This window comes from Panicum virgatum, chromosome 9K (assembly GCF_016808335.1).
Source record: "Panicum virgatum strain AP13 chromosome 9K, P.virgatum_v5, whole genome shotgun sequence".
Classification (NCBI taxonomy): domain Eukaryota; kingdom Viridiplantae; phylum Streptophyta; class Magnoliopsida; order Poales; family Poaceae; genus Panicum; species Panicum virgatum.
In genome coordinates, this window is record NC_053144.1 from 55,354,703 (window position 1) to 55,424,290 (window position 69,588).

Consider the following 69,588-nt stretch of genomic DNA (forward strand, 5'->3'; position numbering starts at 1 on the left):
CCCGCCTCTCACGCCCACGCGTGCGCACGCACGCGCACGCCGCGCCGCGGTGCCCCGAGCCAAGCGCGCGCCCACGCCACACCATGGCTGCCTGGCCGCGCTCGCGCGCGCCCGCGCACCGCGCCGCCCGATCTCGCTCGCCCTGCGCCCCACGTGCACCAACGCGCCACTCGCCGCTGCCCGCTGAGCCGACGACGCGTCACATCGCCTGGCCGCATCACCGCGCCACCCGCCGAGCCACGCGCACGCCGCATGCCGCCACCCGCGTCGCACCAACGCTTGGGCCGCTGCCAAGCACGCCGAACCACGCCCGCGCTCAGCGAGCTCGTCCTGTGCTACGGCCTCACTGCTCGCACCACTCCGCGACGCGCGAGACCGGCCGAGCGCCATTAATGGCCGCCCGCGGACCTCGCTAAGCCGGCCACCCACCCCCGCACTGCTCCACCGACCTACTCGGGCTATAAAAGCCCCCCGGTGTCGCTCCTTCGCTCCACGACCGCCTCCACCGTAGCACACCCTCTCCCGAGCCGCAGCAGCGCCGCCGCCGTGAACCCACTCCGCCACCGCGCCTGCTCCCGCGACCGGCCCACCCCGCCGCCTTCCTGCTCGAGCCAAGGGCTGAGGTAGGTGCCCTGGCCCTCCCTCTCCCTCCTCCCCACAACCACGCACCCTGAGCTGCCCCTGCCTGCGCCGCCCATGGCCGCCGCCCGCTCGCCATGGCCATGGCCGCTGCACCCCTCCCTGCAGGGCCCCTCCTCCAAAATTGGGGAGGGGAATCGACCTCCAGCGCCGCCCGACCCCCTTTTCCCCTCCTCCCATCCGCCACCGCGGCCCAGGGCCGACGGGCGGGCACCGCCGGTGCCCGCCCCTCCCTTCCTCTATTTCCCGTGGAGGGGGGAGGGAAGAGGATGGCAGTTTTGCCAATAGCCCCCTCCACTTTTCCCTAATCCATAAAAAGCCTTCCACTCTTTTGCCTTTATTCAAAAGGATCCCTGTCCTTTATCCTATTTCAAAATAAACCCTCCCACCTTATGGAATTAATTCTAATTAGACCCCTACTTTTTCTAGGATAGCTCGAACATTTCCCGAAAATTCCAACCAAGCCCTTTCGTTAATTACAAACAAGTCCCTGAACCCTTATTTAGCCCCTAAACCTCTATATAACCTATCATTTCATGCACCAAAACATTTCTGTTGGACCCGAAACTTCACCACGCCATTTCTAATGAAGTTTTGGCCATGCCATTAAGAAACCACCCAAAAATATCACTCCTATCTCCATATCTTAATTATTTCTGAATCGAGCTCAACGATAAAGCTTTTATTTCTTTTTCTTGATTGTGTGTTTGTTTGTATGCGTCGTAGACCACGATGTGAATGAAGGAGAGCCCGTTGACGAGCAGTACTGCGAGCCAGCGAACGAGGACCAGTTCCATGACCCCGAGCCCGAAGGACAGTGCTTCGACCAGGACCTCCCCGAAGGCTTCGAAGACGGCAAGTTCAATCTCATCCTTTGATGCATGCTTTTGTCCTAGTTTTTATAAACACAACACATTGGCCTGTTTTACAAAATTGCATATGTTTTGCTTGCATGAAAACACGGTTGGATAGCCACCCCTTGATTTGTTATGATCATTCCTTGACCACCTACATTAATGTTTGATTTTGTTTGGACGTTAATCGTTGTTAGAGCGCTTAGGATCTTACATACAATACAACTGATTTTATAAAGAAATGGTGTGTGTGTGTGGGAAGGGATAAAAGTGGATTTTCGAAAGATGAGTCTAGACGGGATGGATGGCATTTTAGTGTGATTTGCCGTTTGGTGTGCTCGTGCCGGTGTGGCAGGGCAAGGAAGGGAGATATCCATCTTGTCACAACTAAGGACCGAGTTGGTGTTACATCTCACCTAACTCCACTATCGTGCAAACCACTCGACCGTTGTATGGGCAACGGCTTAGCATAAATCCCACTATTTAGTCTGATAGCCATCAGGAGAGCTGAGAGCAACGGGTGACCAAGGAGAAGAGATAAGCCCCGAGTGACTTATACCCTGGTTAAACCTAGGAGAAAGGTCGATGACCCCTTAGTGCATCCCGTGATGGCTAATCAGGTCTAGCTAAGGTGGGTAATGGCTTTGCTGGGGTCTGCACCGACACTAAGGTGATCGTGTTGTGGTACCCCACTTGTGGGTAAAGTTGCACACATCTGCAGAGTTAAAAACCTATTCGAATAGTCCATGCCCACGGTACTGGGCGAGTTACGGTGTGGTCTCACAACTAGTGTTTATTGTGGGATGGGTTAGCGTGAGTTGTTTTGGAAAAGTGTTCGGCAGTTGTGCCGTGTGCTACGGCGGATGAGGAGTCCGGTAGCAGCTTAAAACTTGGATCCTGTACGGATCAACCCCTCATGTTACTCGGTACAAGAAAACTGGTTTTATAAATGCTTGTTTTCAAATGAACCCTTGCACAAATATTGCTTTCCGCAAAAGCAAACCCTAACCTTATCCTTGAATTACCCTGTGCATATTACTCTGCTTATACCCCCTCCGTGGGTGTGGTTGGACTTGCTGAGTACGTTTGTACTCACCCCATTCTTTATTTTTACAGAGGAAGATCCAGACTTTGTACCTGACGACGTTGAGTAGGGGTACCGTCTTGCACCCAACCTTGCCTGTGGATTAGGGTCACCCGCAGAAGATACTGCATGGCGCCAGACTCTGATGACTTTCTTTTTATATTTAATATCGTTGCATGTGTGTGGATTGTAATCCTCGCGATAGTGGCGCTTCTCTGCTCACTACCGCGTAGAGTTGTATGGTAATAAATCATCTGATGTAATAAATGTGTCATCAGCCTCCTGGGACTGATGTTTGTAACACATTTAAGTTTTCTCTTATGAGGGGACGCTTCAGAGGTCCAGGAGTGGAAGTCGAGTAAGTGTACCGACTCCCATCTTTTGAATCTGGTAGAGAGTCACCTTCTTCATCCCCTGAGCGTGATCCATTGGCGTGGATCTGAAGGGGTCTTTTCCTCGTGAGGAGGGAAATGAATTTGTTGTTTTCCTGCCTTATGTTCTTCGGGGCCTCGGTTTTCCCATTTCTGATTTCTTCCGAGGCCTTCTTCATCATTGGGGGGCCCAAGTGCATCACTTGACCCCTAATTTCATTCTTCATATTTCGATTTTTGTTCATCTGTGTGAAGCTTTCTTGGGGATTGAGCCCCACTTTGATATTTTTCAGTATTTCTTTCATCTGAAACCCCATCCCAATGAATCTAAGATAGATGTAGTTGGGGGAGCAGGGTTACAATTCCGTCAGGGGAGGAAACCCAAGTATATTCCTTATGAGTTGAGTGATAAGTTCATCGACTGGAAGTCGATGTGATTTTATATTAGGAACCTTTCTTCTTCCCTTCCTCTTCGCACTCCTGGCCCCACTGTGAAGAAGTCGAGTTGGAATTCCAAAGGGAGCGGGGGTGATCAGGTTAACTTTCTCCTTGGGGAGATCGAGAGGCTGAAGGCGGATCACCAGATTTGTGGTGCTTCTGTGATTGCGCACTGGTCGATGCGGAGGATCCAGCCGTTGCAGCGGAGGGTCCATTTGGGCTTTCAATATACGGGAGTGTCGGATCCTTCCCGTTATAGTCGATCCAAGATTACTAAGGAAGATCTGAAGGATCGGGTGTTGGGATTGTTGAAGAACGTGGCTGGTACGGCCAGTATTGCTGGGACTTTCAATGCTGGCAAGCGTCCTTGGGAGGTACTGTTTTCGAGTAGTCAACTGAAGTGTAGTTCGAGTACTTTTTGTCGAGTACTCGAGTTGATCCAGTATCTTTCGTGCAGATTAATCTCGAAAAACTATCAGAGTAGGCCTCCTCTGCCTGAAGATGTGCCTTTGGCGCATACTGACTCAAGTGTGCCTCTGACTTCTTTTGTCTTGTATTTTTTGTTCAGATTGACTATTTGATCTTCGATTTGATTGTAGTTGTATCTTTTTGCAGGTCCGTCGGCTAGTCAGACGGCGTCTGATGCCTAGGCCCGGATGGCGGACGAGCCGGCCGTCGAGTCTGCGTGGACTCGGAAGTGGAGCGCCGCTTCCGCTGGGGGTATTGACAAGTGAGTACGGGTTGGTACTTTTCTGAGGTGTTGCGTTTGATTTTGATGGCTTTTCCTCTTTTTAGGCCTCCTTCTCCTTCCAAGAGGCAGGCAGTGGACTCAATCGTGAGCCCTGCTGTCTCGACTCCTTCTGCACCGGCTGAGTCCGGCGGAAGTGGTTCTGCTAAGGGGCAGAGTGCTTTGGGGTTGAGTATGGTCCCGAAGTTTACTAAGCCAAAGAAATTCGTGCTGAAGCACTCCTCTCAGTAAGTCTGGCTGTTGATCGACTGCTTGCCTTTTTCTGTTTTGATTTTGTGATTGAGGTGTCGAGTACTTCTTTTTTTTGTAGCAATCCAGACGCTCTTCGGATTGACGAGTCGGAGAAAGGAATTTTTGATTCCCTTAAGAATATTGCCTGGCTGCCTCTGGATTCGCCGAAGGAGGGTGATCGGTTGGCAGATTCCGCCGCTGGCGCGGCGGCAGATCTGTCCATCGGAGAGGCGGGCAAGGAGTCTCCTGTCGCTGGCACTGGTGAGTGTTTTGATGTGATTGACTGGTTTTTTTGTCGGTCTCTTTGCTAATATCTTTGTATTTTTCAGATAAGCCGGCCGAGGACCAGCCGAAGAGTCCTGCTGCTGCCAAAGTTGATCTGGTCCCACTGGAGTCGTCGCAACAGGAGGTGGAGAAGCCGATCGGGGAGTCGACTGCTATCGCCCAGGGGATTCTGGGCTGCCATTCTGCTCTCGTTGTAAGTAATTTTTTGTACTCGAGTACTTTTGTTGGGTTGTCAAGTACTTTGTCTTGATCTGGTTCTGTTGGCAAGATCTGGCCAAACAAGTCGCTGAGCAGGCCGAGTTCATTCGGTGGACTGGGGAGGATCTCCGATTGTCGGCTGACCAGTCGTTGCAGCTTGAGAAGATGGCTGCTCTTGAGAAGTCTTCTCGGGAGCAGTCGGAAAAGGTCAATCTTCTGGAAGCCCGGGTAGAAACTTTGGAGCATGACAATTCTGCTCTGAATGATAAGGCCTCCAAGCTGCAGGAGAAGGCCAAGGCTGCTGCCAAGGAGAAGAAAGGTATTTTTTTCTTTCTTTTGTGTCCTTCAGGTAGTTTTCTTCAGTCCTCATGTTTTCCTTGATTTGACAGAGCTTAAAAGCTTGTTGTTGCGAAAGGAAAACGATGTGACTGATCTGATCAATATTATGTATCATCGCGCAGATGCCGTGGAGAAGCTGACCAAGCTAAAGGCTGACGCTGATAAGCAGATCAGGGAACTGGCAGCTGATCGTGATCAAAAAGCCCAACAACTGGCTGATCTTGAGGCGGCGGCTCAAGTAGTCATCGACATGGTTGAGGATGAGGAAGCTGGTGGCAAGAGTCTGTTGGATCGTCTTCGTGAAGCCCCCCAGCGAGTCAGTAGCTTCTTCTCCGACACCTCTAGGGATTCCTTGGCTCATGCTTTAGGTTTAGTTAAGTCTTTTCTCCCCTCCGCGAACTTGTCCCCTATTGGTGACGGGGTTGCTGTTGGCTGCTCCGAGGAGCAATTCTCTGAGTATGTCGCGGAGATGAAACCCATCGCTGATAAGGTTATCATCGGCTTGGAGCCGATGCCAGAGTCTTGAATATTAATCGTAATATCCTCTTGGCCTTTGTGTGGATGTGAGTCTACTTGAGTACTTTTAACATTGTGATGTATAGTACTTTTTTCCTTTTATTTGACAGCCGGTTGGCAGGTTTGCTTTTCATGAAGCTTGTCATCGGCTGGCTTGAATCATTTCTTCAAGTACCATAGTAGTCAATTTGCTAGTCGTCTCGTGGACGAGTAGTTTCTTTGTAGGAAGTGGAGAGATTGTTCGAGTATTGTAGTATTCAATTATTCTCTGCTTTTGTGGATGATAACTCCATCTTGGTAGATGGAGATTTTGGTTCTGCATAGGTCGAGTACTGTGGTAGTCGACGAGTTATCATCTTGAGGACGAAGGGTTCCTTCTAAGAGTTGGAAGTTTTGTATCTTCTCGAAATCGAGTGCGTAGCAGTAGATGAATTGTCACCCCTTGGATGGCTAAGTCCTTTTTGGAGATAGGGAGCTTGTCCCATCGGAGGATCGAGTACCGAAGTAGTCGAATAATTCGTCGTCTTATGGACGAGAAAGAAATCCTCTTTTGGAGATAGGGAGCGCGTCCCATCCGTAAGTCGAGTACCGAAGTAATTGAATTATTGTCGCCTCATAGAGGAAGAGTTCCTCTTGGGAAATAGGGAACTTGTCCCATCCGAAGGTCGAGTACCGGAGTAGTCAAATAAGTCGTCATTTCGTGGACAAGAGAAATCCTCTCGGGAGATAGGGAACTTGTCTCATCCAAAGATCGATGACCGTAGTAGTTGATAATTTGTCGCCTCATGGACGAAGAAATTCCTCTTTGGAAATAGGGAACTTGTCCCATCCGAAGATCAAGTACCATGGTAGTCGATAATTTGTCGCCTCGTGGACGAGATAATCCTCTTGGGATATGGGGAGCATGTCCCCCCGAAGGTCGAGTACCGAAGTAGTTGAAAGTTTGTCACCTCGTGGACGAGATAATCCTCTTGGGATATGGAGGGCATGTCCCTCCGAAGGTCGAGTACCGTAGTAGTCGATAATTTGTCGCCTCGTGGACGAGATAATCTTCTTGGGATATAGAGAGCATGTCCCTCCGAATGTTGAGTACCAAAGTAGTCGAAATAGTCATCGTCTCAAGGACGAGAGAGTGTAGAGAACTTGTCTCTAGGGCCGTTAGGCTCGTGTCCCTTAGCCCCGACTACTCGATTCGCCGTGCCTTTAACTTTGAGTAAACAAAGAAAGGTTGGTATTCGAGGTAGCCGATGGAGTAACCACCCCTAGGGAGGGGGAGCTCATGTCTCTAGGTTTTATGGTAGATGAACTTATCTCTAGGACCGCAAGGCACATGTCCCTTAGCCCCAGTTACTTGATTTGCCGTGCCTTTTACCTTAAGTAAACAAAGAAAGGTTGGTATTCGAAGTAACTGATGGAGTGATGACTCCTAAAGAAATAACCCCTTAAGAAGGGGGAGCTCATGTCTCTGGCGACAAAGTCTTCACTTTCATCCAATTTTTAAGCACTCGATTTCCTTATATTGGAGTCTTACTCGAGTGGATCCATCTTGGCCTTTATTGGGTGTAAGACCGAGGATCGACTTGAATATTTGTCTTCTGCCAACACGAGTGGTGAACTGAGTCAGAGCTCGGGCGAACCCATCCTAGCATTTATTGGGTGTAAGACCGGGGGTAAGCCCAATAGATGACTCGAGTCAGAGCTCGGGCGAACCCATCCTAGCCTTTATTGGATGTAAGACCGGGGGTAAGCCCAATAGATAACTCATTTTAGTATTTGCCTTCTGTCAACACGAGTAGTGAACTAAGTCAGAGCTCGGGCGAACGCATCCTAGCCTTTATTGGGTGTAAGACCGGGGGTAAGCCCAATAGATGACTTGATTGCCAGTGCGAGTAATTTTGGGGTTGAGTCAGAGCTCGGGCGAACCCATCCTAGCCTTTATTGGGTGTAAGACCGGGGGTAAGCCCAATAGATGACTCGTTTGAGTAACTGACATGCTTGATTCCTTATTGGAAAGGATTTTCCTCGTGTTGGCTCTCTTTTTGTTGTTTTTGTTGGCAGAAGTTGGAGGTGCTCCGAGTGCTTTGCGAAGAGTGCTGCATTGGAAACTCAAGTGCTTTCCTTTGGGATACAAGAAGCATTTTGAATGCATTTTCTGTTGAGTAGAATCAATCGTCGACTGCTTTGGTTGAGAAGGAGGTGCTGCCTTGTCGTGACGTCGTTTTTGCGGGTTGTACCCGTAGATATCAGGTATCCGGTAATTAGATGTTGGACTGTAGGATTCGACTTCCTCATGATCTTCCTTTTTGTTGATGACAACTATTTTTGCGTTGCGGCCAATGTTGATAACATCGTGTAAGTCACTGTTGGAGTAGTCGAACGAGTCTCCAAGTTGTTGATGACGCTCTGTCTTGAGAATCATCTTCGGGTTGTTGTCTAGATGGATGGTGACTGTGATTCCCGGTGGAGGATTTTCATGGCTAGCTGCTGCTGCTTCAATTTTATCCAGTTCAGAGAGGAATTCATCGTAGTCCAAGTCTTCCAGTGCTGTAGAATCACTTTTTCGGTTTGTGGGATCCGAGAGAGAAGCCATGAAAATTTCACGATTGTGACTGCATATTTTCGAATTGATATTGTCTTCTTTGAGCGGAAAGCCCTGTTGGAACGGTAGTTCTTTGTCTTACGAGAGTTGCTGCCTCTCTCCTTGATTTGAGGACTGCAGTTCTCCTTTTGTAGTGACTGTGGGAGTCGAATTCTTGTCGGGTTCGGTCCTCTTGTCTGAATCGGGTTGTGGCACGAGTCGGTTTCTTTTAATGTTCTGAACCGAAACCGGGTAGGTTTCCTTGTCTTGCTTGACTCGGGGAGAGAGTCCAAGAGTGTGTCGCAGAAGGTCTTCGTCGTGTGGGATGTGGTCCGTTGGGGGCCATCCGCCTTCGATTCGAACTGATAGTTCATTTATGAATTTGTTGTATTTGTCCAAATTGTCACTTTTTTCTGAAGAACACGTCTGCGGCATGCAGTAATCTTCTTGCGAGGTAGGGGAATTTGGAGTTTGAATAATGTTACACCAGCGACTCATGTAGTCTTCGATTGACAGAGAATCTTCTGCAGGGTGGGGTTGTGATAAATGTTGATCTAGTGACCTGTGCGAGTCGTCCCACAGCTTTTTCGCTTTGGACTGCTCCCAGAGAGCTTCAAGCTTATCAGGGTTAGTTAGTCCTTCCATGAATAGGTCAATGTCGTGTGACCATTCAACTAGTTCATCTTCAGAAATTGTTTCGTCCAATTCTTCGAGATATTTGACGAAAGCTTCGAGAGAAGTGTTGATGTTGAAAGTGTCTTCAGCTTTCTGCAGGCAGTGCTCGATTTTATCATCAATATCATCGATGTTTGAAAAAGTGTTTTTCGACTGCTTCTTTTTGCGAGTAATTTTTTAAAGCTAGTCTTTGACTTTTTCTTCCGAAGATTTAGTTCAACGATGTGGATGCAATTGGGAAGTATGGTATTTCCGTTCGTGGAAGTTTCTTGCTTGGAATCTTCCAGCAGTTTTCCCAAGTCCTCTTCCAATTCGGAGAGTGTTTTGGCTTTGATTGCGTCGAATTCGGGTTGAATCCGGGCTTCGTTATTGAGGTTCGAAAATCTAATTTCTTCGAATTGATCTACAAATTCATCGAATTCACGGTGTTTTGTAGCTTCTGAAACTTCTGGGGGATCTTGATCGATTGAGCAGCTTTCGAAACCGCCTGATCCGTCGGCGATGAAGATCTAGGAGCCGATGCGAAAGGGGGTGCCTTTTTCGAGCGCCGGATTGTCGTCAAGAGAAGCCATCGAATTCTTCTGTTGATCTTTGGCGAGATGCCCCACGGTGGGCGCCAGTTGTCGGTGTTTTACCGTCGGGTTCTCCGAGGGGTATCCCGAGGAGAGTGGTTATGAGTAGAGACTCGCCGATATCAGAACGCGAAGGTGCAAGGAACACAAGGATTTAGACAGGTTCAGACCACCGGAGCATAATATCCTACGTCCTGTGTGGTGGTTTGTATTCCCTCAGGTATTGTTCGATGTTTTGGAGGGGTCCCTGTCCGCCCTTATATACTTTGGGGGGGCCGGGTTACATGGAAAGTCCTAGTCGAGTTCTGTTAGGATCCTAGTCCAAGGAGTTCGGCTAGCTTCCGAGTACGTCGACTAGTTCTACTCCTATTCAGGGAGATAAAAAGAGGTAGGGTATATCCATGTGCTACTCCCTACTCTAGAACATTCTCTGCCATGAGCAGTCCCGCTGTCCCGGGTCTGACAGGACTCAAGCCCCGTCCTCCCGGCCACTCTGCTAGATCCGCCCCTACGGACAATCCTTTCCTCTAATCTTGCTGGACTTGCTTGTCACTTAAAACTAGCCAGATTTATTGACAATCTTGAGCATTTTTACAACTTTGTGATCTTGAGAAATTGCTGGTTTCGTTGCCTAAAAACTAATTTCGTCCTAGCAACTATATGAGAAAAATTACTGACTTTGTGCTCATATAATCAAAATTTGTGGAAATGTATCATCAAGTTTTTTAACTATAGAAACCGATTCGGTGAACTAATATATACTGTCAACATGCATTGATTTCTGAAACCAACAACTTTCTGTGCGGCTACCTTCCAAACCAGACTACAAAGTCAAGGTCCACAAAATAACCACATAATTTGGATGAAAATGTCCACTAATAGGGAAAACGATTTCATCTCTGCCGCCGTGAATTGTTACATGTGAGTAGTGGATCCATGAGAAATGCTTCTTTAAGGCATCTATAAATTATTATGCCATGCAAATAAATCCCGTGACTTGGAACTATTATTGTATAGGAAAAAAAATCATAAAAATGAATGGCATTCAGCTTGGTATATGGAACATGCACACTACTCCTGCGAGCCAAAGCTAGGGGGTCTAGGATTGCATATTTGGCTTGACAACGGTTCATTACACAATGACATCAACACTTAGATGGAGAAGATCTCTTATGCCATCATCAATTTCTTCCAGTTTCATATGGTTGTTCACCAATCGCTATTGTCAGTGGTTCGGTAATACCTTTGATTTTATTCCCCCGCCATTCTTGGAAGCTTTTGAAAAAAGAAAATTGATAGAAATCTGAGCTCTTTAGGGAAAATCAGTTTCATTTTCCCACTTGTCATATCAGTATTTTTAGTCATCATTAGCCGCAACAGCGTGCTGGATGGTGTTGACTGTTCCTAAATCGAGGCCCTCTTAACAATCGTTGGCCCTTTTTTCCCACGTTCACTTTGAGCAAAAATCTTCCACTCCTTTCGCCATCCTATCCTATCATCTCGTTTCGCGGATCATCAGCAGAGAAAGAGAAGTCGCCACACCCAACAACACAAGCAACGCTGAATTGCTGATGCCCTGGTACACCAACCTTAACCATCCTCCACCCCCTGCCCCCCTCTCTTCCACTGCCAGCAAGGCGAGCCCTCGAACCTTCCATCCACCGCCCAGTCGCCCGCCCCACCTTCTCGACTCGCGGCACGAGAGCGGGCAGAAGCAAGGACAAGCCGCCAACCAGCACAAGCCAAAACGCCGACGGCGGCGCCCTCCCGAATCCCGACGATGCGGCCGCCGCGGCGAGCCGCGCTCTCGCTCGCGCTCGGGCTCTCCCTCGCGGCCCTCCTCGCGGCGCGGGGCGCCGACGCGTCCGTCCACGAGTACGCCGGCGGCGGCTTCGCGCCGCGGACCAACTCCTTCTTCTTCCACGGCGGGAGCGAGGGGCTCTACGCGTCCGACCCGTCCTCCAACTCCTCCGCGTCCTTCATCAGGTACGCGTGCGAGCCCGAGCCGCCGCCCGCCCCCCGCATCCGCCCGGTCCCCGCTCCCTCGGCTCGCCTTCTCCCCTAGGGTTTTGCGGATCGCGTATGTCGCGGGGATTAACTGGGGCCAGGATCAGATGCGATTGTTGGATGCCGCGATTTTTCGTTTATCTCGAATGGATTGTTCGGGGTGACGGCGCGTACGGCAAGTAGTAGAAAAGGGCCAGGTTGGGACGGCAGCAACTTTTGCCGATGAATGCATATCCTTGTGGTTGCGTCTTCGAGTGTTTGCCCCGATTTTAGGGCTCTGGCTGTTGCTTTTGGTATTTCGTGAGGGATCGGGCGGAAATTCTTGTAAATTTTGTGCTGAGATAGACTGATCTGTTGACTTGATTGGATACAGCTGCTAATAATTAATTTGTTTCTGCGAATTGTTCCGAGTACTGACCTAGTGTGTGCCGCAATCATTTTGACTACTTTACCTAGTTCAGCTCTAGTTTTGTTTGTCTGGCGTGTGTTGAGGCTGGGATCCATGGAGGTCCTAAAACTTGATTGATTCATTTGTTTTCAATCGCTTGTGATCCACTGCATCTTTGCACCAAGCTTCAATAAGGCATTACATTTGGATGGTGTGTATCTTTTATGTATCAAATTGCAGTATGTTTGGCATGATCTGATGCCACGAACATGTGACCAGGCATGTGAGAGACAGTAAAGTCAGCTTAGGTTATGTATCATGGTACTCTACTCTGTTATTATGGTGCAGAGCAGTAGAGTGTTGGATACAAGGACCAAATATTTTCGAGCTTGCATGTCCATAGGCATTTTTTTACAATATTTTTTGTGTTAAACTGCATGGGCTAATATTAAAGCAGAAATGAGAATTGCATGCTTAGATCTCCTTCAAATCTATACCTTCTTGTCATCTAATGGACTGCTCTTTCAGGTGCTTAGATAGATCTCCTTCAAATCTATACCTTGTCATCTAATGCACTTCACTTTCAGGTTTGACACTGTAGTATTCCGTCGGACCTTGGAGTCGGCATCTAGGCATGAGGAGATGCAGCAAAAGACAGGATTGGTGGAGGCTATAATTGTTGAGATACAGGACAGGGACAAAATTGGAGGTTCATACCTTCATTTTGATTCAATATGCTGCACCCCTGAGCTTGATAAGGAGAAATCTTGTAGGGTAGGTGAAGTCATCATACGTCCAAATCCTGATAATCCTGAATGGCCTAAAAGAATCCAGACATTCTTTGAGGGTAAAAATGAAGAAACCACTATGCTACCTCAATTAGTATCAATAAACAAAACAGGGATGTATTACCTCTATTTTATGTTCTGTGACCCCCAACTTAAGGGATTGAAGATTACAGGCAGGACTGTCTGGAGAAATCCACAGGGTTATCTCCCTGGTAAAATGGCTCCAATGATGACATTTTATGGTTTCATGTCACTTGCATATCTTGCACTTGGACTTCTATGGTTCATTCAGTTCGTGCGATGCTGGAAGGACATTTTGCAACTGCACTACCATATAACAGCTGTCATTGCGCTTGGCATGTGTGAAATGGCTTTCTGGTATTTTGAGTATGCTAACTTTAATTCAACTGGAACCAGACCTATGGACATTACCATATGGGCAGTTACATTTACCGCTGTGAAGAAGACTGTATCTCGGCTTCTTCTGTTGGTAGTTTCGATGGGCTATGGTATTGTTTTACCCACATTGGGAGGCATAACATCAAGAGTTGCTGCTCTTGGTTTCATCTATTTTGTTGCTTCAGAAGCTCTTGAACTTTTTGAAAATCTGGGAAACATCAATGACTTCTCTGGAAAGACAAGGTTGTTCCTAGTGTTGCCTGTTGCAATACTTGATGCTACCTTTATCATCTGGATATTTTCATCCCTCTCTAGAACATTAGAGAAGCTACAGGTAGCTGCTTTATGACCTTACAATTCCTTTTATGTTTAGAATGATCATATGCGCCATTCAACCTGCTACTATAAAGTATTGCCTTGTATGATTGATTCTGGCACTTTAAATATTTCTAAAAAATATCTACAAGGTTTTATACTACATTTACTTACATTTTTGCAAATTCTTAGCTTGTTACACAGAATATTAATCTTGTGGTGCTAAGTTATGGGTTATGGCACATGTTTTACATGTTCAGTATTATAAAGTCGGCCTGCTTCTGTATCTTATTGAAATGAGCTTTTTCCCCCTGTTGCATTCCTAGTGCCTCATCTGGTTTTTATTTTATTACAGCTGCGGAGAAGCATGGCAAAACTTGAATTATATCGAAAATTTACAAATTCTCTGGCTGTGTCGGTGCTTATCTCGATCGCTTGGATTGGCTATGAGGTATCTTGTATCAATTCTAAAATTTTTATCTATGTGGTCCAGTAATGTAGATATCGTATAGCCTCTCGAAAGTAATTGCCTCATGCAAATGATTGCAGAATGTAAGAGCAAGAGCCAAGTTTTAGGTCCTTTCCTCTCTTGTATATGTTCATCATAAAATAGATTTGAAGGTGTCCATACACATTCTATTTTAACCATTGTTGATCATGGATTTTCTTGAAAAAATGTTTTAGAAGAAAAGCAGTGGTGTCCGTTCTGCAACTCATATTGACTATGGTGTGGCTTGTTTTTCTTGAATCAGCTATATTTCAATGCAACTGATCCGTTGAGTGAACTTTGGCAACGGGCTTGGATCATCCCCGCCTTTTGGAATGTCCTTTCATATGCCCTCCTTGCCATCATATGCATCCTTTGGTCTCCCTCTCGTAATCCAACAGGGTAATTTTTGGACTATGAATTGCACCAACTCATTTGAGTTATGTTGTTTGTTTGAGTTATTTTTGCCCATTCTTGTAAACAACAAAGTTTTATCAATTTGAGCATTATATCTCATCGTATAGGTTCTCGTCAATTATATCCTGTCAACAAGGCTTATTTGCTTAGTGGAGGTTGTTGGTTACTTATTTTAGCAGCAGCACAAGCACATATTCTGAAAGAGACAAATTCTATCACATTCTTTATGATATTCAATAATGAGCTCTGCTGCAAGCAATGATCCTTCAAGATGTCCACTGTTTAACTATGTGTCAATCCATTTAATCTTCAGAAATATCCAGTTTATATTTATAATTACTCTTAAGTTAAGCATGGCTAATTCCTGATACAGCATGTAATTTTTATCTTTGTACTTCCATTTTGAACTACATACGAGTCTGACTTCAGTTTTCGCTGTTCTTGTCATGGACAGATTTGCATATTCAGAGGATGCAGGCGAGGGGGCTGATGAGGAAGGGCTCTCTCTAGTAGGCAGTGCAATGAAAGGAACTGGAGATATGGTAAACATGCATATCTTTCCTGAGGATAAACGTGCATGATAAGTTTTGGCCCTGAATGCAGCTGTACTCCTGGCGGAATGCTATGGTATGTGCTCATTTTGTCAATAAGAACGGTACATGTCATTGTGTACATTGATGACACCTACTGGCTTGCTGATATTGTCCACTGTCTTGCTAATTTGTTATTCCCTCCATTTCTTTTCTTTTTATAAAAAGGGCACACATTTTAAGATTCCTCGTAATTCTCAACTAACAATCAGTCTGACATAGTATACAGACTATGTAATGCAAAAATGATATGGAGTAAGTATTTGAAAATACTTTCTTATGGTTATAATTTTTTTGCTACAGACATAATGAGAAATTAGAAGTCAAGACCTTGTTTTGGAAACAGTGTCGAGTCCGACCAGACCATGCCTTGTATTTTGAAACAGAATAGCATGTTAGTGCTAGATGAATTTGTGATTAGTCTAGTCTCTAGATAACACGTAACGGTGTTGGATATACATGGTCCAAACTTTATGTTGACTTCTGACTTCTGATGTCATTTTTGAAGAAACTTCTGATGACCTTGTTGAGTGACCTCAAAACTTCTCTCCAGATGTGACTTTGCACACATAATCCACCTTGCCTCTTTCTTTGAGTTTATTTATCCTGATTGTATAATACATATTTGTTTGTCACACATTTGCTACACTTCAATTATATTATTAGTAATTAGTGACTAATCTTGTAGGTTTCTTTTTAGATAGGGACTTTTACATCAGTTTTTCTGCGGCAGTTGCAGTTGCCTATTCTTTTTAGGTAATCGGATTCACTTCTTTAATATTTTTCTAATATTTGTTCTCGATTGCAGAGAAGTACTGTTTTCCTCTGGATTCCCGACTAGCTGACATGTTCAAAAGCTTGCGTAAGATTCCAGATGTACAGGTGGTGACTTGTTTTGAACGATTTGACCAAGAGATTTTTACTTGTCCAGTTGTGACTACTCAGATACAAAAAGTCGCGCAATAAACTTACACTTTGAGAGCATACGCGAGGGTTGTCTGTAATCCTCGTGATGGTGGTGTAGAGTTGTAGGTTGTTGAAATGTAGCGTTGCCAGAGCTGAAATGCATCCCTAGTTAGCATGGATCTAGTGATATGTTGGCAATTGCATGTGGTACCTATCATGTTTATTAGCAACGCAGTATTCTCGGGTTCACTGACTTGAATGTGAATCGTATAAATTGTTGAGCCCTACATTCCCAAGTGCAGCATTTTGTTCTTGCGATGGAACGATCTTTGTTTTAATCAATGCGACAGGTTTTTTTTAGAAAGAACAAAAGAAAGAAACAATTCATGCGCCCTGTAGGCGATGAAATTCTGCTTAATTATACTCGCTCCATTTCAAATTTACACAAATTGTAAATTGTTTGATGTCTTTACTGAGCCAATTATATTTGGATTTGATCAAATTTATAGAAAAATCATCTATACTATATCAAATAAATGGACGTCCAATATATATTAGTTCGATATACATGTTTGTGTATTTTCCTGTATACTTGTCACAACTATTGACTTGCATAGAATTTGAAATGGGGATGGCTTCAAGTCTGCAATAGCTCAACCCCTCGCTTCAACGGCGAAGGACATCAGACAAAAGAACGCCCACTGAGTAAACTCTTGGGGCCGGTGGCACCGTAGGTATCCATGGAACCCGTATCCATGCTGCGTCCCTCAATGTTTTTGGATTATCTGTATCCATGGAACCCGTATGCATGCCGCATCCCTCAATGCTTTCGGATTATCTTAGTACTCGCAATTTCATCCAAAAATTACACCAAGGCAAGTAAAACTGACACATCATCAAACAAATGCCCAACATGTTCGGTGGGTTTTGGAGAGACTAGATTACAGAACTGAACCTTGTATTGCTGTAAAACATAAGATTCCGACAGGAAAAGCCACTACCTAAACGCTGTGACAGCTGGAAGAAAATGAAGGTGGTTAACATATAGTCAGTTGATACAGAAGGCTAGCATTGTGCGAAAAGAATTTGTATCTATTTACGTCTTTATTTCCTAAGCACAGGCTACCACAAACTCTACCTTAAAATACAGAGTGTATGTATCGTCTTTCCCTTATCTGTACATTTGTCATTTGATTGATTACTAACCCCGAAGGCCCAAGCCGTTGTTGTCAATACCAGTACAGTCGCAATACCCTTTGTCAGCCGTCGCAATTCAAGTCTCCTTCCGCAACCCAAATTTGTACACCTTACCAATTTTGTCCTCTGCGTATGATCTAAGACCATGGTTTTCAAAACAAAAAAAAGTTAGTTACAAGCAATAGGTCAGCACTGGTACATGCAGAAAACAATAGCAGCTAGATAAAGTGAAAAATGCCCACATCTGCTGACAGGTTACTGAAACTGCAGAACAAACAATTTTTAGTTCTATAGAAGAACTGCTAACTCCTGATGCAGGGACAAAATGCATATTACGATAATACATTCCTCTGCTGTGAGGAGACATGCTTAACTAGGCTGCAGTAATTTGATTTATTCTTGACCATTGCTAGCTAAAAATTCAAATAATTTTGAACTATAAGGTTGATTATGATGCTAGATTCATCACGGAAAGCAATTTCAAATTTACCAAAATTTCATCACGGAAAGCAATTTCAATTTCAAAAGGGTAACAACTAGAACTTACCAAAATTTTGACAAAAATCACCTCAACAAATGAATCAACACAGCCTCAAGTCGATTGACAAAATAACCGTGTGAAACTGCTGTTAGCTGATGTCACTTTCAGGCCTTGAACCAAACTGCTGAGGCAGCTTTTTTAAAAGCTCAGCTTCTCTTGCTATTTGAATATCAGATGGCCAAAAGGTTTCATATATTACTTTGCAAAGGAACCGAGGAAGCAACCCAAGGACTATTATAAGACAAACACTCAGCCAATAAGTAGTTGAAGCAGCCATGTTGTATATTGTCCTGACAGGAAAAGGAAAACAGAATCTCATGACGTTTGCCTTTGGTGGTAAAGTAAACCATTCAGCCAGAACTTACCCGTAGTTAGGGAAAATTGGTATCGAGTCTATTAACACCATGCACAAAAACGTAGCAGCTATGGAACCCCATACGGCAAGATGGGTAATAAGCACCCATCGTCGAATGTCCATGGCCAGATGCATATTGACAATTATAACCACAGCAATTGTCCACAAACTTCCCATACTCCATATGTCCATTGTACTGATGTTGTATGTGAAGAAAGGAACATAGAAAAGGACAAGGCTTTGCCACAAGGTATCTAGCATTGTGATCCAGAAGAGTGACAAGTTGTAGCCCTCATTTCGAAGTCCTGCCTCATATAGTCTCGGGTAATAAAGAAGGGTATTATGACTCAAGTCCTTGTCGAGAATGCCAACTACTACAGTTGGAACTGATGTGTATATAAGGGAGTAGAAAACACTACTCCAATCTGTTAATGCTAGAGTTGCAGAATAAGCTGTATGTAAGATATACCTACAAAGATAATGAAACATTCAAAATTTCAGAATTAAGAATATTGTGATAATAGCATTGGCACTTGGCAAACTCTAATGGATCCCAAACGAACAATTACAATAAGTTGGTAAGCCCTAGACTGCCTGATTCTCCTTAAATAAAGAAAGTACATGTCAAACTTTCAGTAAATCAATATTTAAGTGATAACAAAAATGAATATAGCTATACTCAAATGATCTCTACAAAGAATCATACACGCCACATGCACATGAATGTACAGATCAATTCACACAACCAAACGGCAAACAATTCAGTCTTCTATAGTACTTCCTGCGTCCCAAATTATTAGTCATTTTGGCTTTTCTTGATACATAGATTTTGCTATGCACCTAGACATCTAGAAAAGCCAAAACGACTAATAATTTGGGATAGAGGGAGTAGAAAAGAAATTTTAAAATTTTTACTCCCTCCGCTTTGCAATGTTTGTTCAGTCCAAATACCTAGATGGCATAGTATTTGATTATTGTTTAGTACAACTATGTCAAATTTGAACTCATTGGATAGATTAGTAGTTCATCTATCAAACAGTATCAATAATCACCCAATTTCATAGAAACTTACTTAGCTTTTGAGCCTCCTAGGTACATAGACTGACAAACATTGTGAAACAGAGGTAGTAACATGCAATGGACATTCTGAAATCTAAATGCTCAAGCACTGAAGAAAAAAGGTTTACAGAGAACACAAGCATAGCAAGGGGAGCTCGTACCAGAAAAGCATTAGCACAAAGACAGCATTGCGGTAGAAGTTGTAGAGGATCATGTAAGCGATGCGCTGATAATTCCAGTGCCCGTGTACAAGAAGTAATCTCTTCAGAAAACGGAACTGTCCCATAGCAAAGTCTGAAGCCATCACTGCCTGACGGCCTTCTTGACCACATATACCAACACCAACATCTGCCATCTGTATCATTGAAACATCATTTGCCCCTGCCAAAAGATGAAACAGGGTCACAATTCGGAAGGAGTATCAAGCATAGTCTACTGTTTACTTGGAATGTCAAAGAATGGGGAAAAAATATGTAGTCTCACAAGAATAAGATGACAAAAAAAAAAGTGAAAGTATTTGTTTCATTCTGCGCAATCAGACTTTTTCATCTATATGCACCGCTGAAAGAGATGCTTTCACTAATTGTTAAGCTCACCAGACAGTGAATTAGTAGAATAACCATTACCAATACACACTTGAACTGGACTCTTTTGAAATGCAGCTATCAGCTATGGTCAGGATAAATAAAACAAAGCTTCCAACATATTTTAGCACCATTTGTGCATAATGTGGTTCGATTATAATGGGAAAAGTAAAAAGGAAATCGATTACTAGAATTTCAACTCTAATTTAAGAAGGGTTTTCATCTGCTATTATTAGCAATGAAAACTAAAATTTCAAACAATTGATTGGTCAAAGAATGGACAAGAAAAACATGAGCTATTAACTGGAAGAGAATCAGATTCAGTATCTCACCGTCACCAATCGCCAGGGTCATGTCACTTGTTCTGCTTTTAATCAAATCAACAATGCCAGCCTTTTGCAGTGGAGCAACACGGCAGCAAATGACGACTTTACACGAAGTTGCCAAGTCAAATAACTGTAAATAGGAAGTAGCAAAAAGTTAGTTGATGAATGAAGGCACAACAAATTTACTTCAACTTGATAGTAAAGCTGTTGTATGTGCAATGAAGGATGGTCTGTGAAAATGGTTGTGCTGCAAATCAACCAATAAATTAAAATGTGACAGCTATAACACATCAACCAGTGCAAATGAGATCAAACCTCTGATTCAAGGTCTTTCTCTAGGATATACACAAGGGAGCTCCCATCAATTATCAGTGCTAGCTCGGTGCTGTCAAAATTTGTCACTTTCTCACTGTACTCTGACTTGTCACCAGCAACGACTCCAGTTAACTCGAAGTTTTGTGTAGCACTTCCAGACATGTGACCATTTGAGGACCTCAATTTTGAAATATCACCATTGTACAAATCTTGTGCACCTTCTGGATCCCTTCGAAAATCAGCTGACTTTATTCCAAATTTGTCTTTAGCATCAGCTAGAAGACGCCTGCACTCAGACTCCGAGGAACCATTTATGATAATCGAATGCATGCTTTGAGTCAACAACCGACATGACAAACCAATCGATATGGCAGTTTCTTGCTTATCTCCTGTGAGAACCCACACCTTGATTCCAGCCTGTCGGAGGGATTCAATGGCCTCAGGAACACCATCTTGCAACTTATCTTCAATTCCGGTTGCACCAAGAAGGGTCAGATTGCACTCTACTAGACCAGCTGCCTGACGGAGCTTTGCTGATCTCTCATGCATGGAGGTACTAGCTTCTTCATACCTTTCCTGCCATTCAATGAATTCTGCATCCGTCAGGTTTTTCGAACCAATCACTAAGGTCCGTAGACCCTCTGATGAATAACCTGACAGATGACCTTCTGTAGCTTCTTTAATTTTAGCTTGCAATGAATCATACAGCCCATCACCAATCTCTACTTTCAAAATGCTTAGCATTGATGTATCAGCACCTTTCACGAGAACCTTTACATTGTTGTCTGGAAACCTTACAACAACAGACATTCTTTTTCTCACACTGTCAAATTCATGGAGACCAAGAACATCCAGCCTGGTTATAACAATTAGTTAGTAAATACACCCTCAAAAAATTTACAAGGTATGAAATGCTTTCCTTGGGACTGATAATGGTGGTAGCTACAATTTATCACAGAGAATTTAGAAGGATGCGATATTTACCTCAACCTCTCCCCCAGAACATCTATAACAATGTGACCCGTCGTCCTTTCCACAAGAGTATACCCGTAAGCAGAAGCTGCAGTTACTAAGGCTTGCTCATCAGGTGACTCTCCCTGGTAATCAATTGCGCCAATTTCATCTACTTCGTTTGTCAAATCGTGAGTACTCTGTGTGCTGACTGGGATTACTGTGTTGCATGCAGCTAGGGTAAGGAAAAAATCATGAGCAGCAAGCCTTTCCTCATTAATCAATGGTTGATTCAGAAGTGCCATCAGTGCTGAATCAACATTGATTTTGGACTTCCTGCTGCTTTGTCTCAATGACTCTGCGAAATAAGACAAGCTAATGAGATGTAGAAAATAAATGAATAAAGACCACAACTAAGCCCACAATGAAATCACTAGATTTACTTGCGCAGAGATAAGAAATCTGAACAATTCTGAATTTTGCATAGTATGGACCAGCTTTCAAATACAATTTTTATAAAATACAGGACCTCAGGCAGGAGCCAAGTGGTTGTTCATTTAATCTCAGACACTTGTTAATTTTAAATTCAGACATTCTCACTAAGGGCTATTGTAGCATGGAGTTGGAACCATGGTTTAGACAATGTTATAGCTGGTCTGCTACCCTAGTATAGTAGTACCTAGCAAAGTAGCAAACTAACACCCAAATGGGCAGACCGCAGATACAGGCTTCTGTTGTTATCATCAACAAGCTGTGGTAAAGGTAATCTGTTGTCTTCTGATTGAAGCATATACTTTAAGGTAAACTACTTATGATTTCCTGTGAAATTGTTCAGGCAAGGAACGCCATGGAAATGAATAAGTTATATGGCATACAGGTTCTATTATTTGTGCAAATAAGCTGCAAAATACAGAACTCCAACAAAAGGAGGATAGGTGGAAATTTTACAGCTGATCAAGAAATCTGAAAGCTTGGGTTCAACCTAGTACATAGTAGTGATGGCTAGATTTTGTGTGTGTGTTGGGGGGGGGGGGGGGGGGGCAACTATGGTTGCTTCTCAGTTTTTTCCTGGAGAACAAATTGTCTAAAAGGTTACTCAAAGTTCTTAGCACAAAAAAAAAATGGTTGGTCCAAAAAAAGCAGAGGTCAGAAGCCTTGCCTGTAGTTCTTATTTCATGTGAAAAGTCACTAGTGACCTGCAAAGAACTGCCATAATTCTTCCCAAAGATGCTAGCTTGCTGAAATTCCATTTTGTTTTGTGTCAAGGTGCCTGTTTTGTCTGAAAATATGTATCGTATTTGGCCTAGGTCCTCGTTGATATTCAAGGATCGACACTGAAATCGTGAGCCTGAATTACTGTCATACATGCGTGTATCTCCAATCATGAAGTACGACTGCCCCACCCTGACTAGCTCCATTGTGATGTACAGAGATATGGGTATCATTATCTGAAAGATTATCACAGAACTGAGGAAGGAGAAAAATATCTCTAGAGCAATGCCATAAAACTTGAAATCTTTTCGATTCTCCCGACCGAAGGTGAAGTACTTCCTTCTGTAGTATGGCAGGGCATCCAGGTTTTTAGAGTTTTTAAACAGCCAAACCCCCATCCCCGCAGCCACAACTGAGCATGTGATCAAGAGGAAAGCTGATAACCAAAGGGTTTCCCTGTTCATGTAACTCTCTAGGTTGCTGCTCTTTGAAGGAGATATCGTGCTGTTCAACATAGCTTTTGTCTCCTGACCGGCGTACACAACGACCCCAATAATCCATTCAGTGTTTTTAAGCTGGCATCCACGTAATACAATGTTTGATTGTCCAAGTGGAACCCTCTGATTGTTCAACTCCATGGTAGCTGTAAACTCATAGATATTTCTGTTGGGCTGCTCACATTTGATCAAGCCTGAATATGAGTCATCGCATACCATGGAAGTAGTTTCCTGGCGAGCATACCTTGTTTTAAGGTTTGACTCCCCATCTAAATTCATAGTTTGGATATAGGCTATACCATTTGGATCACTTGTACACAGCAACACCATGTCGCATGGCATGGTTTCATTGGCATGAATTTTGACAACCTCCCCTGCACAAATGTTTTTCCACTTCTTCAACTGGAAATCACCATGTTGAAGGACAAGTGCCTCTCGATTATTTTCATTTCTGTCGGACCTGTGACGCCGCCAGTCTTCATATCCATCTTTTATAGCAGTCACAAACAACACAAAAAGTAGCGGGAAAAGAGAAGCAGTTCTTCCAAAAACAGCTAAAGGAGGGAGCTGGTTAAGAGCAGCTATGACTAGGAAGTATACGTACGCCAGGCGATGAAACTGTATGAAGAGGTTCTTAGGCAGGAAAGTAATCAAGGTATACTTGCTTGTCCTGATCTCGTTCCCCGTAAATTCATATCGATCATTTGTCCTGTTAGGATCATTAATGTAAATTAACCTTGGCTCATGCTCAGATGAAAAGGGATCTTCAAACTGTGAGATCTTATTCCTGACTCTCTGGGAGTGATTTGGCTTCTCATGGGAAGTAGATACCATCCCGATCTCTAAGGTTGATGGAGAACGCTGCATCTCCATCGCACCACCCCAAGAAACCTTCCGCTGCCTCTCCTTCTGAGAGCATTCCACCGAGAAACGTTGGAAGAAGTGTGAATCAGCAGACTGGAAGCGCTCTGCCACCCTTCTCACATCAGACTCCTCTCGACGATATTCTGGCTCAACCTCCCTTTCATCCTCAAGGTTTACAGAATCTGTGTCACAATCCTCGTACAGAGATGAAGAGAATGAATCAGTAGGGCAGAGGCAGCCTAATGAGGCTACCGAAGGTCGAGCAGGAGCCTGCTGCTTTGACGGTGAATCTGCACTTCCGGATGCTGACAGGAGCAAAGGCTCACCAGTAGTCATATATAACTGACACCTCTCAACCCCTGCATCATCACAATAAGGACTCCAGCTACGAGGACAGGCTCAGTTGCACGATGCAGGACTGCAGCACGCTGTGTGCTGAACTCATCTCATCTTTGCACGATTTAGCACCATGCGCAGCTCCACAACTAGAGTACTCCAACCTATTGAAACAAAACATACAGCAAAAGCTTTAGTTTAATCAGTCCACATACCACTGTAAGGACAGTGGTTAATACGACTCTGGAGCACAACTCAGCGAATACAAAACGAAGCTGGATCAAAAACTCAACTAGCTTCTACTGAATGCAGGTTACTTCAAGTAAAAAACAGCTGAATCAGCAACTACTGAACTTCGTAGATGCACGAAAAAGGAAAACAATACTACTCACGCAAAGGAAATACTAAAAATCTAATCAATCAATCGAGTACCGATTCAAGCGCCTAAAACTCAAATTTCTCTAAGCTGGATCAAACAATTCGCTTCGCTTTACCGAAATAAAATTAGCCGATAAACCCCCAAAAAAACTTTACACGGAACATTTCCCCAGATCGCGCCAAACGTAGACAACCGGGGGACCAGGAGCAGGACAGGATCAGGACACGCACCGGCAGCAGAGCGCCTCTGGATCGAGCCAAACCAATGCCGAGCTGGGCGTGCGGCGGCGCGCTCCCTGTCGGCGCGGCGGATCCGGCCGCGCGCCTCTGGCGGATCTGGCCGCGCGGCGGTGGCGGAGGCGGAGTCGGCGGCCTAGCGGCGCCGCGCTCCCGGGGTCGGATCGCGCGGATCCGGCGGCGCCGCGCGATGCGCCTGGGGCTCCGCCTGCGCGACGGCGGACGGCGACGTGGCGAGGGGAGAGGAGGAGACGGCGGGCGGCTGAGGTGTGTGGTGTGAGACGAGATGAACTATACTTTTTTTTTCTCTCGCTTTTTTTTTTGTGTCTTCGTTTTTCCGCGTTCGATCAGGGTCGCGGGGAGGAGGAGCCGAGGAGGAGGGGTGTGGGCGTGTGGGAGGGAGGCGCTGGAGTGCGAGACGGGTGGAGGAGCGCGAATTGTTCACCCGATTCGCGTGTGATTTGTGCGTCGCGGCGTTGCACTGTTTGGGACTTTGGGGCGTTTATTTCCAGTTTTGCCCACGGCGTTGGGTCATTTGAGGGACGAGCATTGTCTTTGAGCTGATTCCGGCAAGTACAGTTCAGGTGCGGTGTGGCAGTTCGAAATCACGCTGTGTTAGATCTGTAAAATGGGGGTAAAAAGAGTCGCATCGGACACTGTAGCACGTTGTATCACTTTTCGTTTGTTTGTGGTAATTGTTGTCCTATCATGACCTAACTAGGCTCAAAAAATTTGTCTCGTTGTGTACATCAAAACTATACAATTAATTTTTTTATTTACCTACATTTAATACTCTATGTATAAGATAAAAGATTTGATGTGATAGGTGAATAGTGAAATTTGAAGGGAGAAATTTAGGAAGTGAACACAGCCTAACTTCTTGTGCTGCCCAACAACCTTCAACCTCTCTACAGCTAAAAGAGAAAAAACTGCCCCCGGTTTGGAAGGGATATTTTTGGTAAAGAGTGCTTGATTTTTTTAAGCCCCCTTGAAAATCTCGTGCAGTGCCAGAAAGCAACTTTTGATACCTGTTTGAGTGGAGAATGGACTTCCTTCTTAAAAAAAACTCGCACGATTTCCATCAAATTCTCCTGAAGAAACCTAGGTTAGTTTTGAAATAAATGTGTGAAATTTTACAAAATGTGTAGTGATCCCTCCTTTCAGTCCTTCGTGAGGAGGATGAAGTTGGATTTATTTTCCACTATCTAAAAAAACTCCTAGCATACATCAGACAACCTACGAGCAAATAGGCTTTCTTCTACCATGACTTCTGCACTTGTGTGTTTAAATCCAAAAAAAAATACCTAAATAACATCATATGGATAGGATATTAGGATAACATTGTCCAAAAATAAAAGCTAAAGAGATGGAAAGACACAAGCAATACTTGTTGTTTCCTTTTGAATGCATTTCGTATATGTTTTATTCTTTTTTCATAATTATTTGATTCCCTCGCCCGATATATATCACCAAAAAAGGTAGCATATAAGTGAAAAGCACATTTGTTGCTTCTGAAGTAATTTCTATAGATTTAATATGAAAGTAGCTTTGCGCACACACGCATGCAAGTAGAAGTCATTCCTTTCTCTTCTGATACAAATTCCCATCTCATGAAAAATTCTAAAAGAATCTCTCAAAAAAAAGAAAAAATCTAAAAGAAAAAGGTTCTTAAGAAAAATACAGGGCTGGCCTTTAAGATAATTGTCATTCCACGTACTTGTATTGTACGCAAAACGTGATGCCATGGTTGGAAAATAGCCATAGCCATACAAATGATTTCAACGTGTAGCATCTCTTTAGCATTATTATTGACATAATATTGGTCCTCTTGGGATAATATTGATCTTTTGTTTTCAATTAAACATGTTTTATGAAGCATTGTAGAGATAGAAACACTCACATACTACGCGCATACATACTCAACTCTATAAACATAGGCATCCACACCCTACTCTATGTCCATTTAACAAACCTGTTGTATGAGAATTCTGTTTATTATCATCATTTTCTTAATCAAGTATCCTTTGTTACAAAAGCAAAACATAATACATGGAAAAATTCAATTACAAAGCGAGACGACTATGATGACTTTGTCAATCTCAAAAATTTGTCTGCTCGGTTTTCGAAGATGCTCATATTGGTAGCTTTGCGTATATATGTTCAGAGAGGTGAGCTGAGCATGCGTACAATGTGAGTGTTTGAGTTGTATTGTGTAAATCTATCTAAAGAAAAAGAGTGGAAAACAAAAAGCTAAAGCTACCAAATGCAAGCTTGCATTCTAATTTCTAGTATTTCTCACCTTTTCATACTACTAGCGAACAACCAAGCATAGTCGTATTACTTTCACAATCAAAAAGGTTTTCTTTCCCTTTCCTTAGCATAATCAAGCGCACATTTTCGATAAAATAAACGCATGCGTTGCGGCGTGTTTAGGGATGGCAGCGGGTCGGGTATGGTGCGGATAAGGCATTTACCCGCCCGACAGCATACCCGAACATGGCAGCCATATCCGTACCCGCAAAATGTTTCGGGCAAAAATCTCTACCCGTACTCGTACCCGTCGGGTATCGGGTACCCATCGGGCGATAGAATAAACATGTCATTATGTCAATAGGAATGAGTAAAACAGCAATTCAACTGTCATTTAAGCAACAAACATATTCAAAGTTCACAACCTTACAGCCACACACAAGCCAAATAATTAGCAACAGCTAACCACCAGTAAAATAGTTCAAAGTTCACCAAGATTACAACCAAATTTTACTGTTTTGTACACCACTTGCATCTAGCTTTCCATTTACCATTCACACAAATTTTATCGAAGTCTTCCCATACAGTAGATTTAAGCTTCCTCTTACTCCCAACAACAACATCATCTTCTATTTCAATAACATCAGTACCTTGTTCATCAGTAGCAGTAGCAGTAGCAGTAGCAGCTTCAGATGGAGAAGGGTCCACAGGCTTAGATGGAGCACCAGATGATGGGGTTAGAGCTCTAGAAGCACAAGCATAGTAAGCACTAACAGATCTGTTTATTCTAAACATGGATACATCAGTAAGCACTAACCGTGGGAGATCGGGCTCAGGGCGGTAGCGCGGCGACCTATTGGGGTCGCGGGACTGCGGCCTCGGCCTCGCGAGTCGCGAGCGCGCAGGCGCTCCTAGTTCCAGGCGGCGGCCGCGCGAGCACGCAGACGCTCCCGACCGCCGAGCGCGCGGCCGACGTTGGGGTCGGGACCTCGAGGGTCGAGGACAGGGGCGTCGGCGACTCGGCGTACGCAGGGGGCAGGACGCAGCCACGCAGGGAGAGCCGGGCGCCCTTGCTGTGGTGTGGTGGCGGGAGAGGGATTGGGGTGGGTTTGGGACTCTGGGGGGAGGCGGCGGGGGAGCCAGGAGCAGGGCAGGCTGGGTGGATAAGGGCAGGCCGCAGGCAGGGTGGTTGAAGGTAGGGTTTTATTGGACTGGGCCGTTTCAATGTATTGTTGGGCCTTGTACATATTTCGGGTACCCGATGGGTTACCCGCGGGTAAGAGTTTTTACCCGCACTCTACCCGCGGGTAAAATTCTGTACCCGTACCTGTCGGTGTCCTGACCCGGCGGTCCGGACCCAACCAGTAATGATGTTGCGTGTTCCTCGTCCCAGATGTTGATGCAAGAGGAAATACAGTAACGCACGGGTTTATCCTGGTTCCGGCCGTGGGGCCGTACGTCCAGCAAAGGGGTGTGCGAGAGCACTGTACTATCTTGCACCGGGGGTGCTTGTAGTAGGGGGTACAAGCGAGGCGAGAGAGGGAGGGAAGCTCCCAAGTCTCCGCTAGAGGAGGAGTTGATTGAGGCGAGTGCCAATATCAGGGTTCAGAGGAGCGTATGTGCTCTGCTAGTAGTGTGAAGCGTTGTCCTACCGAATGGGCCGACCCCCTTAAGGGAACGCCCACCTCCTCCTTTTATAGACACAAGGAGGGACGGTGTACATGCACAGGGGATCATGGAAGTCGTCGTCTTCCTCCGAATCGTGGGGGTGCAGTGGTCGAGCACTGTGACAGTCGTCCTTGGTCTTGCGGGGATCGCGCCAGCGTCCTGGCGGCTCTAGCGGGCGGCGTTCCGAAGGTCCGGCAGGCCAGGGTCTTATCCTGGTCAAGGCCGGAGCCGCTTCCGAGGGTCGTGCCCATGCCGTTCGGGGGCTCCGCGGAAGGGAAAGTACGAAGGAGGTATGGGGAGTTGGCAGTATAGTAGCTGGAGCAGTGCCGAGCACGTCTTGTACTGCGTCGCAGGTTCCAACAGCGTCGCCACAGCGTCCGGAATGGCGGAGCAGTGACCGGATGTAAGGATCAATGGACCAAGAGGGGGGGTGAATTGTGCCTTTTTCAAATTTCTAAAACAAAATAAAACAACCTTAACCTATGCAATACTAGTAAGGCTCAATTCACCAACCGGTTAACTAAGCAAACTACACAAGCTATAAAGGATACAGCAAGATATAAAGCTAAGTAAGGTAGAGCTAAGTTATGATCTTTAGGGTCAATCATATGAATAAATTACATGAAAATAAGTGCTTGAAAGTAAAGAGTAGGCAAGAGACGATCGGATTTTTTCCTGTGGTATCGATGTGTTGGCACACACCCCTAATCCACGTTGTGACACTCACTAAGAGTCTTGTCACCTCCCAAGTCACCGAGAAGAGGGTGCTCACTAAGAGTCTCCGTTCACCATCCCGGCGTGTTGGAGCTCAAGCCACGTACAATCTTCTTCGGGCTCCCATAATCAACTTGGCAAGGTCCGCAAGAAACACCTCAATCACCAAGATCGCCTAGGTGATGCTAATCACCAAGACTAACAAGTTAGGGCCTTCACTTGAGCAAGAACCGATCACCAAGAATGGATGCACACAAGCTTCTCTCTACTCAAGTCCTTAGTCTTGCTTCTTGGATGATTGAATGATCAAAAGAGTGGAATATGAAGCTCAAGGTGGCTCTCAACAATAGAATGAGTGTATGAGTGTTGCCTGGTGTCAAGAGACTTCAAAATGACCCATTGGAGGGGTATATATAGGCAGCTCACGCGGATAGAGCCGTTGGAGAAAAGCTGCCAGAAAAGTAAGCAACGCCGGTTAATTCGACGGCCCTCCAAAAGTCATCGTCGGTTTAACCGATGAATGTAAACTGTCCATTTGAAAAACTAGCCGTTACAGCTCGGGCAATTTAACTGACGTATCATCGGTTTAACCGGTGAGTGTAGTTGTCCACTGATCAACTGAAAAACCAAATGTCTAGACAACTGCACCGACGCTAACTCAAATCCATCGTCGGTTTAACCGGTGAGTATAACCTTAGAAATCCCTAGAAAAACCAACGTTCTGGACAACTGCACCGACGTTAATTTCAAATATCGTCGGTTTAACCGGTGAGTATAACCTTAGAAATCCCTGGAAAAACCAACGTTCTGGACAACTGCACCGACGTTAATTTCAAATATCGTTGGTTTAACAGGTGAACTCAGTGTCCATGCTTCAGTGATAGCATTTAACCGACGTATAGAAAATTGATGTCGTCGGTTAAACCGGTGATAAGATTTTTTTTCCTAATTTTTTCTGTTTTGATTTGAGTCTTGAATGAAATCCAATTCTTCTTAAGATATGAGTTGAATAGCACTTGTTTGAGCTTCCAAAAACCTGAGTGACCAATGTGTGCATTCATTTTTGATTGATCATGTCCATGCTCAAGTTATTTGGCCTTAACCCCTCTTAATAGTGCGATCTCTACAAAATTATAAAACCTATACTAACCTAAATGTCCTTCTCAACCTTGCGACACTTAGGACTAGAAAGATCCTTAGTCTTATTATATACTTGAGTTGAATACCAAGATCACCATTTTAAATGATAAAATTTAGGGGCCTCTTTAACATATGATCCACTGAGTGATAAGATTTCATTAAATTGCACAAACTCATTAGTCACAATAATAATTGTTATTAATCACCGAAACATACCTAGAGGGCCTAGATGTTTTCACCGGAGTTGGCGGACGAGATTCCGATCACCGCCATTGTGGGGAGAGACGGCCCGACGCCGTCTGACCCTGATGCTGCAGAGGAGGCGACGTGACGAGAGCCTAGAGGTCCTCGCGCTTCTCCTGGTCCGCTCGGAAATCAAAGTCCTGCCACATCTGCGGGCCCCACAGCCGTCGTCCTCCCGGCCGAACTCGCGTTCGACGGGTGGAGCGCTGGCAGCCAATAGTGCCTTGGATCGCAAGCGGAGTGCGGTAGTGGATCCAGATCATCCCACTACCGCGTCGGAATCCACTAGACCCATTTGTGGATCCACCTCTGTGCCTGCGCCCAGCGCCTTGAACAGAGTCCCTCCCCTATGTTGCATCGGAGTCTCGGAGAGAATCCATGTGCGCAGTGCTAGCGAATCTCATCGCTGCGAGCTCGGCCTCCCGGGCATCAGGGCAATGTGATGTACGGCTCCCAAAATCCGGACGTATTCTGACCGTTTGGCTTCACGATCATGGCAGAATCTAGCACTTTGGTGGTAGATTCTTGTTTTGCAGAATTTGCATGCAGGAGACTGGAAACAGTGTAGCAGTCTAGCAGAGGCTCGATTTGAGGACGAAATTTGCGGTGAATTTCGTCGCATCAGCAGCCTCGGCCACTGAACTTTTTCTGAATCTTCTGAGTGCTGCACAGGGTCTCAGAAGATCCGGGGTTCCCCGTGCGTGCGCGCACGTTCGTCGACGTGGATCCGTGAACTTTTCCGGCTCGCGTCGTCGTCGCCTCGTCGATTGTTCGGTTGGGTTAGGGAGTTGGGTAGTTGGGACCAGCACCAGCTTTTTCCCTGGGCCTTCCCCTTTTGCCTCCGCCGTACTATTGCTTATCGCCACGAGTGTTGATGCCCAAGCTAAGCAAATTTCTGCTATTCACAAATCATTCTTTCAAAGAAGAACCTCTTCTTTTCTTTTTTCCACAGATCGTGTGGTAGCGTGTTGCCGCGTGGTCGGTCACCGCGGGACGTTGCGTCTCGAGCCTCGAGACCTCTGGATTTTTAGCCGCCTCGCCACGGTACTCCCTCCGATCCTCTTTTTGCGTTGCGTCTGGCGAACAAAAACGGAGGGGAAAACTCTACTTGCCGCGCGGTTTAAGCCACCGAGTGCGTGTTCAGCAATGAGCACGAGATGCGGGGCGGCAGCTGGTGGAAATTTGTCCGGCTGCAGATAAGACGCACCGGCGCGCGCCCGGTCAGTGAACGACCAACCACCCGGGCCCAAAACTCAGTTGTGAACTCGTGATCCATCCGTGCGGAAGCGAAGCCGGCGGCGCTCAGCTGACGCGAACGCCACCGACGCCAGGTCCACAGGCCCCGTCGCCCACCGCCCATGCCTCGCGGTCGCGGCCTTCCGGTCACCCCGCCACGTCGGCAGCCACCTCGACACCCCTACCCAACGCGTGGCCGCCCCACGCGTCGCGCCGCGCCGCGCCGCGCGGCCCCCCATGCGGGCGACGCGCCCGGAAACTTCGCGTCCCGGACCCCCCGGGCGCCGCGCGGCCCCCCATGCGGGCGACGCGCCCGGAAACTTCGCGTCCCGGACCCCCGGGCCCCGGCACACGGATAAAGCTGCCGCATCCAGCATCCCCCACGGCCGGATTCCCCTGATCCATTCCCCTACCCAAACGTGTTCACCGCTCCCGACGAAGAGCACAACGAGCCATCACATGCAGCCCGTGTCCCGCCTGGCCCCCGCGCGGCCGCCACGGCCGCGTGCGCCGCGCGTGGCAGTGGCCCGGGGCACGGCGAGCCACGGCTGCGCCCGCCCCTCGCGCGTGGCTCCGGCGGCGCAACCGCGCCTCGGCTCCTGGGGCTGCGCGCCCGTGCGACGTCGTGCGGGGGCGGGGCGGCGGAGCCCGTCGAGGCGCGGGAGGACGCGGAGCCGGCGGTCGGCCAGGCGGAGGAGCCCGGGCTGGCGCCGGAGGAGCTGGAGGTGCTGGAAGAGGCGGCCATCGCGGGGGAGGACGAGGGGCGGCGGCCCACGGACTACGACCGCCGCGCGCACATCTTCGAGGAGAGCTCGCGGGTGTTCCGGGAACTCAAGCACCGACGCGAACGCGACGGCGACGTCGACGGCGGAATTAGCGGGCACGGCGGCGTCACTGCTGGCACCACGGCGGCCGAAGCAGGAACGCGCGAGCAACAGCAGCAGCTTGGGTGAAGCACTGTGCTGGGCGAGCTTGTATTGTACGGTCGAGCATGTACGCTATGCATACCCGTTCAGACGGCGTATACTTACGCGAACAACCTGTTGTATTCCAATATATTGTTACAAAGTGAAAGCATCCCTCCCTCTTAAAAAGAATACAATTCAATTCTCAATTCTCGAAAAGAAGAATGCAATTCTTATTTTTCGAGAATTAAATAGTTTTGAGTTTAATTTTTTTTAAATAATTTTGAGTTTAAAAAATTGTATAAATAGTGTTAATATTTATATTATAAAATAAGTATAATTAGATTAATTAGATACTATATTTTAAACTAAATCTATCAGAAGATATAAATTTTAGTAATCTTTAAATATAAATTTAATTAAGTTAATTTCCTAGAAGGTTTTAGAATGGAGTAGTAAATGTTGTATTGTTGTTCATACAGCTCGACTGAAGCATCTAGGTGGCGGCGCCACGTCGTACATTCTTCAGTTTTTACTCTGTTCTGTTGGTTGTTAGCAGTGGTATTTTTCTCATACATTAAATCAACATCAGTCACTAACTAGTTAATAATATATTTTTCTCACAACAAATCAGCCCCAGCCACCGGCCACAGTCAGCTCTAGAAAGAGCGTGATATCTCAAGATCTGAAGCTCGTGGTAGGATACAAGCTGCGACTGACGTAGCATGCCAAACTGAAGTCGTTCACACAATATGGGCACGTGCATACAGGGTCTTATTATCCCACGCCGCGTGAACCCTTTTCTAGCACCTGAATCACCTGAATTTTCGAAAACTGCACCTGAATTTTCTTAGACTAATTTCAGTGGAAATGTCATAAGAGTGTTATGGATATTAAATTTGCTAACATATACCAAAAGTATAAGGAGAGAGAAGAGAAAAGTGTCATGAGATGTGAGAGGAGTATCATCACCATAATCCTCTACTGGCACAATTCTTAAGATTTCAGTCTAAATAACTGTGTCGATGACACTCCTACTAAGACTGACCTTACAATGGAAAGTGTATGTACAAGCTGCGTGCAAAGTGGACCGTGGACGGGCAATGCGCCCCGAGTACCCACCTGTCGTTGTTTCCACTGCAAAAGGACACGACTGCTTTCGTATTTCCACGTCCTGAAATCATGGGCAAATTAGCAGTTTGGCAGAATTCACCTATCCTGAACGGTTCTGCAAGCTGGGGGAAGTCTTTTGCTCCGGTGTTCACCTCGCACGGTTAGTTTGTTGACGGGATGCTGAATCTGCGGTCGCCCGCACGCATGCGAAGTCACGGTCTATCACGTGTCTCACGCTCTTTGCTTCTTTCTCCCACCCACCAGTGAACCTTATCTCTCTCATCCTAAATTTCCCTTCCTTCCTCTCTCCCCTTCCCCTTCCTCTCCTCCATGGCCGGCCGTCCTCCTCCCCATCCCTTTCCTCTGCCTCCCCTTCCTCTCTCTCCCTCCTTTTCCTTTGCTCCATGGCCGGCCCTCCTCCTCCTCCTCCCCTTTTTCTCTACTTCATGGCCGGCGCGCGGGGGAGGAGAGGCGGGCGGGGCCCCTCTGCTCCGTGGCCGGCGGCGGGGGAGGGGAGGCGCGGCGGGCCTCTCTCTGCTCCATGGCCGGTGGTGGGGGAGGGGAGGCGCGGCGGGCCCCCTCTGCTCCAGGGCCGGCGGCGGGGAGGGGGAGGCATAGCGGGGCTATCTCTGCTCCATGGCCGGCGGCGGGGAGGGGAGGCGCGGCAGTCCGGCGGCAAGGAGGGAGGGGTTGCGTGGCGTGGCGGCGGCAGGGACGGGAGGCGCGGCGCCGGGCCACCGGCGTGGAGGGTAGGCGGCGGGCCGGTGGCGGCGGTACAATTTTTTTTGTTTTTTGTTGCAAGTTTTTTATAATTTTTTTCCTGACTTTTTTTATTCAATTCTGGATGAAAAATTTTGTTCTTCAATTTTTTTCTATTCTGAATGCAATTTTATTCAAAATTTCTCAATTTTTGTCTCTCAAATTTTTGTTTCTAATTTTTGTTTCTGGTTAAAAAAATTTCTCTTAGAAAAAATTTCTAAAATCGGAAAACGACAAAAAAATTTCTAAAAACGGGAAAAAAACTGTTGTCGGGAGATCGACCGTACGGGAGCCTCCCGTACGGTTGACCGTAAACTAGCGATACGGTTGACCGTAAACTAGCGAGACCCAATTGTTGAGGCATAAAGTCACAAATCTCTGAAAGCCAAACAGTAACAATATTTGTCACTGTCATCAGTATTCACACTCACAGCATCGAGCATGTCAAACAACACACAAAAATTGCCAAGACAACCAACTTTACAGATGAAGTGCAAACACCTCGACAGTCAGCACACACCGATCAGAATGCCTGACCACTAAAACGCCCATCACAACGCCGGCGACTGAATTAATCCTGTCGCGCGCTAAAAATCTAAAACCAGTCGGCTGTCGCGTATGCTACCATCTCCTAAACTTCGCCCGTCCTCAGAGTTCAGAATCCCCCGGACGTGGCGGCACGACGAACGACCGGCGTCAGCTACGACCTGAGCTTGAGCGATTCCAGGCTGTGGATCCCCTTCTTCAGAATCCCGTGGAGCGGCAGGCCGCCGCTCCTGGCCTTGGACCGCTTCGCCGCCGCACCGTCCCGCGGGGCGACGGCGGCGGCGCCTTCTTCCGCCACCCAGACGCCTTTGCCCTTCCTGTCGGCGTGGGCGTGCGCTCCCGCGCTGTTGGGCTTGGGCGTGCGCCCGTCGAAGCTCTCGAACAGGTCGGGGGAGTAGCGCCGCAGCATCTCGCTCGCCGACGAGTACCCCATCAGCCGGTGGAGCTTGCCGTCCGTGCCCTCCCTCCCGTCGGCGGTGTTGAAGGATGAGTTCCTCGACACGTACAGCGGCTGCCCGTCCTCGGTGCTGGTCGAGTGGCTCACGCCGAACGAGAGCCCGTACTCCTCCGAGTAGGACACTGGGTCCGCCTGCTCGAAGCCAGCGGCGTAGCGGCCGTCGGCAGCGGCCTGGTGACGGTGGACTTCGTAGTCGTAGCCGTCCGTGCTGTACCCGTCGCCGCCGAACGGCGACTGCAGCTTCTTCCTGCTGGGGTCCCTGTAGGAGTAGGACAGGACCTCGGAGCAGGAGCCGCACTGCAGCCGGCGAGTCCCTCTGCTCTGGACGGCGAAGTCGGTGGGCAGCTGGACGAGCCTGGCGCAGTTGGAGCAGATCACGAAGGGGGCGCCGCGGAGGACCGGCCGGCAGTGGTTTCTGGGCGGGGGGCGGCGCTTGATCTCCTTGTTGACCGGTGGCTGGTGCATTGCCGCAGGTTCTTGCTTGCAGGACCTGTAACAGGGTGGCTGGCAGCTGTGGCAGCACTCGTGCCGGCAGGGTCTCATCTCCGATTGCACGTTGTGATGGAAGGAGTAAACCCTGTGCCGGCGGTATCGCAGCGAGGGCAGCCCACGGGGAGCAACCTGGCCGGACCTGCTGAGGCGAGCAGCGTAGCCAGAATGCTTTGGAGCAGGATGATATGCTGCAAGAGGTGCGCTGGATGTGATGGCTGCACGGGTCATGTGGCCTGCATCTTGTTTGGAAGGACGTGGAGGATGATACGCCTTTGGCTTGGATTCTGAAGGTTTATGGAACAATTCAGAAAGGTCGCCCTTCAGTTCATCCACCGTGTTCATGATCTTTGATTGAAGAGGTTCACTTGCCCTGAAGCTCTTTGACTGGAGAGAAGTCCGTGCAGAATGGAAATCAAGCGAGTTGACTGATGCTCGGAGATCACAAGACCGAGACAGTACCCTAACAAGATAACTCTTCTTGTTTGCTGCATGTTCGGCTGCGCCTGCATCCTTCTGCTCAGCATCTTGCATACTGGCAGCTGTTTTGCTCGACTCAGAAGAAACCATGTTGTTTTCAGAGGCGTTCAAGTGGCATTCCGTATCATCATCATCTTCTTTTACTCTGCAAGTCTCTAAATTCTCTGCAGGTTGTTCAATGGTGTGGTTTTCTGCTTCGCCAGAATCTCGGCATGTGCTATTTGCATTGGAGTTCTCCAGGTCAGCAGGGCCTTCCATCCTTGAATTGGTATCCTCAAAATCCTGATGGTCTTTGCTCTCATTATTCTGAACCTCCATATTATTGTTCTCAGGTAGCAGGCAATCACCACTTTGATTGCTGCCATGCTTGGTGCTAGGAGTGTCGGCAATGCAGGAGCTGTCCATGGCAACTTCAGTGGAAGCATGATCTTTGGTTTGAGGAGGCACTCCATTGCTCACTGAGGTAGCAACCGAAAAATTGTCGGAGTCTTGCCGAACTTGTTTCTTGGCCACATCTTGTCCATTGTTAGCCCGGATTTTAGCTGCAAAAGTGCGACACGAAGACACCCTTGAGAAAAAAAAACTAACAAACAGATGATAAGCGTTAGGTATCCTTGCATGGTGAAATTGTCCAATTTACCTCGAAGAGTGGTGCCGCATCCGCCACACCTGTAGACCGTAACATTGGGCGGTTCTGGGAGAACGTTCAAACACTTCGGGCATCTCACAAGGCGATAACTTTCTGTGTTTGCCATCGAGGAAGAAAGGACCATAGCATCACCAGGATCTCACAAATTCAGTGACCACCAAAGTTGCGAAGGATGTGTCCTCTATACTGAGTTCCAATACCAGAAGACGCCTACAGCTGCAAATATTCAGGGAAATAGGATCAGAATCTCAGTTACAGAGCAGAATAGCAGTCTTTATTAGGTTTGTAGCACGAAAATTTGCTCTGCAGTCAAAATTTGCAAGCCGTTTTGATCTACTGGCAAAGTAAAAAAGTAGGAATCACAAGAATTTTATTGACAGGAAAACAACAAATCCGAAAAGATAGTGATTCCTTTAGATAGGCTTCAAAAGCTGCTAATTGTCCTAATCCCTTTGTCCTGTTCATAGGTCATCAATTATCCTCCAGCTTCCCCCGAAATCGCAACCTCCCGCAAATTAATCTACTTGAACAAACACCTAAAATGGTCAACTTTGAACTAGCGCTTTTAGAAAGATTGATGATTTCGGTACCGGTACAACGACCGCAAAAGACCTCTTTCAGAAAACAACTACTAGAACTAAGGTTGCCATGATGGCCGGTGGGTAGCACAAAGAACCCACAAAAGTTGGAGCAGAATCTCCTACCTCAAAACAACGCGCGATCTCCCGAGCCAGGACAGCAAAACAACGAAGGAAGCAACACCTTGCCATTCAGAACTCAGAGAAGTCCTGAACTAGCCTCTCATGAAAGGTTGGGGGGGGGGGGGGGTAGCCGGGGGACCCTGCCTGCCGTGCAGACTCCCATCTCCAAGCTCAATTCACCGCCGACTGGATCAAACTACCCTCGAGAAGAATCCCCAGAGAGAGGGGGCAGGGAGGGAGAGAGCTCACCTTTCTGCAGGGCCTGTAGCCTCTGGACGCTTCCTCTTCGTCCCTTTCTCCTCTTCTCTGTGCCCAGGCCGTGTCGTCTCGTCTCCTTCCCCTTGTTTAACCCTTGTTTCTTTGTTTCTTCCTCCCGCCCCCCTCCCTCCAACTGTTCTCGGAAGTTATGCCGCACTTGCTCCGCAAGAGGCCTAAAAAACGACAGGGACACTAAATAAACAAGTCGCCGTTCCCGCGGCGAGGCGAGAGCAGTTGACTGGGGTTGGGAGAAAGCTAGCGCCCCACCACTGGTGGGGACTGAGCTGCGGAGTCGGGGGAGGGAAGAGCCAAGAGGGCGAAGGGGACCGGGAGAAGGCAGGGAAGGGGACTCGCGTGCCGGCGCGCCCCGGTCCGTGGTCAAACGTGCGCGCGGTAAAATAAGAGGAACAAGGAAGAGGGGGCGTGATGGGTTGACAGTTGACTAGCTGGGCCTGTGTTGACCGGAAGATTCTGCGGAGACCGAGCCGCGTCGAGGCGGTCAGAGAGAGGCGGGAGCGCCTCCCGGGCGAACTAGAATAATATACTCCATGGAACAATGGAGGTTTTTATCTGGACCATTCATCTTGTACTCGGGATATGTGTTGTACCTCCTGACGTCTGATTATGTTCCGCCAGTGTACTTTTGTACTATATACATATGTATTTTCGGATTTCGTGCTGTACGCAGTAACATAATATTATTATCCAGAACAAGTACGGTTGGGAACATTTCAAAATTATTTGAATCCTCCGCCTCTCTCTTCATCTCCCGTCTACCCCTCTCTCTCCTCGCGGACCGGCCGCCACCGCAGATCTGCGGAGACCACCCGCGACCGGACGCCGCCGCAGATCTGCACCAGCTCCGGCGCCCTGGGCATCGCTGGTCACGGCGCGGTGGCTCCGGCGTCGCGGTTCGGCAGCGCGGAGACCACCTGTGATCGGACGCCACGGCAGATCTGCGCCAGCTCCGGCGCCCTGGGCATCGCGGTTCACGGCGCGACGGCCCGGGCGTCGCGGTCCGGCGGCGCGGAGACCACCCGCGGCCGGCGGCGCTCGAGGGCCTGACGACGCTGGAGCTCATGGGCGCCGACCGCACGGGGCTCCTCTCCGAGGTCTTCGCCATGCTAGACAACATGGAGTGCAGCATCATGGAGGCCTGCGCGTGGACGCACCGCGGCTGCCTACCCTGCGTGGCGTTCCTCCGCGGCGAGGACCCGGACGCCGGTCGCGGGGCGCGCATCCTCGCCCGCCTCGGCCACCTCGCCTACTTCTACAGCGCCCCGGCCAGCCCCACTCGCGGCGGCCCCAAGGACTTCGGCGCCGCCGCCGTCCTCCTCGACTTCGGCTTCTCGTCACCGTCGCCCTCCGCCGCCGCCATGTCGTCCGCGGACGAGCTCTTCTGCAACGGCCAGATCCGCCACATCCGCCTCGCCGCCGCGCTGCTCCAGCCGCCGCAGCCCCATGGGGATGCCGCGGCGGCACCCGGCTCCGGCGCCGCGAAGGAGGACAAATGCGGCGGCGGCGGCGGCATCGGCGCCGCGCCCGACGAGCGCGACCGCGTCCGGGCCGCTCCGTGCGTCGGAAGGCTGGGCGGGCGCTGCAGCCGGGCGAGGCGGATGCGGTGCTGGCTGGTGGGCGCCGGGCGGCGGACGCGGTGCTGGGCTGTGGGCGCCGGCGAGGCGGACGCGGTTCTGGGCGGCGCTGCAGCCGGGCGAGGCCGACGCTCAGGAGACTGGCCATCGCCAGCGCCGACGAGGACCGCAACGACGCCGCGCCCTCGCCGCGCGGGCTCGACCCCGCGGTGCTCGCCGCGATACCCGTGGTCGCGGTAGCCGAGGGCCCGGGCGCCGTCACGAGCGGGGACTGCGCGGTCTGCCTCGCCGAGCTCGAGCCCGGGGAGAAGGCCCGCGAGCTGCCGCGCTGCGGCCACCGCTTCCATGTCGAGTGCATCGACGCCTGGTTCCGCGGCGACGCCACGTGCCCGCTCTGCCGCGCGGACGCCGTCGTCGTCAACGCCGCGCCGTCCGCGCCCGCAAAAGATGGGGCGCCGCCGGAGGTGCGCATAGACGTAGCCGGAGACGCCGCGGGCCATCATTCCGTCGCGCCGCCGATGACGGCGAGGCAGCCGAGCGGCACGGATCTTGGCAAGGCGAGGCAGGTCTTCGCTTCCGCCCGCTTCGCCGCTTCCTTCTGCGAGGCGCTGGTGGCGGCGCACGAGATGGCGTCGGAGGCCTCATCCATCGCCGCCGCGGGGCCTGCGCCATTCTCCACTTGTGATTCTTTTGTTTGCTCTCAGTTCAAGTCGAGCAGCGGCTTTGGTTTTGTTTCCCTTGATCTCTCCTCTGATTTTGCTCCGCATCTTGCTTTTCGTTTGATCTTATTTCTTGGCGATCTGGAAGGGATTCTTTTCGATTCGATTTTGGGAAAGCACGATGTACAAGAAATATTCATGGTATATTACTATTGTATACACCACGATGTACCACAGCTGATTTTCTTCTCAATTTTATTTGTTGTGGATAATCCTTTATGTTTATTGTTGATTTTTTTAGTCCATGCACCACCTGTCTAAGTTCGGGATAATTTTGGTGTTCCACCAGCGAGCATGGATTTGTATATTTGTACAGGAAGAATTTGTATTTTGTGTTTTTACTGTTGTTAATATACTCATAGCATATAGAACCGTGACTAAAAAATGTGTTCAAATCTAAGTGTACAACGAGAATGAGCTCTTGTCAAGTGTTGAGTATACTTTGGTACATATTACATTTGATCAGTACAATAATATAATTACTACTATTGTAGCAGTGTACAACATTAAAAGAGCATGGTACAGTGGAGTACCTAGAGTTATCTGTATCTAACGAAGATTATCAGTCTTATCATGATTCGATTTTAGTTATATTTATGTTAATGTACATGAGAGAGAAGATAGCTATGGATAACGATACTATTTTAAAATTTGAACAAGTAATGCATATGGAGCAGAGAGTAAGCCATTAGCTTTACACGGAACCCGAAGTCAAAAGGGTGCTGCTAGCACTGTGTAGGAGGACAGGCTTTTCCCACCACTAGCTGGACACGCGCCCACCTTCGATATACATACACTCAAAAAAAAATGAGATACATATGGAATACTAGCACTAAAGACAAGCTGGCACATATCCCTATATAAGAAGAACGGCCACGATAACTTCTATCACAGCTCCGTGGTGTACCAATCATTTTTCGCTCCCGGGCCGTCACCTCATCCCGGCGCTCTGACTGGACTCGTGGTCGATTGTCTCCGGTTGCCGCCGCGACGCCGTGTGGGGCCGGGGCCCTGCCCGCGCGCGTGCTCGGCTGCTGGTCAAGCGGTGAGCCTCTGTGCAGCCGTGACGTGCGTGCTGCGTACTCCTTCCATCCCAAAATAATTGTAATTTTAGAGTTTAAATTTTGTTCTATAAAAAATGTAAACTTTGACCCACCTACCACAAAAGACAAGATAATTTTCGGAAGATTATCACAAAAGACAATTAATACCTCATCCACTCCTCACAAAAAACAAGAGATATTTTGATAATTTTACACACAGCATTGGTTTGTGCGCTTGATTCTATAATTGTATTTATTTTGGGATGGGGGAGTAGGTGGGTGGGTGGGTGGTCTGGTTCTAGGCTCCGTTTGGATGCATAGCACAAAACGTGCTAGGAAAAGAATCTTCAATGCATGAGCCACTAAATAAAATTTATTTGTAAAATTTTTTCACGGATGTGTGTAACTTTTCGTGACGAATCTAATGATGGTAATTAATCCATGATTGGCTACAATAATACTACAGTAACTATTCTCTAATCGTGCGGTTACAGACCTCATTAGATTCGTCTCGTGAAGTAGTGCAGAAATTGTAGAGTTAGTTTTGTAAAATACTTTTATTTAATACATCTAATTATTGGTTAAAGTGAGCTGCAGTGTTTTGTTTTGTGCTACCCAACCAAAAGGGCCTGGTTCCGTCCGTGGAGGGCCTGCCTGTCTGGGCTCGAGCCAGGCAATGGATGAGACCGGCATACTAGACAGGGGCTGGAGGTGCTACTGGTTGGTAGTACTAGAAGTCTTCTTGATTCTAGAACCAGAAGTTCCACTGGCCATCCTCTCGATGTGTTCGTTGGTCGTTGGTCGTTGGTAGCCGCAAGAGTGCAAGACCGCGAGACACCATCACACCACGGGCGGCTTCACGTGGCGGTGATGGCAGGGCAGCAGCAGACCCCCCCTGTCCCGTTCCAAAAGTAGGAGTACGGAGTGCCCCGTGAGTCCGTGTCAATTGTCAAAGGTCGGTTCACGGACTCACGGGCGTGCTGTAGCGCACCAGCAGCGTACGGGTCATCGTTACGGGTCAGCGAGGCTACTGCGGTCGCTTATACGACTGCTGCTGCTACCTGTTTACCAGTTGATCGATTGGAGAGTTCCCAGAACGCGCCCACAGTTCTGGGGCGCGTGGATTGCTGGTGAGCGGGAGACCTCAGCGCCACCGCACGGGCGCGCCCATGTGCACGGTCATGGAGAACCGGTCGCAGTTGGGCAACTTGCCCGGCAGGCCGGCACCACCGCCGCTGTGCCTTATCCATGGATGCCTATCGGCGATAGCTGCGTCTGCTCGACCGCCTTCAGTCCAGCTCCAGCTGCCGCCATTATTTAGTACTCTCTTTTTTTGAAGCAAACAGTCACCCAACCTACATACTAATCCAGATCAGTTGAAAGGAAAAAGCGCTCCGGGCAGGCTATCTACGGGAATGAACGAGAATCACGAGAGGTGTCGTGTACCGGCCCTGGCCACCGTCCCTGTCTCCGTTCAGCTTCCAGGTCGGCATCGCCAGCGACGCGCGTGGACCAGCCAACAGCATCTGCAGCAGTGTGGGAGGACGGCGGCGATCTTGGCTGCTGCACGCCGGCGGAATTGACTTTGGTTGGGCGAGCGTCGGCAGCGCCATCAATTGGCCGGCGGAATCTGGTGTCCGTGAATGACTGGAATGGTGAATGTAAGGTCCCCGCAATTTCAAACCCCAAAATGCGTTCACATGGGGGACCTTACAGTATTTTTCATTTTTCTCTCACAGCACTCCAGCTCCAGCCTGCCGAACACGGTAAGTGATGGCTAAGCTGGTTGGTCGCTGTACTAGTGTGCCAAGAGCGTAGGCCCCGGTTTAACCAAGAGGTCGGCCATCACGCGCAGGCGCGGCTTGCTGCACATGGGGGCCTCCACTAGCAAAAGTTCTAGGCCTGAGGCTCTGTTTAGTTCCCACCCGTAAATACAAAAACGCAAAATTTTGCGAAGAAATTTTACTAATTTGAAGTACTAAATAAAATTTATTTATAAAACTTTTTGCATAGATGAGCTTTAAATCGCGAGACGAATCTAACGAGCCTACTTAATCCATAATTTGCAACAGTGATGCTACATTAACCATCCGCTAATTATTAATTAATCATAGATTAATTAGCATCATTAGATTCGTCTCGCGATTTACAACACATCTATGCAAAAAGTTTTCTAAATAAACTTTATTTAGTACTTCCAATTAGCAAGATTCCGTCGAAAAAAAATTAAACACGGCCTCAGTGCCGACGAAGTCAAAAGAGGTTTGGTTTCCATCATTATATGACAAACGAACTTCGCTTTTCACTAACCCACCGGGCCAAAGAGACTAAACCACGACCAGGTTGAAATGGCTGCCCTTTCGTCAATCGTGATCCTCCAATATGTACAACAACTAAAGCAACATCCTACTAGTGTTGACTACCGACGGGCAGAGAAAATGGCACTGACCAGAATACTCGACAGTGGCAGGGAGAATCTCCTCGTCCTGCAAGAATGCAACCAGCACGATGTGTCAATAGTCCATCGGAAGCTCCCATTCATCCTTGGCATCCCTCTCTTTCCTACGGAGTTTTCGGCCTCCCTGACTATTTGCTCTTCTCTTCCCAGACCTGCGGTACCCGTCAAACTCACCACCAGGTCCATGGATGTTTTGTGTGCCCAAAATGCCCTAACATCCAGTTAACAGTTACTTTCACTCAACAAGGTTTTCTCAATCCTACTATATGCACATTTGAAGGTTTATTTAACAGTTTAAGTTGAATGAGTGCATCAGAACCAGTCAGTAATGCAGACCTGTGTTAACCGTTGAACCCGGGAGACTGCATCTTCGTGCACTACAATTGTATCAGAGATTATATCCAGCACATCTTCCATGAACAAACAGTATGTGCTTACCTGCAAACAAAAGTAAGTGGTCTATCAAGAAAGCAGCAGAATAGTATTCAAAAGGATTCTGGGTACAACGAGACTGCTATTTGAGTCAAATTACCAGACTAGAAGGGACGATAGAAAACCCAAATGAGTCAAGCTCAAGAGACTCCATAGCACCTGAGTTGATGTCAAATGTGAAACCACGCACCTAAGGAATCAAAAAGTGAACTTAAAATCAGCTGAATCCAAGTAGAATCTTTAGATGCAAAGGGGAAATGAAATTCATGCAGATTACCACTCTTTAAAGACCACAAAGACTCACCTTACCAACATTGCGCCGCCTAGAAGTTACAACATTGTAGCCCACCTAACAAGATTACCATCATGTTAAATGGCAAAACTATTTGAACAGTTTTTCATTCTTGAAAAAAGGGAAATTGAAGCATTGAAAACACTGTGAGCATCGGGGACAGAGATTGTTCTTTAGTCTGAATTATTCACTGAATAAATATAGTTTGATGTCATATGGTTAATAATAAATCTTATTCCAACAAACAAAGCTGGCATACCAAGCTGTGCAATCCAATAAGATTATGTTCATTCTCGATCACAGATTCATCCTCAACAAGCACCACATCTCCAACCTACAAAAGGGATCCATTCCTTGTTCATTAGTTGAATTGGTGCTACACTGTAGATAAGAACATATTCTCCCTTATGTTTATATGGACAGCAAAGATAGAGTCGCGCGCGCGGGCGGGGGGAGTGTCGAGGTATTCAGTACCATCATACCTGATATATGTCCTCAAAAGGGAATTTCTCTTCTTCTCCTGAAAGTAAGCTTGGCCTCACTTCAACCAATGCAACAACCCACTGAGCAAAAATAGAACAGGATAGTATAAAGAAAAGGTGATATCGCTTTCAGAATTGATTATTAGCCGAAGATGTAATCTGCCCATATTGTCATTTCTGATAACGCCCAATACAATGTTGCAGCATGTTTATCTTTTAAGAATGATTCTTTTCACACCACTGTAAATTTGAAAAGATCCAACTTGTCTCATCGGCGTTGTGGGTCCAGGCCCATTGTCATTGGTGCAATGGATGGCATAGAAGGGATTAGGTGAGTTTACACTGGGGATATAAGGAACGAACATTAGAGTAATGTTGTCACACAGAAATGGTTATCTTCAAATAAGCAGAGATGACCCCTAGCAGCTAGCTCAACAAAAGGGGAAGGTGAAGTGTGATGCATGCAGTAAGCCTTCGTCTACTTAGATGTGTGGAACTGCGAATCTTAGCCACTGCTACTAGATTCTCCACAAGATTTTAACTAACAATTGGAGACTGTAACAAGGTTGGGATGTCTGCATTACACAGTCATTGTGAATTTTTTTAAAAACTAAAGCAATAACATGGCTCTCAGTCATAGTACTGTTATGATCCTTGGATCGTTTGGGTAATTATCGCCAGGAAGAAGGCTGCACGGCAGCAGCTTGGGTGTTTCATTGGGACAAGAGGGGATGATATATGGGAATGATTTGTTCTTTCTTCATGCTTCCTTCATTCTAATAGCAGTATGTGCCTCTTCTTTATAGAGGTCGAGCCTCCCAATATTCTTCTCTATTATAAGCATAACCTTCCCACACTAACCTGATAGGTTAGGAATCATTGGCAGCCCTAGGCTGGCAAGCGCTACATAGTATGGTTCGCTTTATCAGTACCATTGCACAAAAGGCATATTAAAAAGCTTCACCAGCATCAAATGATACAACAGCCAAGTTACTTCCACTATTATAAATTACCTTCTCTAATGGTGACTAGAGAAGTTAGTGGCTAAGATTCCCAATAAGAAGTCAGTTGCAGAAGATAGTGAACCAGAAAATTTAGGTAGGACTGATGATTCATGTCGAAGACATACTGGCTGAGCATTGCAATTAAAGAGGTGTGTTCTTCTGAAGATGATGCAGTGCTGATGTGAATTTTATTGTCTACCATCATCTTAGCTTAGGCCTTGTTTAGTTCCCTTCAAAATTCCAAAACTTTACAAGATTCCCCATCACATCGAATTTTTCAACCCATACATGAAGTATTAAATGTAGCTAAACAAAATAACTAATTACACAGTTTGTCTATAATTTGCGAGATGAATCTTTTGAGCCTAGTTAATCCATGGCGGGACAATAAAGTCCAAATACAAACTAAAGTGATACAGTGCTTTATATCCAAAACTTTATGCATCTAAACAAGGCCTTAGGTATTGAAGATCCATCTCCTTTCCTTTACTAGGGCCTGTTCAGAATAGAAGCAATTCCATGCAGTGCCACACAGACACCACTCTAGAACTTAAGTTAGGAGATATATATTCTCTATTTTTTCTGCTCCACCATTGATGATGCTGATGTATCAAATCTATCTTAAAAAAGTTACTTAAACTCTAATTGTTGTACTACATGGACCTTTGAGACCTTTGAACACTCCCCTGAGCTAAATCGCGACTGAAGTTTGTACTATCACATGATATACTGCCAATAAACAAATAACAGTGATCCAAATTACTTGACATATTATAATGATTCGAACTGGTTCTGCATCATGTTTTCCTACTTTAATGATATGATGACACGCAACTCTCCTGCATATTCGAGGAAAAAAAAAACTGTCTCCATAGCGAATTGATGATACGTGAAAGAAACAAAACTAGTGCACAACGAAATAGAAAATTCAGCTTGGTGCACAATGACATACTGTTACACACTTACACTAAGGATATCAGATAGACTCCCAGTAAGAAACGATGTCAGAGTTAAGGCCAATCCATCAATTACATTAAGCACATTACGCTGTGATTATTGACCCAACGATTGATACAGATAAGAAAAGGACTAAACGTTGTTATAAAACGTAAGTGGTAATCGCCGCCATGAACTGCCCAGAATCACAAGGCTCGCAGCACGCAGCTCGACCAAACCCAAACAAAAAACAAGTGCAGAGAGCTGCAGCCCGTACGTACCGAGGCGGCGTCGACCCAGAGCTGCGAGACGAACCCAAGGCTCCGTGCCGAGCTCACACTGATCACCTGCTTTGCGAGCAGAGCCGATCGCCTCGCCATCTGCCTCCTCCGCCGCCGCCTCGTATCGCTCGCACTCCTCTCCGCCTCCCTCTCCCCATCGCCCTCGCTGACAGCTCCCAGTCCCTCACCCGCCTCGACAGCCACTACCGCCCCCTCCTCCTCCTCCTCCAGCTCAAGCTCCCGCTTCAGCGCGAGGAAGTCGAAGCTGGACGGCGGCGAATGCTCGTCGTCCGGTGCGCCGGCGCCCGCGCGCGCGACGATGGCACGGCTCCGGGCTGGGGTCGGGCCTTGCTGGGGAGCGGGCCTGCGCTTCGGGCTTGGAGCGGGCCTGAAGAGCGGGTGCGGGAGGCGCGCGCAGGTGCAGGAGCACATCGCTGGAGCCTGGAGCAGATTGATCGAGTGGGCGGCGAGGGAGGTCGGGTCCCAGCGGAGAACGACAACAAGATGATGGGGTAAGCGAAGCGAGTTCGTGTCCCTCGACGCGAAACAACAGAGTTTTGTGCAGCGCTTTCCTCAGGGACACACGGAAGCGATTCGAGATACAAGAATACGTCTCGCCTGACAAGAAACGTAGTCGTGGGACCACCAAGGAGGATCAGAAGATTATGGTTCATTTTGTGTGATTCCGACTTCTGAACAAAAGGAGATAAGCTCGTATCAGCATTTGCATTGCTTGTGAACACTAATTTGAGTTAGGAGCTTATGCATTTTTTAATAGATATTTACGACATAGTGTAACTTGCTAAAATAATTTTAATGGCATAAGCGCTTCGGGTGGGCGGCGAGGGAGTTGATCGAGTGGGCGGCGAGAGAGTTGATCGAGTAGACGCGAAGCCAGTTCGTGTTCCTCGACGCGAAACAGAGTTTTGCGCAGCGCTTCCTCAGTGAACACACGGAAGCGATTCGAAGTACGAGAGTACGTCTCGCGTGACAAGAAACGTATTCGTAGGGCCACCAAGAAGGATCATAAGATTGTGCATCATTTTGTCATTTTGTGTCATTCCGACTTCCGATCAAAAGGAGAGAAGTCTGTATCAGTATTTGCATTTCTTGTGAACACTAATTTGACTCATGAGCTTATGAATTTTTTTAGAGATATTTACGACATAGTGTAACTTGCTAAAATATCTTTAATGGCATGATAAGCTGGCACGAATATCACTTAGATATGCTTTTTAGAGAGAAAAAACAGCACCAAAAGATAAACTTGCGTAGTTGCACTACATTGCTAGTCAAAGCGTACATTTTATTATGATACATGGATAAAAGAATGATACTACCTCTGTCCTAAATTATAATTATTTTTTACTTTTCTAAATACATGTATTTTACTATACACCCAATTGTTCACTATGTCTGGATACATAGAAAATGCTGCTAACTAAGCACATTTAGAGTGTGTTTAGTTGGTGAAAAACTTTGAATTTTGTTACTGTATCACATTTCGTTGTTACTTGACAAGTAATATTCAATCATGGACTAATTAGGTTTAAAAGATTCATCTCATACTAATTAGTTAGACTATGTAATTAGTTATTTTTTTCAACTGCATTTAGTGCTCCATGCATGTCGGGTACTATAACTAGGGGCACCTTAACCAGGGACTAAAACGCCCTCAAAGCTGTGAAACACAACCAAACATTTGGGCCAAATCCCCCCGGGGCGGTGCCGCCACCTGTGCTTGGATGCCCAAATCATCTTCAGGTGCTAGAGGCCCAAAACGCATGCCCGACCCATGGCCCAACACTACGGTACGGCTCTTCCGAGGGCTCATCAGCCGTAGCACAGGCTCCGCCTCGCTCGAGAGCTCTCTGCCGAGGCCCCTCGTAGCGAGGGCAATCTCCGCCTCGCTCGAGGTCGCCCTCAGCCGAGCCCTCCGCGGGGCCTCGGCACGGGGGAAACTCCGACTCGCTCGAGACCCCCCTCGATAGACTGGAGCAGCGGCCCAATCACTTGACGGGATGAGCGCATTTATTGATCAACCACCCCACGGCATGGAGCGAAGTCAGACGACGGCAGCCAGCGTCAACCACCATGCCGCACAACAGACGTAACCGGCGTCCCGTCCGCCTGCCCCAGTCATCGCGCCAATATTCTTGGCGTGGTGCGGAGTGCTGTGCGGACTTGTCTGACATCGTCCCGCCACTGTGCCGCCTACCTCTTGTACTTTTCCCTCTGCAGGACCTTCGGCGTGCATGAGCAGCTACCCTCGAATGTGGTACGGCCCTTGACCAGGGTGAGGCAACCCTCAGACGGCACCCTCGATGCCCCGCCTCGCCCACGCGGAGCACTGCGCACCTCCAGTTATTTCCATGCCTTCGACTGGTGCCACAGGGCAAGGACACGCCCCGAACATAGTCAAAGGGTTTCCAAGGACGACGACCACACCTGGCGACATGCTCCACAGTGCTCGGCGACAGGGGCCCTCAACTGTTCTTCCCCAATTCGGGGGGAAAGAAGACGACTCCACTGATCCCCTACGCATGTAACCCTCCCTCCTTGAGTCTATAAAAGGAGGGACGGAGCGCACTCGAACGGAGAGCGAAGAACGCTCAGTCGCACACACGCACACTCACAACCTCCGATATTGGCACTCGCCTCAATCACCTCTAGCACACCCAGGGACTTGGGAGCTTCACTCCCTCTCCCGCACAAGCTTGTACCCCCTACTACGAGCACCCCGGTACAAGATAATACAGTACTCCTCTCTCTACTGGACGTACGGCCTCATCGACCGGAACCAGGATAAACTTGGCGTCACTGTGTTCCTTCTTGCATCAACCATCTAGAGACTAGGGCACGCAATATTTTTACTACTTGGTGCTAGACCACGAGGTCCGGACACCGATAATGCATATGTCCGAACATTCGATGTGACGGGTTGTGGCAGCCCTGCCCGACATAAACCGGCTTAAGTGCGCTAACCATCATCAAAACGACAATCAGGGTTAACACGCACTTAAAACGGAGCAATCCGGCAGTGCTGTCGGGTAAAATCCCGATAAAACCACTTACACCTGGATCGAACAAAGCAGCATAACTCACACGAAGGCGAGTCCAGAGAAAACAACTCCTCACAATATATTACACCACAGAGTTTAACATAAAAACAGAATTACAAACCAAGCTCCAAATTTAACAAAGTACTTTTCAAACCAACGTAACAGAAGTTCATCAGAGTTCTTTATTTTAGCGGAAAGTAAACATGAGAACTAACGACGATATGGATGTCTCGAGAAAGCCCGATACAAGACATCACTCGTTCTTGTCATCATTGGCCGGGGACGCATCCCACTCCACGGACCAACCAGGCGGAAGAGTGCAAGGCCAGGTCAAACTGGCAATCATATCCTCAAAGGTTTCACCTGAAATAAAATATAGCCACAAGCAAGGCTGAGTATTCTAATACTCAGCAAGGCTTACCCGACTGAGGGTATACTTAGCCCTTTATCTAGACATGCAAGGCTTTTGGCTTGAGGGGTTTGTTTTGCCGAAAAGCAATAAAGAGTAGATCCTTATTTGCAGGTTATAGTTTTCAGATTCTAGTTCAATTAACCATTCTAGGTGAGCATCTATCCAAAGGCATGCATGGTGAAAACAATTATCTTTTATTTTCCAATCAACCATGTTCATCATCCTCATCTTTCACTTCTTACTCTATGTGGCAAAAGGGTTAAGCAGTCCCAAACCGTGAGAAGCGGACGATTCGAATCGAATTTGTTAACCTTGCAAGGCAGACCTAAACACACGTCACGTGGTTACTCCCAGAGTCACACGTGCAACATTTCCCCTTTCTTTCCGGGTTGTGGATCAGGGTCACCGTCCTCGACTACAGAGCACGACGACTCTGTACCCGCATGTGCGCGCATGAGAAACGACGTTCAAAGAAGGTGAAAGTAAAGTCCACTTCCCGGTCCAATCAGGTACTTAAGCTTACCGATTACCATATTCTCGGCATGTGTCTAGTACGTTCAAACGCTTAACCACCACTACCACACACTGCGGCCTTATCAAATTTCACTAAACAGACGGGGCATCACAAGTACCACAGCCCCGCCCGTAAGCCTTATAGTTACAGCAGGTATTAAACAATCAACTCCTATAATTCTCGCGAGTGACAGGAAATCACTCGACTTCTACCGAACACTTAGCATAGCCAACTAGCGACCTACACATACTAGTGTTCAAGCATAAGTACCTAGGATCATGCAATTAAGGTTCCAGTCAACTCCTGTAAACTTAAATGCACAAATAGATAGGAACAACAATAAGTTGCATAAATTTAAAATAGTTGGACATGCTCCGGGGCTTGCCTTCCTGGGCGTAGCTGGATCTGGGCTCTTCCGAAATCGGGTTCGGGTCTTGTGCAGCTTCAGTTAGATTAACTTGAGCTTCGCGCTGCTCACTCTCGGACTCGGGCACCAGCTCGTAAGTTCCGTCAGCGAGAGTAGTAGTATCTATATGAGATGCACATAGGTGAGTTGCTGTGATGGTATGAATTATTTCACAATAACGGTGTAATGCAAACAAAACCCGAAGTTAAGTGAAACACTTTCATTCATATTTTACTGGGCAATCGTTTATAGAGTAGTAACTCAATACACATACAGTAATAAACTCAACAAAAGTTACTTCAAATAGAAGGTAAACAGTACTAGCTATCCTGCAAAACTCATCCTAAATCTTGTAGCCAATTAACCAGACAAATCATGTAATCAGACAACTCCTAGAACAATATTGAATTATACAGATTAGACTAGAGTATAAAACAATCTCAAACTTTAACAGTAGGTCTAAAAAGGGATTAATTAGCTACTGTGAATTTTTCAGGATTTATTACACACAGAAATAAATATGAGAAAATAAACAAAACATACATCAGCTTAACAAGATGAATTTTTAGATCCTGTTCTAATCAAGAACTGGGACTCAAACTCCATGGACAAGCTATACTATGCTAAAAGAACACTCAGAAATATTTTCATGATTTATTATCAATATAAACTATTTATCATAATTAAAGTCTACTAAACAAGCATTAAAACAAAGAAATAGCTACACAAATCTAAAAATATTGAAACTTGGAAAGTGGTGCTCATTTAGTATTGTAAATACACAGAAAAAGTTTCATGCATATATCTAAGTCAGAACATCCAGAAATAAAAAGCAAAATATTTTACTAGATCTAGCCAAGATTAGGGTTTCATCTAGTTACAAAGGTCAACTGGTGCTCAAATTTTTACACAACACTAATCATAGCATGAATTAGCTACCAACCAAAAATCACCTATATATTCTAAGTAGAACTCCTAGAACAATTATAGCCTAGGAAATCTAATCTTTTTCCTAGATTAAAATACAAACAGAAAATAAACATTTGCATGTAATGAAAGTTGTAGCTCTTGTTGCAAGGATTCCAAAACATTTGGAATTACATTTTTCTGATTTTTCTATGAATTTATATCGAATTTACAAGTTTTCTGGTTTGGAAAACAAAAAGAAAAAGAAAGAACTTTTTGCGCAGAGGCCCCTGGAAGACTTTTTCTTCTTGCGGATAGGCCCCTGGCCGGAGTTTGAAGCAGGGGAGCGGCGGGCGGCCGGATTTTGGCGCCCGGGGCGGCCGGCGGCGAGGGGGAACATGGGGAAAAGCATAAGGGCGGCGAGAGGAACCTATTGGTGGCCTTGGTTGGGCGCGTGGCGGCCTGAGGAGGCTCCTCCGCGGAACAGGGGCGGCGGCGGCGGCTGTTGGCGGCGGCGGCGGCGGTCCGGTGGCCCGGGGCGGCGTCGAGCAGGTCGGGGAGCACCGGGGAGAGGCAAGGAAGCTAGCTGTGGGTGATGTTGGGCACGAGGGAGGACGGAGGAGGGGGCTCCGCGGGAGCCTAGGGCGCGGCGGCGCTAATGGCGGCGGCGGCGGCCGTTTTCGGGCAGAGGGGCAAACGGGACGCGGCGCTCGTGCTCAGGGAGGAAGGAGAGAGGGGTGAGGGCGTCGTGGAGCTCGCGGGATGGTTCCAGGCGGGTCAAGGCGCGAGAAGAAGCGAGGCGCGGTCGGCCGGGCCTTCACGGCGTCGCCGTGGCGCCTCTGCGGCGATCCTTGGCGTGCGTGCACGGGATGGCGCCGCGTGGCGAGGTCGAGCGGGTTGGGGTGGCCGGTCTGGGCGAACCAGGTGCCGAGGAGGTGGCCTGGCCGGGCGAGCGGCGCGCGGCGTGAGGCCGGCGGCCCTGGTCGGCCGGCAGAACAGGGGAGGGGAGGAGAGAGCAGAGAGAGTAGAGAGAAAGAGAGAGAGAAAAATTTGATTGAATTCAATTTTGAATCTTTCTCAAAAAAATTCCTTTTGAAACATGAAAAACCTTGAATACGAAAGTTGTAGGGTATTTCAAATTCTATATTTTTCGCTTCAGGCACCAACTTGTTTGAGCTATGAATCAAAAATCATTTTCAAATTACGTTTGGTAAAACTTGAATTTATTCAACATTTCATGTGACCTTCACTTGGGATTTAATTTTTCATGCCCAAAAATCTAACATCACCTATAAAAGATATTGATGCATTTTATTTTGCATTTTATGGTGAGTATGAAAAATTACACTACTACCCTAGATCAGATATAACCCACCCAAATCACAAGTACACACACATACACACATTTATTTAACGCGACGCTTCTAGGTTAGGGGTACATGATTTGGTGTTAACGACCCTGGTTTGACTAATTAAACACCTGGGGTGTTACAGCCTACCCCCCTTAAAAAGAATCTCGACCCGAGATTCGAGTAAATAGGCTAAGTGTGGAAGGTGCGTGTACCTTGGAGGGAAGCTAGAAAACCACGATAATGTTCATTTAGATAAGTTTCGGTCTCCCAAGTGGCTTCTTCTTCAGTGTGATGACTCCACTGGATTTTGTACATTTTAACTATTTTTCTTCTTGTTACCCTTTCTTTCTGATCCAGAACTTTGATAGGATATTCCACATAGGAAAGGTCCGGTTCTATCTGTATATCCTCTTGCTCAACAATCTCCGTGGGAACTCGGACACATTTCTTAAGCTGAGACACATGGAAGATGTCGTGTATGGCGGATAGTTGTGGAGGAAGTCTCACTCTATAGGCCACGGGTCCACAAATTTCGATGATTTCATAGGGACCAACGTATCTGGGAGCCAGTTTTCCTTTCACTCCAAATCTTTGTACACCCCTGGTTGGAGAAACCCGAAGGTATACATGATTTCCAACTTCGAATTGCAAGGGATCTCTTCTTTTGTCAAAATAGCTCTTTTGCCTAGATTGTGCCGCTTTAATATTTGCTTGGATTACCTTCACTTTTTCTTCTGCCTTGGTTACAAGATCAGGTCCGAATACCACTCGTTCTCCAACTTGCGACCAGTTTAAAGGAGTACGACACCTTCGACCATACAAGGCCTCAAAGGGTGCCATTTTCAAACTTTCTTGATAGCTATTGTTGTATGAGAATTCTGCTAGAGATAAACACTTATCCCAACTCTTGTCAAAGTGAATAACACAAGCCCTCAACATGTCTTCTAGGATTTGGTTTACTCTCTCTGTTTGTCCATCGGTTTGAGGATGATAAGCTGAGCTTCGAATCAGTTTGGTACCAAGAGAAACTTGCAATTGTTCCCAAAAGCGTGCTGTGAATTGAGTACCACGATCAGAAATGATCGTTTTGGGTATGCCATGTAGGCAAACAATGCGATCGAGATAAATCTCGGCATATTTCTTGGCAGTATAGGTAGTGTGCACTGGAATAAAATGCGCCGTCTTTGTGAGCCTATCCACGATAACCCAAATAGAGTCATGCTTCTGGGATGTGTTTGGCAATCCTACAATGAAATCCATACTTATGTCTTCCCATTTCCATGATGGGATAGACAAAGGTTGAAGAGGGCCGGCTACCTTCAAGTGGCTGGCTTTTACTCGCCGACAGGTATCACATTCGGAAACATACTTAGCAATTTCCCTTTTCATCCTAGTCCACCAGAAGTTTTGTTTAAGATCTTGATACATTTTGTTACTGCCTGGATGAATGGAGAACTTGGAAAGGTGTGCCTCATCGAGGATTTGCTTTCGGAGCTCATGATTCTTTGGAACGACTATGCGGCTTTCGAACCATAGAATTCCATTGTGGTCTTGGCGGAAACATTTATATTTTTCTTCCCCTTGGGAGAGCATCTGCTTGATGATGTTAATGCCTTCGTCATGTAGTTGCGCCATGATAATTTGATCGTGGAGGGTTGGTTCAATGGAAATATGGTTTAAAGTGCCTTGGGGAATCATTTCCAAATTTAGTCTTCTCATTTCAGAACACAGTGTCTGGTCATAAGATTCCACCGTTAGGCAATTACAATGAGTCTTGCGGCTTAGTGCATCCGCGACTACATTGGCCTTGCCCGGATGATAGTGCACCTCAAGATCATAGTCTTTGATTAATTCCAACCATCTTCTTTGTCTCATATTTAGATCGGCTTGGGTGAAGATATATTTGAGACTCTTATGGTCCGTATAGATATTGCAATGAGTGCCCATAAGATAGTGTCTCCAAATCTTCAGAGAATGAATGACGGCTGCTAACTCGAGGTCATGAGTGGGATAGTTCTGCTCATGAGGCCGAAGAGATCGTGAAGCATAGGCAATGACTCTATTGTCTTGCATGAGCACACAACCAAGACCTGTACCAGACGCGTCACAATACACGTCAAAGGGCTTGGCATTATCAGGTTGAGCTAAGACGGGGGCCTTAGTCAGCAACTCCCTTAAAGTGTGGAAAGCTTTCTCACATCTTTCATCCCAGACAAATTTGATTCCTTTCTTCAACAGTTCGGTCATAGGCTTAGCAATTTTTGAGAAGTCCGGAATGAATCGACGATAATATCCAGCTAGACCAAGAAAACTGCGAATCTGATGAACGGAAGCAGGAGATTTCCAGTCCATCACTTCTTGCACCTTACTAGGATCAACGGCTATGCCTTCACTGGATATAGTATGACCCAAAAATTTCACCCTGTCTAACCAAAATTCACATTTGGAAAACTTAGCATATAACTGATGATCTCTAAGACGTTGAAGAACGATGCGCAAATGTTTGGTATGGTCCTCCTCATTCTTGGAATAAACAAGGATGTCGTCAATGAAGACCACGACAAACTTGTCAAGATCAGGCATGAACACCGAATTCATAAGGTACATGAAATAGGCAGGTGCATTTGTGAGGCCAAAGGACATGACTAAATATTCATATAGTCCATATCTTGTAGAGAAGGCTGTTTTAGGAATATCACAGGGTCGGATTTTGATCTGATGATATCCAGAACGAAGATCCAACTTTGAAAACACCCTAGCTCCAGCCAACTGATCAAATAAAACATCAATGCGGGGTAGGGGATATTTATTTTTGATTGTCACCGCATTGAGAGGCCGGTAGTCCACACACAATCTCAAACTATCATCCTTTTTCTTCACAAATAAGGCCGGACAACCCCAAGGTGATGCACTAGGGCGAATGAAACCTTTATCAAGAAGTTCTTGAAGTTGAATTTTTAATTCGGCTAATTCCTTTGGTGGCATTCTATAGGACCTCTTTGAAATGGGTGCAGTGCCTGGCTGTAACTCAATAATAAACTCGATGTCCCTATCCGGTGGCATTCCTGGCAAGTCATCCGGAAAAACATCGGCAAACTCGCATACCACTGGGATTTCTTCTAATTTGGATTCGCTCATGGCATATGCGCAAGAATTGGTGCACTCTTGGGAGGGTAAATAAAGAGTAGTGGCTCCTTGGATCGGGGAATTTATTTCAACGGCCCTGGAGGGAATGTCCAAAGCCACTCCATGCCGAGTCATCCAATCCATTCCCAATATTATATCTAGTCCTTCTAGTGCCAACAAGATCAGATCAGTTTTGATGACTTTACTACCCAGTTTGATTGGAACGTTTCTAATGATTTGGTTTGAAGCAATCTTCCCACCCGGTGTGGATATCATATAGGACCCTTTTGTGTGACAGAAATCCAAACCCACTTTTGCACCAAATTTTGCATTAATGAAACTATGGGATGCACCGGAATCAAATAGTATAACAGCAGGCTTGTTGTGGATAGAAAAGGTACCCGTCATCACTGGTGCACCCACAGGAAGTTCTGCAAGAGCGGTGAAGTTGACTCGCCCTTGCCTGACCTGAACAGTCTGCCTTCTTCCCTTGTTCTGGTTGTTCTGAGTAGAACCTTGACCCTGGTTTTGTTTCTTAGGCTGCGGACACTCTCGGGCGAAATGAGATGAACTCCCACAGTTGAAGCAACGATTTTTATCGCCTGGACGGGCTGGTGGTGAGGCAAATGGTCTGGGACCAGTTAGCTGAGGAACAGGGGGTCGCATCACACCCTGTTGCTGTGGCGGCCTAACAACCCATCGCCCTGGCTGAGGGACCTTCTGAGGGATTGTAGGAGAAACATTCTGCACGAAACGATATCTCGGTGACTGAGCACTCGAGGGTCCAGGTGGAGCCTTCCGCTTCTTCTCAGCACGATGAGCCACAATACAATCTTCCTGTGTAATTGCGAGATTAACCAGCTCATTATATGTGTCGACCCTAATGGGATTCAGTCGTTCCTTGAGCTTGGTATTGAGTCCTCTGCGAAAGCGGTCACGCTTCTTAATATCTGTGTCAGCATGATAGCCCGCGTACTGACAGAGACCATTAAAAGCTTGGGCATATTGGATAACCGTACGAGTCCCTTGAGTGAGAGCCAGGAACTCATTCAGTTTCCTTTCCATAAGACCTTCTGGAATATGGTGGTCCCTAAATGCATTTTTGAATTCATTCCAAGTAACAACATGATCGGCCGGAAGCATTCCATGGTAGTTGTCCCACCAAAGACGAGCAGAACCGCGAAGCTGTTGTGCGGCAAAGAGAGTCTTGTTTTCCTCCGAACATGGCACCGGAAGTAGTGCAAACTTGGACTCGATTGTGCGAATCCAAGCATCCGCATCCAGTGGTTCTTCTGTCTTGTGGAACAGAGGAGGTTGGGTTGCAAAGAAATCCTGATAACCAGCAGCTTGAGGTTGATGGGCGTGGTGTCCACCTCGCTGCTGCCCTTGGACAAGTTGGCGAAGCAACTCAGTCTGGGCGGCCAGGACTTCCGCAATGCCGGGTGGTGGGGGTGGCGGCTGCTGCGATCCGCTACCACTCGCGTTCGTGAAACCCTCCGGATTACCACGCGTTGATCCCACCATCTGGAATAAGAAAAATTCCTTCGTAAGCAAGTGGGATGCAAAGCCCCAAAATACAAAAGAATAGGTGCAGATAAATGAAACTTGTATGAATTATATAACAACATGGACAAAAAGTTGTTCGTTTCAAGAACAACTCTTGACAGCAGAGGGGTATTTTAACATTCTACACCTTTGTATCCTACTCAAGCACTTCGGCAAATAAAGTCATTTGCTGAGTTCAGTAACTTCCTATATTCAAACACTGCAGATAGAGCAGAGTCTAGATAGACCTTAATCGTGAAAAATAACACGTGCTCAGGTGCAAACCTCAGTATTTTCCTATTACCACATGTACTTTTATTGATTTCCAGATTAAGATCATGATGCATGCACGACCTATTCGTCCTCACAAAACAAACAACTGCCAAATAGCTTTGGACTTACGGGGTTAGCGCCGGTAGCATAGCACAAAATTACGCCTCTCCCTATATATGTCTAGTCGAATTCTAACCGTTCTTAACTTAACGTAATCGCGGTTAGTGTACCTGCAACAGATGCATAGCATGCATATATATATATGAATATCCACGACTGGACCCTTCGTGCCAGCACTCACGAACGGCCCCCATGTGTCCTACGCCATATGGGTAACGCATATGCAGTTGCCCACATATTCACCCATACATTGCCATTCACTATAGAAACAGCAGCCATACAATTTTCCGCCGTATGGCCAACGTTAAACATACGCTACTCAGCAGCGTATTCACAAGTTCCTTTACTCCCAATATAATCGACCGAGGTCGGTATATTTGTAGCAGCTCAAGTAGGCCACTGCTTGAGCACAGCGTTCGGTTCGCATCACCGACGGGAAGGTCAGTCTCCCTCAGCTGACTGAGTATACTTTACTCCCAATATAGTCAACCGATAGTTGATATATTGGCAGCACCTCAAGTAAGCCATTGCTTGAGGGCAACGTTCGGCTCGCATCACCGACGGGAAGGTCAGACTCCCTCAGCTGACTGAGGATCCTTACCTCCTTACCTTAGCGTAGGTGCGTCGTTACAGAATTCAAGGGTTGATTGAGCACAAAATAAGGTCTGACGGAAAGTAAAGTGCTGGAAGTCAGATATATAATGACATAAGTTAGATAGCCACCTAGTAACTTCCCATAATTCCCTTAGGGCTTTACGAACTAGGCACCACCTTAACGAACCAACGTATTTTGCAAACGCAAGTGTTACGGTCAAAATTTTAATAAGATCCTTCAAAAACTCATCACTAACTCTGGTGCACGCTTTGTTCGGCTCTGATACCAGCTGTGGCAGCCCTGCCCGACATAAACCGGCTTAAGTGCGCTAACCATCATCAAAACGACAATCAGGGTTAACACGCACTTAAAACGGAGCAATTCGGCAGTGCTGTCGGGTAAAATCCCGATAAAACCACTTACACCTGGATCGAACAAAGCAGCATAACTCACACGAAGGCGAGTCCAGAGAAAACAACTCCTCACAATATATTACACCACAGAGTTTAACATAAAAACAGAATTACAAACCAAGCTCCAAATTTAACAAAGTACTTTTCAAACCAACGTAACAGAAGTTCATCAGAGTTCTTTATTTTAGCGGAAAGTAAACATGAGAACTAACGACGATATGGATGTCTCGAGAAAGCCCGATACAAGACATCACTCGTTCTTGTCATCATTGGCCGGGGACGCATCCCACTCCACGGACCAACCAGGCGGAAGAGTGCAAGGCCAGGTCAAACTGGCAATCATATCCTCAAAGGTTTCACCTGAAATAAAATATAGCCACAAGCAAGGCTGAGTATTCTAATACTCAGCAAGGCTTACCCGACTGAGGGTATACTTAGCCCTTTATCTAGACATGCAAGGCTTTTGGCTTGAGGGGTTTGTTTTGCCGAAAAGCAATAAAGAGTAGATCCTTATTTGCAGGTTATAGTTTTCAGATTCTAGTTCAATTAACCATTCTAGGTGAGCATCTATCCAAAGGCATGCATGGTGAAAACAATTATCTTTTATTTTCCAATCAACCATGTTCATCATCCTCATCTTTCACTTCTTACTCTATGTGGCAAAAGGGTTAAGCAGTCCCAAACCGTGAGAAGCGGACGATTCGAATCGAATTTGTTAACCTTGCAAGGCAGACCTAAACACACGTCACGTGGTTACTCCCAGAGTCACACGTGCAACATTTCCCCTTTCTTTCCGGGTTGTGGATCAGGGTCACCGTCCTCGACTACAGAGCACGACGACTCTGTACCCGCATGTGCGCGCATGAGAAACGACGTTCAAAGAAGGTGAAAGTAAAGTCCACTTCCCGGTCCAATCAGGTACTTAAGCTTACCGATTACCATATTCTCGGCATGTGTCTAGTACGTTCAAACGCTTAACCACCACTACCACACACTGCGGCCTTATCAAATTTCACTAAACAGACGGGGCATCACAAGTACCACAGCCCCGCCCGTAAGCCTTATAGTTACAGCAGGTATTAAACAATCAACTCCTATAATTCTCGCGAGTGACAGGAAATCACTCGACTTCTACCGAACACTTAGCATAGCCAACTAGCGACCTACACATACTAGTGTTCAAGCATAAGTACCTAGGATCATGCAATTAAGGTTCCAGTCAACTCCTGTAAACTTAAATGCACAAATAGATAGAAACAACAATAAGTTGCATAAATTTAAAATAGTTGGACATGCTCCGGGGCTTGCCTTCCTGGGCGTAGCTGGATCTGGGCTCTTCCGAAATCGGGTTCGGGTCTTGTGCAGCTTCAGTTAGATTAACTTGAGCTTCGCGCTGCTCATTCTCGGACTCGGGCACCAGCTCGTAAGTTCCGTCAGCGAGAGTAGTAGTATCTATATGAGATGCACATAGGTGAGTTGCTGTGATGGTATGAATTATTTCACAATAACGGTGTAATGCAAACAAAACCCGAAGTTAAGTGAAACACTTTCATTCATATTTTACTGGGCAATCGTTTATAGAGTAGTAACTCAATACACATACAGTAATAAACTCAACAAAAGTTACTTCAAACAGAAGGTAAACAGTACTAGCTATCCTGCAAAACTCATCCTAAATCTTGTAGCCAATTAACCAGACAAATCATGTAATCAGACAACTCCTAGAACAATATTGAATTATACAGATTAGACCAGAGTATAAAACAATCTCAAACTTTAACAGTAGGTCTAAAAAGGGATTAATTAGCTACTGTGAATTTTTCAGGATTTATTACACACAGAAATAAATATGAGAAAATAAACAAAACATACATCAGCTTAACAAGATGAATTTTTAGATCCTGTTCTAATCAAGAACTGGGACTCAAACTCCATGGACAAGCTATACTATGCTAAAAGAACACTCAGAAATATTTTCATGATTTATTATCAATATAAACTATTTATCATAATTAAAGTCTACTAAACAAGCATTAAAACAAAGAAATAGCTACACAAATCTAAAAATATTGAAACTTGGACAGTGGTGCTCATTTAGTATTGTAAATACACAGAAAAAGTTTCATGCATATATCTAAGTCAGAACATCCAGAAATAAAAAGCAAAATATTTTACTAGATCTAGCCAAGATTAGGGTTTCATCTAGTTACAAAGGTCAACTGGTGCTCAAATTTTTACACAACACTAATCATAGCATGAATTAGCTACCAACCAAAAATCACCTATATATTCTAAGTAGAACTCCTAGAACAATTATAGCCTAGGAAATCTAATCTTTTTCCTAGATTAAAATACAAACAGAAAATAAACATTTGCATGTAATGAAAGTTGTAGCTCTTGTTGCAAGGATTCCAAAACATTTGGAATTACATTTTTCTGATTTTTCTATGAATTTATATCGAATTTACAAGTTTTCTGGTTTGGAAAACAAAAAGAAAAAGAAAGAACTTTTTGCGCAGAGGCCCCTGGAAGACTTTTTCTTCTCGCGGATAGGCCCCTGGCCGGAGTTTGAAGCAGGGGAGCGGCGGGCGGCCGGATTTCGGCGCCCGGGGCGGCCGGCGGCGAGGGGGAACATGGGGAAAAGCATAAGGGCGGCGAGAGGAACCTATTGGTGGCCTTGGTTGGGCGCGTGGCGGCCTGAGGAGGCTCCTCCGCGGAACAGGGGCGGCGGCGGCGGCTGTTGGCGGCGGCGGCGGCGGTCCGGTGGCCCGGGGCGGCGTCGAGCAGGTCGGGGAGCACCGGGGAGAGGCAAGGAAGCTAGCTGTGGGTGATGTTGGGCACGAGGGAGGGCGGAGGAGGGGGCTCCGCGGGAGCCTAGGGCGCGGCGGCGCTAATGGCGGCGGCGGCGGCCGTTTTCGGGCAGAGGGGCAAACGGGACGCGGCGCTCGTGCTCAGGGAGGAAGGAGAGAGGGGTGAGGGCGTCGTGGAGCTCGCGGGATGGTTCCAGGCGGGTCAAGGCGCGAGAAGAAGCGAGGCGCGGTCGGCCGGGCCTTCACGGCGTCGCCGTGGCGCCTCTGCGGCGATCCTTGGCATGCGTGCACGGGATGGCGCCGCGTGGCGAGGTCGAGCGGGTTGGGGTGGCCGGTCTGGGCGAACCAGGTGCCGAGGAGGTGGCCTGGCCGGGCGAGCGGCGCGCGGCGTGAGGCCGGCGGCCCTGGTCGGCCGGCAGAACAGGGGAGGGGAGGAGAGAGCAGAGAGAGTAGAGAGAAAGAGAGAGAGAAAAATTTGATTGAATTCAATTTTGAATCTTTCTCAAAAAAATTCCTTTTGAAACATGAAAAACCTTGAATACGAAAGTTGTAGGGTATTTCAAATTCTATATTTTTCGCTTCAGGCACCAACTTGTTTGAGCTATGAATCAAAAATCATTTTCAAATTACGTTTGGTAAAACTTGAATTTATTCAACATTTCATGTGACCTTCACTTGGGATTTAATTTTTCATGCCCAAAAATCTAACATCACCTATAAAAGATATTGATGCATTTTATTTTGCATTTTATGGTGAGTATGAAAAATTACACTACTACCCTAGATCAGATATAACCCACCCAAATCACAAGTACACACACATACACACATTTATTTAACGCGACGCTTCTAGGTTAGGGGTACATGATTTGGTGTTAACGACCCTGGTTTGACTAATTAAACACCTGGGGTGTTACACGGGTACTGTAGAATTTTTTTTGGAAACTAAATAGAGCTTGGTATAGCTCCACCGGTTTCTAATTCTTTATAGAAGCTAATTCTCTGATAGAAATGATGCACTAGTTGAAAAGTGATTCACTATAATTCTAACTTTATGAAAAATAGATCAGTGTGAAAAAGTGAATCATGAGAAGCTAATTTTTTTTATCTCCCAGTCCCTTAGTTAATTTCAAATTATTAGTCAACAGAATCAGCAATAGAATCACTTGTCTTAGACAAAATGTTAGGCAAAGCTTCTCCTAGGCTCAGCCAAGAAGCTACATTTCACGCAATCACCAGTGGAAGACATATTCTTTAAGACTCTTTTATTCAAATCAAATCAAAGAAAAGGGAAGGACTAAATTGTGGTGGCCGGTGCGCGAGCTAGTGGCCACAAGCTGTCCCGTTTATTCGTCCAAACCGGGAAGGAACCAAATCAGATCAGATAAGGATAAGAAGAAAACAAGTGAGCAACCCGTTCAAGAATCCGTTCACAGCGTGCGGCCGATCGAGAAGATCTCCATCCACGTCCAAATCAGCCAAAAAGAAAAAGAGTGCCGCCACGTAGTGACAGGGACGGCAGGTTTGCTGGGGTCCCCCGTTTCTCACGCTGTCAAGCGCCCCACGGCTCTTCCGGCGTTTTTTCTATTTTTTTTAAAACATTTTTTACATAAATATATTTTTGATTTCGCAATTTACAGTTTTATATCACTACCGCCCGGCAGGAGGGCGGCAAGGGGCCTACCACCCATCTGCGGGGCGGGCGGCCCCCTGCCGGGCGGTAAGGACCTATATGTAATTAAAATTTGAGTGATATCGCATAGAGGCCCCTACCGTCCGGTGGAGGGGCGGCAGGCAGGCCGACCGCCCGGCAGGGGGGGCGGCAGGCAGGCCGACCGCCCGGCAGGGGGGGCGGCAGGCCCCCCCAAATATAAAAGCAGAGGTCCCCCACACCTGCATTTGCAGCAAACAACATCCATAGAGGTAATTACACAATAATTTTACTATGGATGTTGTTTGCTGCAAATGCAGGTGTGGGGGACCTCAGCTTTTATATTGGGGGGAGCATGACGCCCCCCTGCCGGGCGGTTGGCCTGCCTGCCGCCCCTCCACCGGGCGGTAGGGGTCTCCATGCGATAGCACTCAAATTTTAATTATATATAGGTCCCTACCACCCGGCAGGGGACGGCAGGGGGCCGCCCGCCCCGCAGACGGGCGGTAGGCCCCCTGCCGCCTCTCTGCCGGGCGATAGGGGTATAAAACTGTAAATTATGAAACCAAAAATATATTTATGTAAAAAACAATTTTAAAAAATATAAAAATAAAAAAGGGGCTCTTCCGACCAGCTTTGCCTCCACGGCCTACCAGGGGCTGCGGAGCCTACAAGGAAATGAATCCATGGCATCGATGTAACAGCCCATGGCCAAAATGGATCGGGCCAATTCGCTAGTTACCGTAGCCGTTACTGTAGCATCGCTAAAAAAATGTAGCGTCGGAGGTTTGATCCCGTGCTAAGAAGAGAAGGTAACCCAAACCAATTTAAATACCGAGTTCTGGGAAGCTAATTAATTCTGTATCGATCTTTTGTGCGCGAAGAGAGGACGAAAGCGTAAGAGGATTAATTAGCAGGTGTGGTTTAATCAACGTGTAAAGTAGATCTTAGCCGTTTTTCCGGGCCGGGTCGTTACAGTGGTGTCGGCGTCCTGACCCGGCGGTCGAGACCCCAACTAGTAATGCTGTGTATTTCCTCGTCCCAGATGTTGATGCAAGAGGCAACACAGTAACGCACGGGTTTATCCTGATTCCGGCCGCGGGGCCGTACGTCCAGGCAGCTAGTAATGCTGTGTGTTTCCTCGTCCCAGATGTTGATGCAAAAGGCAACACAGTAACGCACGGGTTTATCCTGATTCCGGCCGCGGGGCCGTACGTCCAGGCAGCAAGGGGGTGTGCGAGGGCACTGTATTATCTTGCACCCGATTGCAACACAGTAACGCACGGGTTTATCCTGATTCCGGCCGCGGGGCCGTACGTCCAGGCAGCAAGGGGGTGTGCGAGGGCACTGTATTATCTTGCACCCGATTGCAACACAGTAACGCACGGGTTTATCCTGATTCCGGCCGCGGGGCCGTACGTCCAGCAAGGGGGTGTGCGAGGGCACTGTATTATCTTGCATCCGATGTGCCTGTAGTAGGGGGTACAGGCGAGGCGAGAGAAAGAGGGAAGCTCCCAGGTCTCTGCTAGAGGAGAAACTGATTGAGGCCAGTGACACCGAGGTGCCTGTAGTAGGGGGTACAGGCGAGGCGAGAGAGGGAGGGAAGCTCCCAGGTCTCTGCTAGAGGAGAAACTGAGAGAGGGAGGGAAGCTCCCAGGTCTCTGCTAAAGGAGAAACTGATTGAGGCCAGTGACAATATCGGGTGTTCAGTGGAACTGAGTGTTGCGTTCTATCGAGCGATCTGATTGCGCGATGTCCATGACGTCCCCCTTGAAAGGAAGCTCACCTCCTCCTTTTATAGTCATAAGGAGGGACGGTGTACAATGTACAGGGGATCGTGGAAGTCGTCGTCTTTCCCCCGAATCACGGGGGTGCAGTGGTCGAACACTGTGGGGCATGGCGTCGGGCGTGACAGTTGTCCTGGGTATCGTCCTTGGTCTTGCGGAGATCGCGCCGGTGCCCTGCCAGCCCCAGCAGGCGGCGTGGTCGTCGCTATAGGGTGTACAGTCTTCCAAACGTGGCGTGGTGGCGTTCCGTGGGCCCCGCAGGACACGGTCTTGCATATATATGAGCACAGTGGTAACGGAGCACGTGACGACCCCGGACCTCCCTGGGCGGAGTGCTGGCGTGTGCACTAAGGAGGTCCGGGAGTCACATGGGGATCCCGGACCCCTCGAGGGGGGAGGTCCGGGCCTCCGGCTGCTAGTGCTGAGCGTCCCTCCTTGAGGGGCACGTGGCGACACCGGCCCCCTTCCCGAGCAGGGGGCGGGTCCGGGGCCATACGTGTGGTGAGGTGGAGTCCAGACAGCCGGAGTTGGCAGAATAGTAACGGGAGCTGTGCGGAGCCCATCTCGTCCCGCGTCGTTGGTACCCATAGTGCCGCCACAGCGTCCGGGATGGCGGAGCAGTGACCGGAGTTGGCGGACGGGACTCCGGTCACAGCCACTGTGGGGAATGGCGGCCTGGCGCTGACTGTCATGGGCTCTGTGGAGGAGTGGTTGGCATTTAATGTCTCCGTACGACGGGCGGGTGAGCGGCAGGGCCGTTTGTCCTTTGCGTCGAAGGGTGGCCTCGAGCGAGGCGTAGATGTTTGCCCACTCGAGGGTGGGTTCGCTACCCTCGAGCGAGGCGGAGACGCGGGGCACGGTCGAGGGTCTCGATGGGAGCCCTCGAGCGAGACGGAGATCACCTCGTGAGTCCAATGAGGGTTCGGATGGGCCGCATGCTGGGCTTCTTTGAGTTCTTTCCTTTCTTCCAGATTGGAAGGAGGCCGTGGGCCTTCGCGGGCCCAGTCGCCTAACATGTGTTTCGTTTTTATGGTGACTTTAGCACCCCGATTAGGGTGTCCCTATAGTAGCCCCCGATAGGAAGCGGCGGAGGCAGCTGCCAACAGGAAGAGGTGAAGGAAGGAGAAACACGACAAGGCATGCAAAATCGCACGCGCGGAGGGGAAGCCGCGGCCCGCTACGCCCGAGTCCACGAGTGAGGAGGAGGAGGATGCCTCGGATGCCGAGGTTAACCTCCCGGGTGGGGACGAGGCGGCAACTGGTGCGGATTCCCCGCCAGTCTATCAAGAGGCTGGCGACAATGATGTGCCAGCGGCGCCGCGTGAGGCGAGGCCCGCACCGGGGTTGTCGGCGGACCCGCCCCTCGCGGGGGCGGAGCGGAGGTTGCCCATGCCGGCGGCGGGCGGCAGATCATCTACGCCCGCGACAGAGCGGATGTCGCCCCTGCCAGAGACGGGCGAGGGGGTCCCCATGCCCACGATGTCGACGGGCGGCGATGGGTCCGCGGCGAGCGCGGGAACGCCCACACAGACGGCCTCGAGGCCTCAGGCTGGTCCGAGGACACCACCCTCGGATCAGGCGTCGAGGGCGTCAGCATGCCGCGGGTCCGAAGGAGTGGCACGGGCAAACGCAGCATGAGTGCCCGGTTCGGGTAAGTGTTTCTGGTCTTATTCGTTGCATTCATTTAATCGATCCCCCAGTCCTGCTAACCTCAGCCTTTTTTCTCCGATTTCCAGCTCCGGGGCCGTTGCCAAGGATGCAGCCCCGATCGCGCCGGCAAAAGCCCTCAAGACCGGGGCGCGCGCCACGCCGCAGTGGCGGAGGCCGCGAAGCTGCGGGAGGCCATGGCTCGAGGGGCCCAAGCGGCCCAACAGGCTCGAGCGCCGGGGAACGGGGGTGACGCCGGTCAAAGTGGCGTTGGAACAGCCACTCCGGCTGACGCCGTGGGGGAGGCCGACCGGGGCGGCATAGGTGACGCCGCCCGGCCGGACGTCGAAGTTGGGGCCGGTCGGAGCGACGCGGATAGCGCCGCCCGTCCAGTCGCAGAGGAAGGAGCTGGTGGGGACGCGCAAGAGCGCCCCGCCAGCTAGATGGAGGTGGAGTCCCTCGTCCCCGAGCCCTCGAGGGCTAGGGGCGAGGGTGTCGCGTAGGAGGAGCCGGCGCCGAGGGTGCCGGTGTCGGAGGAAACCCGTGTTGCGGTGCCTGCAGAGGCCCGGAACGAGGGTGTTGTTTTGTCCAACGACGGCGCAGGCGGCGCCGGAAGGTGTAGTGCCGGTGGTGCAGCTGCCGGATAGCAGCGAAGAATACGGGGATTCGAGGGACATCGACCCCGCTGCTGTGGCAAGCGCCGCCGACAAGATTGCTGAGTTTACATCGGCCTGTGCAGAGGCGCTCGACGAGGGGACATCCGAGGGGCCCCATCACGGGACAATTATCCAGTCCGTGGTCTACCCGGAGTTTCTCCGCGACGAGCGAGAGGAGGAGGCCGTCTGGCAGGCGCAGATCGAGGCAGGTTCTCAGATCCTGAACCACCTCGATCGCGCCCTGGAGGTCCATCGGACGACAGACTACCAGATCAGCCAGGTAAGCGGCTCCTTCCCGGGAATTGTGCGTATTTTGGCCTTGATTTCATTTGTTTTACCCACGCCTTTCCTCTTGCAGCAGTAGAGGGACATCTCGCGCAAGAAGAGCGCCGAGATGACCCGGCTGTACTCCCAGGTATGCTGGCTTGGGCAGCACAACGCTAGCCTGGTGCTCTAGAATGTTGACGCCAACACGAAGATGACAGATCTGGAGGCGTGTCGGCAGGCGCTGGAGGAGGAGTTGGCGCGGACCGCCGGCGAGCATGACGTCCAAAGGGTTGCAGCGGAGCAGAAGGCTCAGGAAGCCGAGGTGCAAGCCGCCGAGCTGCAGCGCACTAGGACGGCGTTCGAGCAAAAGGAAGCCGAGCTCCATCGCAAGGAGGTCGAGCTCCAAGGCAAGGAGGCCGAGCTCCAGCGCGAGAAGGCAACTGTCGTCACGCTCACCTGGACCCTCGAGGAGAAGGGCAAGACCCTCAAGGAAAAGGAGGTGGCCCTCCGGAATACGGAGGC

General features: G+C 47.8%; 6 protein-coding genes across 7 annotated transcripts; 3 read left to right on the forward strand and 3 right to left on the reverse strand.

Moving 5' to 3' along the window:
• The first annotated feature begins 11,065 nt into the window (after positions 1-11,065).
• On the forward strand, positions 11,066-16,126 carry LOC120652452 (transmembrane protein 87B-like). Its single transcript, XM_039930275.1, has 6 exons — positions 11,066-11,514; positions 12,511-13,444; positions 13,781-13,876; positions 14,178-14,314; positions 14,784-14,956; positions 15,728-16,126. Exons 1-5 carry the CDS (start codon positions 11,309-11,311, stop codon positions 14,908-14,910), a joined length of 1,500 nt encoding a protein of 499 aa, XP_039786209.1. The 5' UTR covers positions 11,066-11,308; the 3' UTR covers positions 14,911-14,956; positions 15,728-16,126.
• Positions 16,127-16,703: 577 nt separating this feature from the next.
• LOC120652450 (phospholipid-transporting ATPase 1-like) lies at positions 16,704-24,989 on the reverse strand. The gene is made up of 9 exons (XM_039930271.1): positions 24,672-24,989; positions 22,313-24,226; positions 21,187-21,511; positions 20,203-21,058; positions 19,894-20,017; positions 19,139-19,358; positions 17,929-18,387; positions 17,570-17,853; positions 16,704-17,159 (listed from the first exon to the last, which is right to left on the reverse strand). Exons 2-8 carry the CDS (start codon positions 24,060-24,062, stop codon positions 17,652-17,654), a joined length of 3,936 nt encoding a protein of 1,311 aa, XP_039786205.1. The 5' UTR covers positions 24,063-24,226; positions 24,672-24,989; the 3' UTR covers positions 16,704-17,159; positions 17,570-17,651.
• Positions 24,706-33,052, forward strand: LOC120648147. Its single transcript, XM_039924895.1, has 2 exons — positions 24,706-24,944; positions 32,290-33,052. Exons 1-2 carry the CDS (start codon positions 24,706-24,708, stop codon positions 32,879-32,881), a joined length of 831 nt encoding a protein of 276 aa, XP_039780829.1. The 3' UTR covers positions 32,882-33,052.
• A 2,032-nt stretch (positions 33,053-35,084) lies between these two features.
• Positions 35,085-38,652, reverse strand: LOC120652454. Of its 2 annotated transcripts, none has more exons than XM_039930280.1 (3): positions 38,277-38,652; positions 37,318-37,542; positions 35,085-37,219 (listed from the first exon to the last, which is right to left on the reverse strand). In XM_039930280.1, the coding sequence occupies exons 2-3, from the start codon at positions 37,448-37,450 to the stop codon at positions 35,406-35,408; spliced, it is 1,947 nt and encodes a 648-aa protein (XP_039786214.1). In that variant the 5' UTR covers positions 37,451-37,542; positions 38,277-38,652; the 3' UTR covers positions 35,085-35,405. The 2 variants fall into 2 exon arrangements, with proteins under 2 accessions (XP_039786214.1, XP_039786213.1); XM_039930279.1 differs by lacking the exon at positions 38,277-38,652 and adding an exon at positions 38,031-38,257.
• Positions 38,653-39,041: 389 nt separating this feature from the next.
• LOC120652455 lies at positions 39,042-40,462 on the forward strand. Its single transcript, XM_039930281.1, has one exon. The coding sequence runs from the start codon at positions 39,365-39,367 to the stop codon at positions 40,115-40,117; it is 753 nt and encodes a 250-aa protein (XP_039786215.1). The 5' UTR covers positions 39,042-39,364; the 3' UTR covers positions 40,118-40,462.
• Positions 40,463-43,865: 3,403 nt separating this feature from the next.
• On the reverse strand, positions 43,866-48,007 carry LOC120652456. Its single transcript, XM_039930282.1, has 7 exons — positions 47,525-48,007; positions 45,304-45,384; positions 45,081-45,155; positions 44,834-44,878; positions 44,630-44,719; positions 44,434-44,535; positions 43,866-44,308 (listed from the first exon to the last, which is right to left on the reverse strand). The coding sequence occupies exons 1-7, from the start codon at positions 47,954-47,956 to the stop codon at positions 44,153-44,155; spliced, it is 981 nt and encodes a 326-aa protein (XP_039786216.1). The 5' UTR covers positions 47,957-48,007; the 3' UTR covers positions 43,866-44,152.
• Between the last annotated feature and the right edge of the window lie 21,581 nt (positions 48,008-69,588).

Coding starts and splice junctions, on each gene's coding strand:
- LOC120652456 (XM_039930282.1), bottom strand. CDS start 47,956: ATGTGCTCCTGCACCTGCGCGCGCCTCCCGCACCCGCTCTTCAGGCCC. Junction 45,156..45,303: donor CTTTTGAGGACATATATCAG/GTATGATGGTAC, acceptor TCCCTTTTGTAG/GTTGGAGATGTGGTGCTTGT. Junction 44,879..45,080: donor TTATTGGATTGCACAGCTTG/GTATGCCAGCTT, acceptor TAATCTTGTTAG/GTGGGCTACAATGTTGTAAC.
- LOC120648147 (XM_039924895.1), top strand. CDS start 24,706: ATGCCGAGCTGGGCGTGCGGCGGCGCGCTCCCTGTCGGCGCGGCGGAT. Junction 24,945..32,289: donor GGAGACGGCGGGCGGCTGAG/GTGTGTGGTGTG, acceptor ACACGGATAAAG/CTGCCGCATCCAGCATCCCC.
- LOC120652450 (XM_039930271.1), bottom strand. CDS start 24,062: ATGACTACTGGTGAGCCTTTGCTCCTGTCAGCATCCGGAAGTGCAGAT. Junction 21,059..21,186: donor GTTCTGGGGGAGAGGTTGAG/GTAAATATCGCA, acceptor TGTTATAACCAG/GCTGGATGTTCTTGGTCTCC. Junction 20,018..20,202: donor AGAAAGACCTTGAATCAGAG/GTTTGATCTCAT, acceptor TCCTATTTACAG/TTATTTGACTTGGCAACTTC.
- LOC120652452 (XM_039930275.1), top strand. CDS start 11,309: ATGCGGCCGCCGCGGCGAGCCGCGCTCTCGCTCGCGCTCGGGCTCTCC. Junction 11,515..12,510: donor TCCTCCGCGTCCTTCATCAG/GTACGCGTGCGA, acceptor CTTCACTTTCAG/GTTTGACACTGTAGTATTCC. Junction 13,445..13,780: donor GAACATTAGAGAAGCTACAG/GTAGCTGCTTTA, acceptor ATTTTATTACAG/CTGCGGAGAAGCATGGCAAA.
- LOC120652455 (XM_039930281.1), top strand. CDS start 39,365: ATGGGCGCCGACCGCACGGGGCTCCTCTCCGAGGTCTTCGCCATGCTA.
- LOC120652454 (XM_039930280.1), bottom strand. CDS start 37,450: ATGGTCCTTTCTTCCTCGATGGCAAACACAGAAAGTTATCGCCTTGTG. Junction 37,220..37,317: donor ATGCGGCACCACTCTTCGAG/GTAAATTGGACA, acceptor GCACTTTTGCAG/CTAAAATCCGGGCTAACAAT.